Below are 72,089 nucleotides of genomic sequence, written 5' to 3'. Positions count from 1 at the left end.
CCACACACGCAGAGCCTGTTATGACGCGAGCTGTGTGACATCCATTGACGCCTCTTCTGCTAGCGCCATCTCGCAACGCGGCCTGTAGTGTAAGAACAGAGCCGGAGTTGCGGTAGTACCTAGCTTGCGCTTGTATGTGATAGAGACACTTAACATTTGTAGTGTCATCTCTCTTGGACGCCTATGTGCTACTTACGACAATTTTGTAAGGCCTGCGTGTTATAGGCAACTATTAATATCACCATTGTTTGCTTTGATGTTGTAACCTGTATGTCTCCTACGGTATGTAACTAAATTTATATGTATACATGTCATATAAGTTGAATCTAAGCCCACTTTTATATCGTTTTCTGTCCTCTCTGGATCCGATGATGGCAGCTTTACTTTCGCCGAAACCGGTAGTCATGGAATAAAAAGAATTCCTGAGATATTGGCTACCAGTTTATTGTTGTACAAGCATCTAGATCGCTCCCACAAGTGCACAATGTGCTCCCTACATAAAATTATAAGTGCAAATATTTGTTCAGGGATTTATGTCCACTCATGATCAGAAGAAACGGAACACCTCGAATAACTAGAGATAGGACGTTAATATCCACAGGTCATGTACATTAGTATATTCTGCAAGAAATGATTAGCATTTGAATCATGTCGGCCTGCGAGTTCAAGGTCAACATAGATATCAAAAATGGTTCAAATGGCTCTGAGCACTATGGGACTCAACTGCTGAGGTCATTAGTCCCCTAGAACTTAGAACTAGTTAAACCTAACTAACCTAAGGACATCACAAACATCCATGCCCGAGGCAGGATTCGAACCTGCGACCGTAGCGGTCTTGCGGTTCCAGACTGCAGCGCCTTTAACCGCACGGCCACTTCGGCCGGCAACAACATAGATATCGCGGCGCAACACCACATACGGGGAAAATATGCATGTGGCTCTCGTTGTCGCTATAAACCGAATGTAATGGATCAGTGTGACTTGAGCAGACGTGCAAGGGTGCCTCGCAGACGTATGCGCGAACGATGCCATGAAATCAGTGAGCTTGAAAAAGGGCGCGTTATTGGCATGAGAGAATGTGATGCTTCCGTCCGGGAAACTGCTACTCGTGTGGGACGGAATGTTTACGGAGTGCATCGGGTGCGTGCAGGGTGGTTCACGCAAGGCCGCAGAATGCACCGAGGTGGGTCGCGTCGCACCACCCAGACCACCCTCCGAAAAGATCGACACCTCATCCGGATGGCACTGCAGGACAGATCTGCGACCTCCTCGGCTGTGGTGCAACAGTGGAACCGTGGAACACACCGTACAATATCAGGGGTGACAATCCGTCGCCGTTTATTACGGTATGGGTTACGTGCGCGTTGTCCACCTATCAGCCTACCTTTGAAAAATCTGCAAATACGTGCCAGACGGCAATTTTGTATGGACACGAATGACATCAGATAGTGTTTTCGGACGAATCCAGGTTCTGTATGCTTCAAAATCGTGGCCGCATTTTGGTTCGCAGCAAACAGACGAGCAGCATCATAGTGACCGCATTCGCGTAGGACATACAGTGCAAGCTCACGGCCTTAAGCTGTGGGGCGCTTTTGTGTACAACAAAAAATCATTGTTATGAATATGGTGTCCGAAAGAACAGACACCATTGGTGATCTTGCAGCTCTGCAAGAATGAAATTACAGTGAATTTCAGACCTTTGTTGCTGCCTACTGGCGTTGATAAATATAAACGCAGACAGCTGAAAATGTGTGCCCCGACGGGGACTCGAACCCGGGATCTCAACGGGGACAGTCATCTGCAGTGTGGATGCACTCACATTGCTCAAACTCTTACAGGATTCGGTAGATTGACTGCTGCGAGTAATGAGTGTAGTGGTAGGGGTGCGAGGTGCCGGGGCTGGCAGTGTATTAAACACTAAATTCTTCTCGAGTCTTCATATGGAAATGATGCTCTAAGCCACCCTTTTCTAACTCCTACTTTTGCTGTTGCACATAGATTAAGAAGAAACGCGAACTGACTGTAATCGACCCTGCAAGTGGAGTAGAAAAGAGTTTGGCACCTGCAATAATTTAATTTGGTAGACATTAATTAAATACAGAAAAGTTTCAGTAACGTAGTCAGAAATGAAAGGGTTGCTCTACCGATTAACAGAATGAAAGTTCTGTCCAAAATAACAATTTGATTTATTATGACTAAACTCAAAATCATAAACAAAACACATGAAACATTTACAATACATCAAAATGGATCAAATTGGATACTCAAATAAATGCTGTGAAGGTGAAGTTGTCCATAAACTGGATTGTGACATTTATGATGAAGTGGTATGTGGAGCCAATCCCTTGCAACTCAAATCTTAAGAGAAACACACAACCAACCCAACATTAATTGCTGCTACAGTAGTGAGAACTCAGACAATGAACACCCAAGACAGAACAAAGTTAGAAAAAGACAAACAGGCCCGCTCTGCTGAGCTCTGATTATCACAGTGCAAATTCCCTAATCTGCCGGTGCTGCGGACATACATTACCAAGCTGTCTTCTTAACTGCAAGGACACGATCTGGCGTACCGGAAGCGATGGCTGGTTGCTTCGACGTCCCGTCGTGGTGATGATAATGTCGCGAGTATAGCCCGAAACAAATTGTCCTGGTCTGGTAGTTCGAGACTAAAGACTTCCTATCAATACAAATGCGCCTCTGAGGGAGACGAAGAAGGCTCGCCACACAATCACTGACGGTACAGTGATTGATTTTAACAAGCGAAGTCACACAGTAACTCCAATGCAGTCAACTTTAGCCAAAACTGTCCAAGACAGACAACATAGGCCGCTTGTACGCAGAACGCTCAATTGCCAACTGTACTCGGAAAGTTACGTTGAAGTCGAAACGTCAGCAACTTCGTTAAACAGTTACAATCAAATAAAAGTATATTAGACAGCCAACGGAAGGCAGGCTGTTCAGAGCAGCGAGAGCTCAGTCTTGTAACCTACTCCGACCAAAAGGCGAGAGCCGACTACCACAAGAGCACCCGTACAAACCGAACACAGAACATTCCCGCCCCCACGACAGTGGCCGTGGTTAAACGTTCCAATCAGCAACTCGAAAACCGGCGGAAAATTCCACTCTATTGCTGAAGCACTACCATTCCACCAATGGAGATTCTTGGCGCCAATTTCTGCGCCGATTTTGCTACGTCACGGAGCTATGTCCTGAGCAAGCTAATCACAGTTACGATTTGGCAGAAAACGCGGGAATTTGCCCGCCAAGACTGCCTGGGGACACAAGTCATTCCCACGCCTCGCTGGTAGCCCGCCAGAAAGTGTTTTCGCTAAGTTTCTGTGAAGTAACGGAATCTCTAGCCCAGCCGCTCCTTCAGGCCCCTGTGGGCGTGTCTCCGCCGCTCTACTGACAATGTCGGCGTCTGGAAAGCATTCACATCCGTTGGCTTAACCCTTCCGAGTTCACCAGAGCCCACCTGTCACCGGACCACCCGGGTGACGAGAGACGCTGCGTGGGAAGTCCGCGTGTTAAGGAATAGCGACTTTTCACCGCATGCAATTAGAGAGGAAGATCGAATTACTCAGACTAAGATAGAAATATGAGAGGGGGCTCATGCCACCTCTCAGGGGCACTACAAATGTAGTCTGTGGACAATAAGCTGGAAATGTGGGCATCACAGGGAGTGTGCTAGAGATAAGTACCTGCAGTCGCTATATCCTCTGTGTCCTCGGTGGCTCAGTCGGATAGCGTCTGCCATGTAAGCAAGAGATGCTGCGTTCGAGTCCTGGTAGGAGCACACATTGTCAACTGTCCCTGTTGATATTTAACAACGCCTGTAAGCAGCTACAAAGGTCTGGATTTCACAGTAATTTCATTCACAAATCATTGTTGGCGCGTGTCCAGGGCACTGCGACCTACATGAATGACATCCTGCGACCTGTAATCATACTCTTTCTGCACAACATTCCAGACGCAATTTTTCAGAAGGACAATGCGCGACCACATGCCCTCTTGGTGTGGCAGGATGTCAGCCTTTTGCCGTGGTCCACCACATCATCAGACTTGTCACCAATCGAAAATGTGTGGGATACGGCGAAACGATGGGTGTAGCCAAGTGACCCAATACCAACCACCACAGATGAACTTATGAAGCAGGTGAAAGCAGCATAGATGGCTATACCACAGGACGCCTCTCGCGCCTTATATGCGTCGATCCCATCACGCATGGAACAAGTCATCATGGCCCATGGTGGATCCTGTGGCTACTAGGCAACAGGACACATGCTGAACCGAGGTGACTGAAATGCTAATCATTTCTGCAGAACATATTAACGTACATGTCCTGTGAATATGAACGTCCTATCTCTAATCGTTCCAGCTACTCTGTTTCTCCCTGAATATGAGTGTAATTGCTGTGATTCTAGCGTAAGTGGGATTCTAGTTCTTTTGTTAGTTGTATTAGCAGTAATAAATAGTTGGTGGAGGGAGTGGTTAGTAATAGTAGAGGTGGATTTAATTTTGAGTGAATGTACGGCCAGCTGTAATGTTTGGTGGATGTGATTGCCATTTTATGTTTGATATTATTTTGATCTGACTGAGTTCTGATTCTTATTTTTTGCTTTGTTATGTTCCATGGATCGAGTCACCGCGTATTGTGAGGTGTACCTTGTCTTGTTATTGTCCCCAACTGGAATGGTATTTGACATCAGTTTGACTTACCATTGTACTGGAAGAAGTTTTAATTTATTTACCTTTGTTTGTTGGCCAATTTCTCAAGGACTATAGCGGGCAAGGTAATTGAATTCACCCTAATTCGCCTCCGGCGAGAAGGACCGCGCAATCCGTGACATGGCGCCTCAGCCCGCGTGGTCACTGCGCGCTACCGTTTCGGAGTATGCTGATGCAATGGCTCCATACTTACCTGTCATATGCAGCCGTTCGCTCGACGAAAGATCCGTACCCACCCAAAGACTGGAAAACTGCGCAGGTCACACCAATATTCAAGAAAGACAATAGGCGTAGTCCACTAAATTACAGGCCCATATCATTAACGTCGACATGCAGCAGGATTTTGAAACATTCATTGTGTTCGAACACTATGAATTACCTTGAACAGAATGGTTTATTGACACACAGTCAACACGGATTTACAAAATATCGTTCTTGTGAACTCACATCAACTGTTGAGTTCTATGACAAAGAATTTCAGATTGATTCCGTATTTCTATATTTCCAGAAGGCATTTGACACCATACCTCACTAGCGGCTTGTAATCAGATTGCGTGCTTATGGAATATCGTCTCAGTTATGCAACTGGATTGGTGGTTTCCTGTCAGAGAGGTCACAGTTCTGAGTAACTGACGGAAAATCGTCGAGTAAAACAGAAGTGATTTCTGGCGTTCCCCCAACGTAGTGTTTTAGGCACTCTGTTCTTCCTTATCTATATAAACGATTTAGAAGACAATCTGAGCAGCGATCTTAGGTTGTCTGCAGATGATGCTGTCGTTTACCGTCTAGTAAAATCATCAGAACATCAAAACAAATTGCAAAACGATTTAGAAACGATATCTGTATGATGCGAAAATTGGCAATTGACTCTAAATAGGGAAAAGTGTAAGGTCATCCATATGAGTGCTGGCCGAGCGGTTCTAGGCGCTTCAATCCCGAAACGCGCGACTGCTACGGTCGCTGGTTCGAATGCTGTCTAGGGCATGGATGTGTGTAATGTCCTTAGGTTAGTTAGGTTTAAATACACTCCTGGAAATGGAAAAAAGAACACATTGACACCGGTGTGTCAGACCCACCATACTTGCTCCGGACACTGCGAGAGGGCTGTACAAGCAATGATCATACGCACGGCACAGCGGACACACCAGGAACCGCGGTGTTGGCCGTCGAATGGCGCTAGCTGCGCAGCATTTGTGCACCGCCGCCGTCAGTGTCAGCCAGTTTGCCGTGGCATACGGAGCTCCATCGCAGTCTTCAATACTGGTAGCATGCCGCGACAGCGTGGACGTGAACCGTATGTGCAGTTGACGGACTTTGAGCGAGGGCGTATAGTGGGCATGCGGGAGGCCGGGTGGACGTACCGCCGAATTGCTCAACACGTGGGGCGTGAGGTCTCCACAGTACATCGATGTTGTCGCCAGTGGTCGGCGGAAGGTGCACGTGCCCGTCGACCTGGGACCGGACCGCAGCGACGCACGGATGCACGCCAAGACCGTAGGATCCTATGCAGTGCCGTAGGGGACCGCACCGCCACTTCCCAACAAATTAGGGACACTGTTGCTCCTGGGGTATCGGCGAGGACCATTCGCAACCGTCTCCATGAAGTTGGGCTACGGTCCCGCACACCGTTAGGCCGTCTTCCGCTCACGCCCCAACATCGTGCAGCCCGCCTCCAGTGGTGTCGCGACAGGCGTGAATGGAGGGACGAATGGAGACGTGTCGTCTTCAGCGATGAGAGTCGCTTCTGCCTTGGTGCCAATGATGGTCGTATGCGTGTTTGGCGCCGTGCAGGTGAGCGCCACAATCAGGACTGCATACGACCGAGGCACACAGGGCCAACACCCGGCATCATGGTGTGGGGAGCGATCTCCTACACTGGCCGTACACCACTGGTGATCGTCGAGGGGACACTGAATAGTGCACGGCACATCCAAACCGTCATCGAACCCATCGTTCTACCATTCCTAGACCGGCAAGGGAACTTGCTGTTCCAACAGGACAATGCACGTCCGCATGTATCCCGTGCCACCCAACGTGCTCTAGAAGGTGTAAGTCAACTACCCTGGCCAGCAAGATCTCCGGATCTGTCCCCCATTGAGCATGTTTGGGACTGGATGAAGCGTCGTCTCACGCGGTCTGCACGTCCAGCACGAACGCTGGTCCTACTGAGGCGCCAGGTGGAAATGGCATGGCAAGCCGTTCCACAGGACTACATCCAGCATCTCTACGATCGTCTCCATGGGAGAATAGCAGCCTGCATTGCTGCGAAAGGTGGATATACACTGTACTAGTGCCGACATTGTGCATGCTCTGTTGCCTGTGTCTATGTGCCTGTGGTTCTGTCAGTGTGATCATGTGATGTATCTGACCCCAGGAATGTGTCAATAAAGTTTCCCCTTCCTGGGACAATGAATTCACGGTGTTCTTATTTCAATTTCCAGGAGTGTAGTTTTAAGTTCTAGGGGACTGATGGCCTCAGATGTTAAGTCCCATAGTGCTCAGAGCCATTGGAACCATATTGGTGCTAAGAGGAATCTGTTAAACTTCTGTTACGTGATAAATCAGCCAGATCTGAAGGCCGTAAATTCAAATAAACACCTACTAATTACAGTTACCAACGACTTATATTGGAAAGAACACCTAGAAAATGCTGTGGGGAAGGCGAACCAAAGACTTATTCGCAGAACACTTAGAAGATGCAACAGATCTACAAAAGAGGCTGCCTACAATATTCTTGTCCGTCCTATTTTGGAATACTGCTGCCCGTTGTGGGATCCTTAACAGACGGGATAAAGGAGTATATCGAGGACGTTCAAAGAAGAACAGCACGTTTTGTATCATCGAGAAATAGAGGAGAGAGTGTCACTGACATGATACAGGATTTGAAGAGGACATAATTGAAACAAAGGAATCTTTTCGCACAATTTCAATCACCAGCTTTCTCCTCCAAATTCTAAAATATTTTATTGACGCCGAGCTACGAAGGGAAACCAGAGCTCGCACGGAAAGATGTAGGTGTTCGTTTATTTCCACGAGCTTGTTCGAGAGTGGAATGATAGAGAATTATTGGAAGGTGGTTCGATGAACACCCTGCCAGGCACTTAAGTGTGATTTGCAGAGTATCCATGTAAATGTAGAACATGCATTGGACTAGTTACTAAATACTAAAATTTAAGATAGTGAATACTGAAAGAAGTACAATATGTAACGGCAAACTGTTCGTAGGCACACCTTCAGGCGTGGGGAAGACGTTGCTGAGGCTCTGACCGAAACCCACCATTTGTGCCAGTCGAAAAAGAAAACACGCAGACGTGAAAGCGCCAAATTCGGTGACAAATAGCACAGATGTCCGGTAGAGAGGGAGAGGCAGCTGCGCCTCCTTTCAGACAGTGAACCGATTTCTTAAATGGCAGAAATCACTATTGCTCGTTCGCGAGAAGCTGCAAGAGGAACTTGTTGATTTGTTTAAGCACGTGCTCACCTCGATTTAGCGTTTATTCAATATCCAATGCCTTGAAAAGACTGTGTCGCAAATTGTAGTTCCTTGTCTCCCATTATGACAAATCCTTTTTTGGAGGATTTTGTGGAGAGAGAGCACTCCACGCATCCGAGTTGATATGTCACTTTGCAATCTGGCCCCATGGTACTACACCGCTGGATTCATCTTTGGAACACCTAAATTCTCTTCATTCGAACATAAAGTTTACTATAGAGATGGAGAAAAATGGCGAGCTACGGTCCCTGGATGTTTTGGTGTGGAGAAAAGAGGAATGCACCTTGGGTCACTCCGTGTACCGCAATCTTACACATTCAGACATATACTTACAGGCCATCAGCTGTCACCATCCTGCACAACAAAGTGTCGTGCTTAGGACGTTGGTCCAGAGAGCAGGAGCCGTGTCAGTCAGGCAGCTTATTCGATGAATTACGCCACCTCCGTGCCGTATGTTTACAGAACTGATTTTCTGAACGGGAGATTCGTAGTGCATTACTCCTGGCGAATTTTAGACAAAGTGAGGAGCCGGAAGGAAATGAAGAAGAAAGAGGAATATCGTCTTGCAATATGCCGGCCGCACATAACGAAACTGCATTGGGAATCCATTTAGCAGAAACTGGCCACACTATAGGCAATAATGAGAATTGTATGCGTGTTCTACAGAGGGCAGAGACGAGTCGTGCTCTCGACCTGTTGGAGATTTACAAAGCCAAAAAGCATGAGCCCACAAGAGTACGCAATGGACAAAGCGATTTTGTGCCCAACGCCTTCTTTGCTTAGTTTGACAACATACTACAACAACCACCTAATGCCTCGCTTATTCATACCTAGCCTTCTTGCTGATTTATATTGAGAACAGTATGCATTTGCCTTACTTCCTTACAGTCCGCCCCGGTAGCTGAGTGGTCAGCGTGACAGACTGTCAATCCTAAGGGCCCGGGTTCGATTCCCGGCTGGATCGGAAATTTTCTCCGCTCAGGGACTGGGTGTTGTGTTGTCCTAATCATCATCATTTCATCCCCATCGACGCGCAGGTCGCCGAAGTGGCGTCAAATCGAAAGACCTGCACCAGGCGAACGGTCTACCCGACGGGAGGCCCTAGCCACACGACATTTCCATTTACTTCCTTACATTCGTTCGTTCTAATCCTGTAACTGGTTATATCCTACCTATTCATGGATTGTATGGCCAGACAATATAATTTTATTTATTGACTGTTAATATGTTCTACAAACGTTTTCTGTGGGAGACATATCACGATGTATAAAAAGCCCTCTAGTGGTTAAGTTCTTACGATCGCTGGGCGCCTACATAACATCCTGGCGGCTTAGCCAACAGAAGGAGCTGATCATTGATCTATCCTTTCTTCAGTTATGTTGTCTTATAGACATTTTATCTTTCATAGGTAATTTATAGGTCGCTATAGGCAATGTATTACATATATTTTAATTTTGACCATAAATTCGCCGTAAAAGTGTCAGACCTATTATCTTTATATATTTTCCTTTTAATAATTTTATATGGTTAACTGTATTCGTCTTTTAGTTTATCGCAATTGGTTTCTATAATAGTTATCAAAATTTAAAAGTCTGCTACATGTATTTTACCTGATGTGTTTTTATCAGGATTTGGTTCTTACGTAAATGAAGAATAAATCAAAGCCCACAGTAGTGACATCTATGAAGGATGTAGGAAAACAGATTTCTGGTATACACTTCAGCAGATTTTATACAATAACATCAGTTGCAAAATGACGGTGTGGACGTTGTGGCCTATTTTACACCATATTGTAGATCTATGCGACGATACTATGCTGTGTGTATTTATATGTTTTGACAATGCCTTTATGCCTTTATCATATCAGGATATGGTGTAGAACAGGTACGTTTTACCTTATTTTATCTGAACATTTCCAGTTTGTATGATAGTGTATTGTGACATGGAATGCTGTATTGTGTTGAAAGATAGACTGTCCACTATGTGTATAAATATTTTTATATTGTAGATCTGAAGATGGTCATTACTGACTGAAACTGGTCATCGTCAAAGGAATTTATATTGTGATCAAAGACTGGAATAAAAAACATTTGAAAATGAAGTTAAATGCGTCATTCGTCCACCAATGAAACTCATATCCCTTTTAAGCTCTGTGGAAGATGATATTATTTTAAGAAGGCCTAGTGTCTATAAGTTTCTCTGTAGATGCAGAACTCCATACATTGGACATACTGAGCGTTGTCCCAGTTCAGGACACAACATGGAATAGAGAAAAATCTAAATTCTTTCGTCGACGTCTTCATACTGGGACAGCGTTATTAAAGAAACAGTGGAAATATGCAGCTGGACTGATATGCTGAACAGGGACAGAGGTGGCCAGCTTAGTACAACATGGGATCAAGTGCAGGTCACCTTAAAATCACAGCGACCACAAAGAAGAACTATTGGTCGTTTAAGGGATGTAAGTATGGTAGTGCCATGATATTCATTAGGCAATGGCAAGGACAAACACAGGTCAGTTTCTTTTTTTCTTTCTTGGGCCTTTGTCCCGCTCCAACGCGGGGTCGGCTTTGTTATGACGGATTTGGCAGAGTTAATTGCAGAGGGTGGCTGGGTGCCCTTCCTGCCATCACCCTAAACCCCCTGGGACGGAAGCAGTGGACCCCAGCTGTCTGCGTCTAGTGTAAGTCATGAAATAGTGCGAACGTTTTAAAATGTCTGTGAGTCGTGTAACTGAGGCGGAACTTGGGGACCAGCCCAGTATTCACCTAGCGGGATGTGGAAAACCGCCTAAAAACCACATCCACGCTGCCCAGCATACCGGCCCTGGTCGTTAATCCGCCGGGCAGATTGGATCCGGGGCTGGCGCACCTACCCGAGTCCAGGAAGCAGCAGCGCATTAGCACGCCCGGCTACCTTGGCGGGTTGACAAACACAGGCCAGTGCGGACTCGTATATCCACAGCGGCTACCGACAGAGGCTGCTGAGGCAGCCAAGGGCAATGCACAGTATGACAGACAGCTTCTGGGCTTGCATCGAAGCTGTTGCTTTATCATCTGACTCGTGGCGTAGCTAGCTGCCTCTCTCTCTGTCGATCAGGATATCTGCGCTGTTGGCCACCGATATGGGGCGTTCGTGCCTGCGCGGCTTATTCTAAGACTGTCATAAATAGGGGCTACGGTCACGGTGCCAACAGTGAGTTCGTCACACCTAAATTTCTCGGTCAGTTTTGCCGTTTAAGAAATCGTCGAGATTTCACGACATCCGATGCCTCGTCCGAGAACCGTATCTACAATAGGAATTATACACTGATCGACCAGAACACTAGCAATTCCGTCTACTACCGATGTACGAGGGGCATTTGAAAAGTCTGTGCAAAAATAAAAACTACTTACGTGGCTGGGGTAAACATTTTTAATTTTTCGACATAGTCTCCTTTTAGACCTATACACTTCGTCCAACGCTGCTCTAAGTTGATGATCCCTTCCGAATAATAGGAATTGTCCAAGTCTGCAAAATAGCTATGAGTTGCTGCAATCACCTCCTCGTTTGAATAAAAACATTGTCCCGCCAGCCATTTCTTCAAATTGGGGAACAAATAGTAGTCTGAGGGAGCCAATTCTGGAGAGTAGGGGGGATGTGAAACGAGTTGGAATCCTATTTCCATTAATGTTGCGACCCCAACTGCTGAAGTGTCTGCTGGTGCATTGTCGTGATGAAAAAGGACTTTTTTGCGGTCCAATCGCCGGCGTTTTTCTTGTAGCTCGGTTTTCAAACGGTCCAGTAACGACGAATAATATTCACCTGTAATAGTTTTACCCTTTTCCAGATGGTCGATGAGGATTATCCATTGAGAATCTCAAAAGACAGTCGCCATAACCTTTCCAGCTGAAGGAATGGTCTTCACCTTTTTTGGTACAGATTCTCCCTTGGTAACGCATTGTTTAGATTGTTGTTTGGTCTCAGGAGTGTAGTAATGTATCCATGTTTCATCCACAGTCACGAAACGACGCTTAAAGTCCTGTGGATTCTTCCTGAACAGCAGCAAAACAATCTTTGCAACACTTCACACGATTCCGTTTTTGGTCAAGCGTGAGCAATCGCGGAACCCATCTTGCGGATAGCTTTCTCATGTCCAAATGTTTATGCAAAATATTATGTACCCGTTCATTAGAGATGCCCGCAGCACTAGTAATCTCACACACCTTAACTATTCTGTCATTCATCACCCTATCATGGATTTCATTAATGATTTCTCGAGTAACCTCCACAGAGCATCCAGAACGTTCAGCATCACTTGTGCCCATATGGCCACTCCGAAAGTTTTTTTTTTCCTTTATTGTAATTTTAATCACCTATACAGGCGGGCTGGCAGCAGCAGAGTACGCTGCTCTTCAGCCTTAAGTGGAACAATAACATGACATAGAGGCGATACAAACAATACAAAAAACGGCGGGCAAAAAATGGAGATACAAAAAACAATAAACAAGAAGCCGTTCACGTTGGACGATAAAAACACTAAAACTTGTTGACACGGCGCACAAAACACGGAGAAAGTCGACAGCACATGTGAACAGTTGAGTTGTAACTGCACGAAACACAAAACGAAGCACGCACACTAGACACTGATGGCGATGATCTCCGGCGCGCGAATGTGCCACTCCGAAAATTTTGAAACCACTTATATACTGCTCTAATCGAAGGTGCAAAGTCATCGTTACGTTTATCAAGCTTCTCTTTAGTCTCCCGAGGCGTTTTGCCTTTCATAAAGTAATGTTTGCCGGCCGCGGTGGTCTCGCGGTTCTAGGCGCGCAGTCCGGAACCGTGGGACTGCTACGGTCGCAGGTTCGAATCCTGCCTCGGGCATGGATGTGTGTGATGTCCTTAGGTTAGTTAGGTTTAAGTAGTTCTAAGTTCTAGGGGACTGATAACCACAGCAGTTGAGTCCCATAGTGCTCAGAGCCATTTGAACCATTTGAAAGTAATGTTTAATCACCACACGAAATTCTTTTTCGACCATTTTTTGACAACCACTCGACTTCCTTGATTCACACGAATGCCAAACACAGAGAAATAGACCAATATTGCTGAAACTTGCTGTGCGTTCTTAAAAAGATGCTACTAACTAAACATGACCTCAATATGCGCAGGTGGTGGCATCTCTCGGACTTTGCCCGGAATTTTCAAACGCCCCTCATAAACCCGTCCAGGTGGTAGTAGCGTCGCCTGGCGAAGAGTGACTGCTAGTCAGACACACGCACGGGGCATGCAGTATCAGTGAGCGTGCTGTCCGTGTGTAGCATGGGGAAAGCCCGCGATCTATCAGAGTTTGACCGAGGGCGGATAGTAACGGCCTGGAAGTTCGGCACGAGCATTTCGGGAACTGTATGACTAGTCGGGTGTTCGAGGAGTGCTGTGGTGAATTTCTCCAACACGTGGCAAAACCAAGGTGGAATCACGTCCACACGTATGGGATTGGGCGGCCACGTCTCATTACCGATGTCGGGTGTCGTAGGCTGGGCAGGCTGGTAAATCAGGACAGGCGGCGAACGTGGCGGAACTGACATCAGACTTTAATCAAGTGTGTCTGAACACACAGTACACCGAACACTCCTAACGACGGGACTCCGCAGCCGAAGACCCACGCATGTGCCAACGTTAACACCACAGCATCGGCAACTATGACCGAAATGGGCACGTGACCGACGGCACTGGACGTTGGCGCAGGGGCAGAGCGTTGCATGGTCTGATGAATCCCAGTACCCTCTTCATCGTGCTGTCGTCTTCCAAATGAACAGCTCCTTGACACCTGTACTTTGGAGCTTAGACAAGCTGGCAGCGGCGCCGTTATGCTCTGGGAAACATTCACGTGGGCACCCACGGGTCGAGCGGAGCTCGTGCAAGGCACCATGGCGGCCAAGGAGTATCTTCCATTGGTTGCAGATCACGTAGACCCCTTCATAACTATCATGTTTCCCGACGACAGTGGCATTTTTCAAACGAGATAATGCGCCACGTCACAAGGCTAGGAGAGTGATGGAGTGGTTCGAGGAACACAGTAGCGAGTTCCAGTTGATGAACTGCTTCCTCAACTCGCCAGATCTGAATCCTATCGAACACATCTTTGATGCTACTGACAAGGGAATCTCCCCATCGCACCCCCCTCAGATTTAGTTATAAATTGACACAGTGAATAGGCCTTGAAAAACTGATCACAGATCAATCGAGAAAACAGGAAGAAATTGTGTGGAACTATGAAAAAATAAGCAAAATATACAAACTGAGTAGTCCATGTGCAAGATACGCAACGTAAAGGAGAATGTTAGCTGATGAGCGCCATGGTCTCGTGGTTAGAGTGAGCTACTGCGGAACGAAAGGTCCTTGGTTCGAGTCCTCCCTCGAGTGAAAATTTTACTTTCTTTATTTTCGCAAAGTTACGATCTGTCCGTTCATTCATTGACGTCTCTGTTCACTGTAATAAGTTTAGTGTCTGTGTTTTGCGACCGCACCGCAAAACCGTGCGATTAGTAGACGAAAGGACGTGCCTCTCCAATAGGAACCGAAAACATTTGATCGCAAGGTCATAGGTCAACCGATTCCTCCACAGGAGAACACGTCTGATATATTCTTTACGACACTGGTGACGGCACGTGCGTCACATGACAGGAATATGTTGTCGACCCACCTAACTTGCACACTTGGCGAATGGGTAAAAAGATTCTTCTACCTTGCCCGATTTAGGTTTTCTTGTGGATGTGATAATCACTCCAAAAAAAGTGATGAAAACATAAGAGTTTGTCACATAAACTGCAACAAATGAATGCAACAGTTTCAGAGTCGCACAGTTTTCCCTATAGCCGGCACGGTAGCTCAGCGTGTTCGGTCAGAGGGTTAGCTGCCCTCTGTAATAAAAAAACTGAGTTAATCGATCATCGACGAACTTAAACGGATGTATTACGACGTCCGCCCTGAGCAGATACAACGAACGAAAGCGAACAAAATGAGATTAAAAAAAAAAAAAAACATATGTTTTTTACGTATTCAAATGTTTCCGTGCGTAGACCATCAAATTCTGTATATGTCCAAGCAAATCTGAACATGTCCTGGAATTTTGGAGAGCGAAGTTGATTATGTGTGAGTGCCTGAACTTTGATAATTATCTGAAAATAAAAAATTAAAATTTTCACCCGAGAGAAGATTTGAACCAAGGACCTGTCGTTCCACAGCTGCTCACGCTAACCACGGGACCACGGCTCTCGTAGGACACTTTCCTTGATGTTGCCTACCTTGCGCATGGACTACTCAGTTTGTATATTTTGCTTATTTTTTTCATAGTTCCACACAACTTCTTCCTGTTTTCTCGATTGATCTGTGTTCAGTTTTTCAAGGCCTATCCCTGTGCCAACTTATAACTAAATCTGAGGGGGGTGCGATGGGGAGGTTCCCTTGTGAGTGTGGCGTCAGAGCTCATCACCCCCTCCCTGGAATTTACAGGAAACAGGTGAGTTGTGTGTGCAGATGTCGTGCCATCTCTCTCCAAGCATCTACTAAGGACTCATTACTTGCATGCCACGACGCGTAGCTGCTGATATTCGTGTCAAAGATTGAGAAACTGGCTGTTAGGTAGGTCATCATAAAGTTCTGACTGATCAGCGTATGCTCAACTGAATCATGAATGTAGATCAAAGCTGAAAATCAGCCTAATGGCTGTAGTGCCAGTATTACGTCACACGAGTACACAGAGCGTACACAGCATCACTTAACATTTTGGCCTCACTTTCACTCAACGCTGCCTGGTGAAGCTGAGCTGGAATCGATGGGCGAACGAAGAGTATGGAGCTCGCAGGCAGTAGCGAGGACCAGTTCGCAGTTGTACCTCTGGGTACGGAACAGCAGCAGGCAGTACCAGACACCTTTCTTTCATGGTAGAGGCAGCATGGGCTGGACCAAACCGCACACGACTTCGCGGAGGTGCAGTACTGAAGATCTGGCGGACAGAGGGAATGGCTCGACATACGGGCTCTTTGACAAAAACACTACAGAGGTGTGGTTCTTGATGTGGACCTCCTTGCCTGTGGTTTAGGTAACAAAACTGTTGCTCAGTTGTCAGCTGACAGTGGGCAGTGCATGGCTCTACTGTGAGCAAAGCGGAGGCTAAAAATGGAATAGCACGACTGAGAGAACGCGGCAAGAGTCATAATCCGATTTACCAGAACTTCGCACAATGAAAGAGGAGCGAAAATAAGTGAACACGTATCTCGGCTTGTCCGTAGATACTCTACCGTTTCTGACAAGGGAACCTCCCCATCGCACCCCGCTCAGATTTAGTTATAAGTTGGCACAGTGGATAGGCCTTGAAAAACTGAACACAGATCAATCGAGAAAACAGGAAGAAGTTATGTGGAACTATGAAAAAAATAAGCAAAATATACAAACTGAGTAGTCCATTTGCAAGATAAGCAACTTCAAGGAGAGTCTGAACTCAGGAGCGCCGTGGTCCCGTGGTCAGCGTGAGTAGCTGCGGAAGGAAAGGTCGTTGGTTCAAATCTTCCCTCGAGTGAAAATTTTAATTTTTTAATTTTCAGACAATTATTTGACGCACATGCCGTCACCAGCGTCGTATAGAATGTATCAGACGTGTTTTCCTGTGGAGGAGTCGGTTGACCTATGACCTTGTGATCAAATGTTATCTGCTCCCATTGGAGAGACACGTCCTTTCGTCTACTAATCGCACGGTTTTGCGGTGCGGTCGCAAAACACAGACACCAAACTTATTACAGTGAACAGAGACGTCAATGAACGAACGGACAGATCATAACTTTGCGAAAAAAAAAAAAATAAATTTTTCACTAGAAGGAAGACTCGAACCAAGGACCTGTCGTTCCGCAGCTGCTCACGCTGACCACGGGACCACGGCGATCCTGAGCTTACAGTCTCCTTGAAGTTGCTTATCTTGCACATTGACTACTCAGTTTGTTTATTTTGCTTATTTTTTTCATAGTTTCACACAACTTCTTCCTGTTTTCTCGATTGATTTGTGTTCAGTTTTTCAAGGCCTATCCACTGTGCAAACTTATAACTAAATCTGACGGAGGTGCGATGGGGAGGTTCCCTTGTGAGATAATGACCCTCAAACTTTTTGATGTAATCTGGATTCCTCTTAGCGCATAGTGAGTTCATTCCAACGGGTGAGATAGTGGCTAATGTCGCGGTTCTCACTTTTGCGACTCGTGTTCGAAATGCGATTATTGTTCTTGTTTATTCCGTTTCATGTTTTTTCCGTTTATTTATCCCTGTCCGTAGAAGGTTGCTACAAGAAATCATAAATCGTTTTATTGTTATATTTAGTCTGCAGAAAGATTTAGTGGATCCCCTTCGATGACACTGGTCGTAGAAACCCTTCGAAACATAGAAATTCCGAACACCACAAGCATCGCGCGAAACCAGGTTTGCCGCAGCGACATTTCTTCGTTTGGATCTCATTTGGAAAAGAAACGTGGTGCACATTACTGAAGACTCCGTGCGTTGGCAATAATTTCGCAGCAAACCACGCAAAACGGATCACTTCCCCAAAACTGGCGCTTTGCAGTTGATTGTGAATCAAGGTATATTACAGGAATTTCACCGGAAACAATTTCAAATAATTTTTCCATTCATTATTTTTTTGTTTTTTTAATTCACTCACGAGACATACAATTATTAGACGAATAAGGACAACGTTATTTCAATAGAAGCTTCAAAACTTTCGTGTAATAATCTTCTACGGACATGGGGAGATAAATGAAAAACAAAAATAAAAATAATAATCGGATTTCGAACACGGGGCGCGAAAGTGCAAATCCGCGACACTAACGACTCCGCCATTGCTTCGTTTGAGCTCTTTGCTCACTAGAAGGCACATAAAGCATCTTGTAAGCTTTTACTGTCGTTTCCTCAGAAACGGTGGAGTATCTACGAATAAACCCAGACACGGGCTCGCTTCTTTTGATCAATCCTCTACTGAGCGAAATTTCTGTGAAATCTGGTTATGGCACTTGTCATGTTCTCCTCGTAAATGAATATGAAGTACTGCTGAGCGGTACCGTGTTTACAAACGACAACAGATTGGTTTTCTCACGAGAAGAAACACAGCTAAATTTGATTGACTATTTCACAGCACAGAGATGTATTTTACCACAGTCTAGTGGAATGGTGAAGTAATATGAACTCTAAGATCAAGAAGGTATTACCGTGGGTCCTAGAATGTCACGACGGAGACGTTGCAGCAATGGCCGATCGGTAGTCAAAGAGGAGGCAAGCCTCATTTTGCTTTTCCCTTGTCGCTGTCGAAGTACAGGACTGCGCCTTGGGTCATCAACCGCACAGACGCCGGGCTGTCTGCCGCCTCTCATGTTTACAAACGGCAAGTCGCTGCATGTTCTCCGTCCTTGGCGCGCCCCCTCGTGCAAGCACCATAGAGGCGGGTATGTGTGTTCGCAGCCCGTGTTCCAAAAACGATCAGCTTAGAGAAAGAAGCGGGGACCCTTTATGCAGGATCCACCCATCATTTGGCAGGACAATGCTTGGCCGTATATGGCGTAACTTGCGGCTGATTTATTGCTGGGAAGTGCTGTACCTTCCGCCACACCCCGCTGACGTAGGCTTTTGAGACTTCAGCTGGATGCCTTAGTTGAAGGAAGCACTTCATGGGATACGCTTCAGAGCTGTTACAGAGATTCGCTTGGGCAGTAGACTGCACCATTCGAACTATCAAGACATCTGGCGCTACTAAGACTGTCCTATGATTTCCACATGTGTTTTATACACACTGCTGGAGGCTACCGCGAAGACCAGTCAAACTTTGAAAGATGTATCTATCTTGTGTAAGTTGTACATAAGCAGTTATCACTATATAAGTTCCAACCATACTATCTTTCTGAGAATTTCGAACTTCTTGCACAATTTTACATTGTCGAAAGCTTTTTCTAGGTCGATGATCCTATGAACGGCTCTTAATTTTTCTTCTGCAACGTTGGAATTGTCTGACTGATGATTTTACTTTTTCTAAAAGCCAAAGTGATTGTTGAGTTGGCAGAAGAGCCAACACCGTGTTACTAGAGGAGGCCGAAATGCACGCGTTTTAGCTCATGCAGGCTGGCGTGAGGGGGGAAGAACTATACTGACGTGAGGTCTGGAACATGACAAGGAATTAGAATTCAGAAAGCGGACGTCATTAGTTTGATACTTAACTTTAATCCATTAATGATGAACGTCGCTCTTGACGGTACATGATTCACAATATTATCTGTTAGTAACAGAATATGGGGCCTTGCTAGGTCGTAGCAAATGACGTAGCTAAAGGGTCGTCTCTGCAAATGAGAGCGTATGTAGTCAGTGAACCATCGCTAGCAAAGTCGGCTGTACAACTGGGACGAGTGCTAGGGAGTCTCTCTGGACTAGACCTGCCGTGTGGCGGCGCTCGGTCTGCAATCACTGATAGTGGCGACACGCCGGTCCGACGTATACTAACGGACCGCGGCCGATTTAGAGGCTGCCACCCAGCAAGTGTGGTGTCTGGCCGGTGACACCACAGTGATCGTCATCTAATACTCGAATTTTGATTTTAATCCTTCTGTATATTATTCTTCCTTCACATTAGATAATTAAAATCGGAGCATTACCTCAGCTCAACACATTTGCGGTATCGACCCTGACACTGTTGAAGAAACCATCCAGGCAGCAATTTACTGGGGCCAGCGAAAACTTAAGACCTGATTGACCGGATGGGTATTTGAATCTCGCTCCTTCAGGAGATGACGCTTTACCAGTATTTGAATCTCGCTCCATCTGCAGATGACCCTTATTCAATGCGCCATTGTATTGCGTCGTTACGACTTTTTTAACTACTACATAGATATTTTAGCTTCATTTGAACACAAATTTGTTCGTTGCAAGTTTCCCAATTTTCGAATGATTGTGTAAGTACATACAGGAAATGATGTGAACAAATTGCAACCACATAAGATAATCTGAATACAGTAATTTTGTTCTCTTGAAACGTGGGAAATAGCAACTAAAAGAGCCATACATTCTCTACATCGATTCGACGTTTCATTCATGCTGATGATTCGCAAAACCACGGTACTGGTTGCCTCAAAAAGATATTCTCGTTTTACTTTTTCCAAAACTGTTTATTTGTTACTATTTTAGACCATCAGACTCTCCGGGATACAAACTCGCATTTCGAAACAAGCGGTTTTCTTACTATCTACTTTCTTCATTGTCCTACAGCTTCACAAACACGGAACATTGGATCGAAATGAATACCGAAACAGGAATTTTCGATCCTGTTGATCTCGAACAATGTGGTCGACTTGATGCATTACGTCGATTTGCATGCGTGTTTTGTTTCCCCTATGACGGAAGAACACAAAATGCTGCTGCGAACGAAGTTCGCCACGTAGTTTCTCAATTCACCGATAGAGTCCGCAAGTGAACACAGCTGATGCGCGCAGTGGCTAGTAGTACGTCTGACAGCCACATGAGCGCGTCCGAAACAGGCACATTACTTGGGAATTGTTTTGTTTGCTATTACGTGTGTTTCGTGGTGACAAGATGCTCATTGTAGTCGGCATGAAGTACGCTCTGGTTCTATTTGTTCAAATCGAACTAAAACGAGTACGATGAAAGCGTCAAGTCTTTGGGGAAGACTTTAACAAAAGTGAAACCAGTGTGTCTCATCGATTTGTCCGTCAACTTGTTCAGCTGTGGAAGACATTCGCGCGTAGACGTTTCCTCGACATGTATGAAACCCTGTTTCGGAGATGACGACAAGTAACATTTAAATCTAGCGTCTCGTGGTGAGGAGGATCGAATTTTTATTGAAATAGTTTGCATGTGAACTCAGAGAAGAAACACGCACCTCGTCTGATAGTAGTTAGTAGAAGTTTTGCGCACTTTTCATTCATTCAAGGGACTGTTATTGCTACGTCAATCTGATGTTCGTCACGCTTAAAGATTAATGTAAACATTTCTTTTCAGTATGAGTATAATCATTATCTCTTTTTTAAATTCAGATTTTAGATGAGTAATGTTTTGCTGTAATCTTCGTCAAAACAGAAATACTTAAACAAACAATAACTGCAAAAAATGTAAAATAATTAAATTTGGTTCAAACTGCATTTTTGTGCGCAACGTAGATGTAGATATCCTTTAGATAAAGAAGTAGACGGTTAAAGAAATAAATAAAAGTATCCTATTTGCGGATGTAGATTACACAGAAAAAGATATTTAGGAGCGATGATGTCATAAAAAGTATCCTCAGTACTGTTATACATACCGTGTGGCTCAGTCGTGCATCGTAGATAAAATTGACAGCATTGCAGTTTGTTCATTTCTGTTGTCGACAGTATGTGGCTATTATACATCTGAAGAACGACATACCCACAAAGATACATGAGAGGGCAAATGCCTCCCTTTTCAATGAAATTTAGAAGACGACTTCGCAAACCGAGCTTGCAACGTGGCTCGCCAAACAAACGTTATTACTTCAACGTCAGTGCGGACGCAGCCAGAACATATAATACACATAAACTACAATAGAAGCAAGTGTGCCAAGAGCCGTCTATTGTGCAAACTCTAAACTATGGAAGAATATTACATGAACACGACTGGGAAGCAGCTGAAGTTATATAATTTAATTGTACGTCAGTGTTGACCACAAATATTTTATTAATTTCCATCAAAAGGACATGAACTAGAATGATACAAAATATCTCGTCAGTGTTATCGGTACAAATCATTGCACTTATGATGTATCGTCATCATTAACGAGGTAATTCGTATCGAAATCCTTTTCAAATTGGCCAGTGGAAAAATGACTTTATAAAATTAATAAAATATTTGTGGTCAAGACAAACACATAATTAAATTGTTTCTCACAATTATTTTGTCATTCTCCATAAAACTAATGTGAATTGCAGCCCCACCCCTGTATACGCTCTTGTTATGAAACTTTGCGCAACATCTGATGTGACGCTATGTAACAGTGTGGTGTGCAGCTTGATGATGAACTACGAAGTTCGGAATGCTTCGTGTGTGCTTGTCACAGGTGTCTGGTGTCATTTGGAAGCGAATTACCAAGCGAAGTTTGGCCTTATCCGCTTCAAATATTTGCAGCGCGATTGTAGCCTTGCTGCATGAGCCATGGGATTGCTCTGTTATCGCGTTCTCTGATGGGTAAGAAATCACTCAAGACGAGAGGAAAGAATCCTTCAGTAGTATTACCGTGTTCTACGAACCTGAAGCAGCCAGGGCGGTTCAGGAACATTTTTCCACACAAGCGACTTATCACTGTCCCCTCCCCACCCTCTCCACCTATACATCAGTTGCCTTTCCTTGCGATTTCGGTAGCACCTTTAAAAATGATTATAGAAATGGTTTACCTTTTCATAAGTATTACATTTACATAGATACTCCTTTGTAATAGAAATAAATGTCTGAATCTTATTAGAGTGTTAAATATCAAATGACGAAATAATTCCTTTCAATTTAAGTTAAAAGTAGAGGTCGTTAAAAGCTTTTGATGAAAACAGGAGGAACTAGACCTACTTTATTGTTCTAGCTTGAATGCAAATGTCCTATCTATTTAATTGAGAACTTAGAATGAAAATATGAAATTTCTGTTATTTTTTAGTTTAATAATAGAACTTTTTAATCCTGTAATTTCCATTTTTTTCGCCTTTAAACAGAAAAAGTGGGACAGGAATCCAAAAACATTATGTAATTCTATATGACTTTTTAAACAGCAAGCACTGCATAAGGTGTATGTTACATGTGAAATGGTTCAAATGGCTCTGAGCACTATGCGACTTAACTTCTGAGGTCATCAGTCGCCTAGAACTTAGAACTAATTAAACCTAACGAACCCAAGGACATCACACACATCCATGCCCGAGGCAGGATTCGAACCTGCGACCGTAGCGGTCGCTCGGGTCCAGACTGTAGCGCCAAGAACCGCACGGCCACTCCAGCTGGCGTTACATGTGAAGAAACCTTTCCAGTAAGTAGTTAAATTTCGGAAAAGTTGCCATAAAAGTGTTTAAAAATTGATAAACATGGTCAAAATTTTTACGTGCACTGCTTAAAAGAAAAACATAAATTTGTGTGTGGTGTGCAACAGAAACATGCTATTCTAGTAATGAAGTCATATACAATTCGTACCGTTGTACAGGATATGTACTAACCATTTTTCAATGGGTAGAAAGATTTATAATGATTTTTTTAGCCTTTATTCGGTAAAATCTTTCTAGTTATATTAGTCTCTTGACTTCAAGGTATCGCTTACAATGGCCAAAGTCGTCAGACCACACTATCGTTCGAGAGAAAGTTTTAATGTAAGGTATGTCCTGAGTTCTGGAAAACTCCTTTCCCCACTAGCTACAGGAAAGTTACAAGAGGATTCGGAAATTTACAAAAGAATTGCAAAACGTGTCAATATTTTTGTAACATAAGAGAACTTAGTGGAGAACTTCCGGCATCAGGAATGGGTGCTAAGATCGAAGCTTCATCGTTCGGTGGAATTTGAATACAATTAGACATGGAATTAATTGAAAATTTTGCATTTCAGATATATTTATGCAGACTGGGACAGTATTTGGTATTGAAATCAATGAATGTTTACAAACACATATTTGTGGTTATCCGGCAAACGGTTCGTTTGCAAACCAGTATACAGGGTGTAAATTTTAAGTTGACAAACCAGAGTAACTCGAAAAATAAGCTTCACACGAAAAAATGTGTAGAATCCAAAGTTGATTATTTTCGAGGGGGACATCTGCTGGTGCTAAAATTAGCCCGCCACCCCAGCCCCCTGGGGGTGGGGCGGGAGGCAACTTTAAATTTTCAAATTGGAACCCCCATTCTTTATTGCAGAATCAGATTCTACATAAAAAAATATCTACCTTTTGTCTTAAACATTTGTTTTGATTCTTGGTAGTTGGCGCAGTAATTCAAGAAAACCCATGTTCTCATTTTTGCGTTGAAAATGGTTACGGATAGATAAAAAAAGCGTATTTACTTCGTAAATTTTGATTCGCTAAAACTAAAACTCTCTCTCTCTCCCCATAGGATAGGGTTTGAGAGAGAGGAATTAGAGTTTTACAAATGTTCACCGCCGGCCGAAGTGGCCGTGCGGTTCTAGGCGCTGCAGTCTGGATTCGCGAGACCGCTACGGTCGCAGGTTTGAATCCTGCCTCGGGCATGGATGTGTGTGATGTCCTTAGGTTAGTTAGGTTTAACTAGTTCTAAGTTCTAGGGGACTAATGACCTCAGAAGTTGAGTCCCATAGTGCTCAGAGCCATTTGAACCATTTGAAATGTTCACCCAAATATTAATTTCTTCCGCAGATTCGGATAAGTTTTGTTTGTTTCGTGGTTAACATTTGCAAAACACTAATTCCTCTCTCTCAAACCCAACCCTGTGGGGAGAGAGGAAGAGCTTTATTTTTAGCGAATCAAAATTTACGAAGTAAATAAGTATTTTTTATCTATCCGTAACCATTTTCCACGCAAAAATGAGAACATGGATTTTCTTGAATTACAGCGCCAACTACCAAGAATCAAAACAAATGTTTAAGACAAAATGCACGTAGTTTTTTATGTAGAATCTGATTCTGCAATAAAAAATGGGGGTCCCATTTGAAATTTTAAAGTTGCCTCCCACCCCACCCCCAGGGGGCTGGGGTTGCGGGCTAATTTTAGCACCAGCAGATGTCCCCTTCGAAAATAATCAACTTTGGGTTTCACACTTTTTCATGTGAAGCTTATTTTTCGAGTTATTCTGGTTTGTCAACTTAAAATTTACGCCCTGTATACTAGAACGTCTTTTCTTTTATTGTCATATACGAGGTGCGTTCAATAAATAATGCAATGTATCTTTTCCTCTGCCAGTTTCAGTTGAAAAAAATTCTGAATTTGTCGTGGGACATAGTGAAATATTCCCTCTTCAGCCCCTATAGTTTCACGGTTCTGATAGGTGGTGGCGCTATACGCAACTTTCAAAGTGGCGTCTGTAACAGAGGTGAGTTCCCAGCTGTCATTGAGTTTGTTTTGGCGGAAAACCAGAGCATCGGAGATGGTGCTTGCAGAATGTCGGCGGAGAAATGACAGTCAACAAAAGCAAGATGAGTGGTTGGGCGAAGCATCTGTCATTATCGCAACAAGGTCGCGCAAACCCGACTCATCTGCCCGCCGGCCGACCGCGAACAGCTGTCAACTCCTGCAATGCTGCAATGTGCGGACACTCTTATTCGAGCTGATCGGCGAATCACAATCAGGCACCAAGGTGCTCAACTGGACGTCTCTGTTGGTGGTGCTGACACGCTCGTACACCAGTTGCGATACTGGGTTCCTCGCCGACTAACAGAAGACCATAAAGAGCAACGAAGGACCATCAGTGCGGAGTTGCTCGCGCGTTACAGGGCAGATCGTGGCAATTTTTTGTCGGACATCGTCACAGGGAATGAAACATGGGTTCATCACTTCGAACTGGAAACAAAACGACAATCCGTGGAGTGGCACCAAATAACCTCACCTCCGAAGAAAAATCTGAAAGTCGCACCGCAGCCCGTAAAGTTAAGGCGAAGGTTTCCTGGCATTCTGAAGGGGTTACTCTATTCGATGTCCTCCCTCATCTTGCAATGTTGTTGTTGTTGTGGTCTTCAGTCCTGAGACTGGTTTGAGGCAGTTCTCCATACTACTCGTATCCTGTGCAAGGTACTTCATATCCCAGTACCTACATCCTTCTCAATCTGTTTAGTGTATTCATCTCCTCGTCTCCCTCTACGATTTTTACCCTCCACGCTGCCCTCCAATACTAAATAGGTGATCCCTTGATGCCTCAGAACATGTCCTACCAACCGATCCCTTCTTCTAGTCAAGTTGTGCCACAAATTTCTCTCGTCGTTAATTTTATTCAATACCTCCTCATTAGCTATGTGATCTACCCATCTAATCTTCAGCATTCTTCTGTAGCACCACATTTCGAAAGCTTCTACTCTCTTCTTGTCCATACTATTTATCGTGCATGTTTCACTTCCATACATGGCTACACTCCATGCAAGTACTTTCAGAAACGACTTCCTGACGCTTAAATCTAACTCGATCAGTACTCAAGAATAGGTCGTATTAGTGTTTTATAAGCGGTCTCGTTTACAGATGAACCACACCTTCCAAAATTCTACTAATGAACCGAAGACGACTATCCGCCTTCCCCACAACTGCCATTACATGCTTGTCCTACTTCATATCGCTCTGCAATGTTACGACCAAATATGTAATCGACGTGACTGTGTCAAGCGCTGCACTACTAATGGAGTATTCAAACATTACAGGATTCTTTTTCCTATTCATCTGCATTAATTTACATTTATCTACATTTAGAGTTAGGTCCCATTCTTTACACCAATCACAAATCCTGTACAAGTCATCTTGTATCCTCCTACAGTCACTCAACGACGACACCTTCCTGTACACCATAGCATCACCAGCAAACAGCCACACATTACTGTTCACCCTACCCAAAAGATCATTTATGTAGATAGAAAACAACAGTGGACCTACCACACTTCCCTGGGGCACTCCGCACGACTGCTACGGTCGCAGATTCGAATCCTGCCTCGGGCATGGATGTGTGTGATGTCCTTAGGTTAGTTAGGTTTAAGTAGTTCTAAGTTCTAGGGGACTGGTGACCACAGATGTTAAGTCCTATAGTGCTCAGAGCCATTTGAACCAATTTGGGGCACTCCAGATGATACCCTCACCTCCGATGAACACTCACCATCGGGGACAACGTACTGGGTTCTATTACTTAAGAAGTCTTCAAGCCACTCACATACTTGGGAACCAATCCCATATGCTCGTACCTTAGTTAGGAGTCTGCAGTGTGGCACCGAGTCAAACGCTTTCCGGAAGTCAAGGAATATGGCATCCGTCTGATACCCTTCATCCATGGTTCGCAAGACATCATGTGAAAAAAGGGCGAGTTGCGTTGCGTTAGGTATAAGTAGTTCTAAGTCTAGGGGACTGATGACTTCAGATGTTAAGTCCCTTACCTCATAGAACCATTTGAACCATTTGAGAAAGTTGGTGATTGTAATTTTGTGAGAAGATTCCGCCGCAAGAAAAAACGCCTTTGTTTTAATAATGTCCACCCCAAATCCTGTACTATTTCAGTGACACTCTCTCCCGTGTTTCGCGATAATACGAAAAGTGCTGCCCTTCTTTGAACTTTTTCGATGTGCTCCGTCAGTCCTAGCTGGTAAGGATCACACACAGAGCAGCAGTATTCTAGAAGAGGACGGACAAGCATAGTGTAGGTAGCCTCCTTAGTACGTCTGTTACATTTTTTAAGTGTCCTGGCAATAACACGCAGTCTTTGGTTAGCCTTCCCCACAACATTTTCTATGTGTTCCTTCCAATTTAAGTTGTTCGTAATTGTAATTTCTAGGAATGTACTTGAATTTACAGGCTGTAAATTTGACTGATTTATAGTGCAATCGAAGTTTAACGGATTCCTTTTAGCACTCATGTGGATGACCTCACACTTTTCGTTATTTAGTGTCAATTGCTAATTTTCGCACCATACAGATATCTTTTTTAAACCGGTTTGCAATATATTTTGATCCTCTGATGCCTTGATCATCCGATAAACGACAGCATCATAAGACGGCAGATCGTTTATATAGATAAGGAACAGCAAAGGGCCTATAACACTACCTTCCGTAGTGTATGGACAATTTAAGCTCCGTTTTAAGGAAAGCAATGGCGGCATGCCATGGTGTGCAAAACTTAAGGACGAAAGTAACTTGCGCATGGTTGTCACAGCCAAGTAACTCGTCCCGACCGGGACTCGAATCCGGGATCTCCTGCTTACATGGCAGACGCTCTATCCATCTGAGCCATCGAGGACACAGATGAATAGCGCGACTGCAGGGACTTATCCCTTGCACGCTCCCCGTGAGACCCACATTCCGAACTGTCCACAATCACGTACGTGATGTTCCTAATAGATATTTGCCCGTCCACTCATTACTCGCGCACACTAAGGTGACGATTCCCGTAAGAATCGTTCGAGTCCCGGTCGGGGCACATATTTTCAGCTGTCCCCATCTAGGTATATCAACAACACCTGTCGGCAGCTGAGGGTTTCAATCAATTATCATTTATTCTAGAGAAGCTGCACGGTCATCAATGGCACCTGTTCTTTCTAGAACAGTTACTATCTTCATATATAGTTAAATGGCTACCTGGCCATTGACCTCCGTCTGTGCGAATGCACACAGATTGCCCGAACTCTTACGGGAATCGTCACCTTAGTTGGCGCGAGTAATGAGTGGTTGGGCAAATATCTATTAGGTACATTACGTATGTAGATTGTGGCGCGCAAGGGATAAGTCCCTGCAGTCGCGCTATTCATCTGTGTCCTCGGTGGCTCAGATGGACGCCGGCACAGTAGCTCAGCATGTTCGGTCAGAGAGCCTGTTGGCCTCTGTAATAAAAAACTGAGTGAAATGATCAACAAACGAAATTGAGCGGATGTCATGACGTTCGCAACGACCAAACACAAAAAAAAAAAAAAAAAAAGCGTCTGCCATGTAAGCAGAAGATCCAGGCCGGGTTCGAGTCCCGGTTGGGGCACACACTTTCAGCTGTACCCATCGAGGTATATCAACAACGCCTGTCGGCAGCTGAGGGTTTCAATCAATTATCATACACCAATTCTTTCCTTCTTCATTTCTAGTTAAGTCAGTGCTTTATTTTCGAGGATCGCATGTTAACGAGACCTGAAATGGTAAACTTCCTTTTTCGTCACTGAATCAGTAAACAGACTTATTTTCACTTTCTTGCGCCAGTTTGAGAACTAGTGTATTTGTAGATAATAGGCACACAACGGTCGATGTTTTCCAGACATTTAGAAAGTCGTTTGCAATTTCACGTTAGGCAAGTAGAACGTCAGATGAGCTTAATCCTGCATTGCTTCCTCGTCATAAAAACATGGTGTTAAGGAGGAATGGTGAATATTTTAGTGATTGATGTGTAGGAAAATTAAGGGTGAAGAAAGTGGTGTAACTATAAGAGCGACTTTTAATGGATGCAGGGCTACCTCTGTTTGGTTGATATGCAGAAGATATCTCACAATGGTAATGAATAGAAGAACAACTACCGAAGCAAGCTACTACTCCAAACACAGTAGTTTTAAATCAGTTTTCAGAAGGTCGAGCGACACCAAATTCAGCGAACTCTTCAGCTCTACTCGTGTCTTTTCAACACATGTTTGTGTACGTTTACAAGGATAGTACTACTCGTAATGCGAGCAAGTATTTATTCCACGGACTTACCTTCATCTTTCTGGAATTTGCTTTCCATTTTCCATTCAGTGCCACTGATAAAAATCCAGCGGACTAACATATGTCGACATTGGTAGACACTGAACATGGTTAATTTATCGGTCTGAGTGAATGGTTCCAATAAATTTCGTTAATGTGGAATGTGTAGAGGTCCCGTCACGCTGAAAAAACGTGCCCCATTTGTTAGTCGAAGTAATCGCTTCCAGTACCAAAGACAATTCACTTTGCAGCAAGTATCAATACATGAACGCTGTCAGGAAATTCGGTAACATAAAAAAGTAAATCTTTGCTCAACACGTATGTTGACTTCAACACCACAGAGGATTATTGGGCATGGTGTGCCGACTCACTGGTGTTAACTCAGTACGCGATTGGTTAAAGGACGTTGTACGTGACCGCTGGATTTGCCTCCAAGTCCACCGATCACACGCCATGTGATATTTTACCTTTGCGGGCTCAGAAAAGATCACGTGTATGTGCCCAGATGATCTACTAGACTTACGAAGCAGGATTGAAGTAGTTGTTGCAACAAGTACTTCACACAGAGTGATCCAAAAATGGTTCAAATGGCTCTGAGCACTACGGCACTTAATTCTGAGGTCACCAGTCCCATAGAACTCAGAACTACTTAAACCTAACTAACCTAAGGACATAACACACATCCATGCACGAGGCAGGATTCTAACCTGCGACAGTAGCGGTCGCGCGGTTCCAGACTGTAGCGCCTAGAACCGCTCGGCCACTCCGGCCGGCAGAGTGATCAGAGTTCGGGAAGAGCTCACCTATCGACTAAATACACTCCTGGAAATTGAAATAAGAACACCGTGAATTCATTGTCCCAGGAAGGGGAAACTTTATTGACACATTCCTGGGGTCAGATACATCACATGATCACACTGACAGAACCACAGGCACATAGACACAGGCAACAGAGCATGCACAATGTCGGCACTAGTACAGTGTATATCCACCTTTCGCAGCAATGCAGGCTGCTATTCTCCCATGGAGACGATCGTAGAGATGCTGGATGTAGTTCTGTGGAACGGCTTGCCATGCCATTTCCACCTGGCGCCTCAGTTGGACCAGCGTTCGTGCTGGACGTGCAGACCGCGTGAGACGACGCTTCATCCAGTCCCAAACATGCTCAATTGGGGGACAGATCCGGAGATCTTGCTGGCCAGGGTAGTTGACTTACACCTTCTAGAGCACGTTGGGTGGCACGGGATACATGCGGACGTGCATTGTCCTATTGGAACAGCAAGTTCCCTTGCCGGTCTAGGAATGGTAGAACGATGGGTTAGATGACGGTTTGGATGTACCGTGCACTATTCAGTGTCCCCTCGACGATCACGAGTGGTGTACGGCCAGTGTAGGAGATCGCTCCCCACACCATGATGCCGGGTGTTGGCCCTGTGTGCCTCGGTCGTATGCAGTCCTGATTGTGGCGCTCACCTGCACGGCGCCAAACACGCATACGACCATCATTGGCACCAAGGCAGAAGCGACTCTCATCGCTGAAGACGACACGTCTCCATTCGTCCCTCCATTCTCGCCTGTCGCGACACCACTGGAGGCGGGCTGCACGATGTTGGGGCGTGAGCGGAAGACGGCCTAACGGTGTGCGGGACCGTAGCCCAGCTTCATGGAGACGGTTGCGAATGGTCCTCGCCGATACCCCAGGAGCAACAGTGTCCCTAATTTGCTGGGAAGTGGCGGTGCGGTCCCCTACGGCACTGCGTAGGATCCTACGGTCTTGGCGTGCATCCGTGCGTCGCTGCGGTCCGGTCCCAGGTCGACGGGCACGTGCACCTTCCGCCGACCACTGGCGACAACATCGATGTACTGTGGAGACCTCACGCCCCACGTGTTGAGCAATTCGGCGGTACGTCCACCCGGCCTCCCGCATGCCCACTATACGCCCTCGCTCAAAGTCCGTCAACTGCACATACGGTTCACGTCCACGCTGTCGCGGCATGCTACCAGTGTTAAAGACTGCGATGGAGCTCCGTATGCCACGGCAAACTGGCTGACACTGACGGCGGCGGTGCACAAATGCTGCGCAGCTAGCGCCATTCGACGGCCAACACCGCGGTTCCTGGTGTGTCCGCTGTGCCGTGCGTGTGATCATTGCTTGTACAGCCCTCTCGCAGTGTCCGGAGTAAGTATGGTGGGTCTGACACACTGGTGTCAATGTGTTCTTTTTTCCATTTCCAGGAGTGTATGTGCCGTGTGACATGTGCTGCTCACACAGAACTCTTGTAACAAATACGTTTTGAGTTACTCTTTCATTTGATACATTAATTATATTTGCCAGTGGAAAGTAATAAGTGCTACAAAGTCTAAATCTCCAAATTCATTCAGGACACCCGGTATAACTGTCTCTCTCTCTCGCTCGAAATGTGCACTCAAATATTTATCCAATACGCCTTACTTGTCCCGTGACCGTCACGACGCGGTTTATGGTTGTTCTCGCGACACGCCACGCCAATGAAGACTTTTCTTTCTCAAATAATTCACCGATACGTAGCAGTCAACACAGTAATTCACGTTTTGCAGCCACGACGCCTGTACCGCACGTGAGGCATTCCACGGAAGCTAACCCACTACTCCCGACACTCGCGCACTGCGCTCTCCAGAGAGCCGACAATCGATACTGCCGCGGGATGGACAGCGGTACTACGATATGCTTACAAGGAATTCACGGACCTAGCGTTGTGTGCGTTCTCTAGGTGTTCAGTTTTCCCTGCTTAAGAGTATGTTTGGTCAGTTATGCTTCCACCTATAATTGTGTACGCAATTTCCCACATTTAGAATGAAGATGTTGTTCTGCTGTCTTCAGTTTCCGCGCAGTCGTATGGCGATCATGAGTGTCTCCAGGATGTTCTTGAGGCTGAATTCACTGGGCATGGCTACGGTGCGTGTGTATCACGGAACATCGCTTATGATTCGTCAAACCTTGCTGTGAATGATCTGCGGGTGGCGCAAATGCGTTGCAGCCGAATCTACATCTACATCTTCATCTACGAGGTGCATTCAAGTTCTAAGGCCTCCGATTTTTTTTCTCCGGACTGGAAAGAGATAGAAACATGCGCATTGTTTTAAAATGAGGCCGCGTTCACTGTCAATACGTCCCAGAGATGGCAGCACCGTACGGCAGATGGAATTTTACCGCCAGCGGCGAGAATGAGAACTGTTTTAAATACTTAAAATGGCGACGTTTTCCTTACTTGAACAGCATGCAATCATTCGTTTTCTGAATTTGCGTGGTGTGAAACCAATTGAAATTCATCGACAGTTGAAGGAGACATGTGGTGATGGAGTTATGGATGTGTCAAAAGTGCGTTCGTGGGTGCGACAGTTTAATGAAGGTAGAACATCGTGTGACAACAAACCGAAACACCCTCGGGCTCGCACAAGCCGGTCTGACGACATGATCGAGAAAGTGGAGAGAATTGTTTTGGGGGATCGCCGAATGACTGTTGAACAGATCGCCTCCAGAGTTGGCATTTCTGTGGGTTCTGTGCACACAATCCTGCATGACGACCTGAAAGTGCGAAAAGTGTCACCCAGGTGGGTGCCACGAATGCTGACGAACGACCACACGGCTGCCCGTGTGGCATGTTGCCAAGCAATGTTGACGCGCAACGACAGCATGAATGGGACTTTCTTTTCGTCGGTTGTGACAATGGATGAGACGTGGATGCCATTTTTCAATCCAGAAACAATGGAAGCACACAGATTCACCACCACCAAAAAAATTTCGGGTAACCGCCAGTGCTGAAAAAATGATGGTGTCCATGGTCTGGGACAGTGAGGACGTAATCCTTACCCATTGCGTTCCAAAGGGCACTACGGTAACAGGTGCATCCTATGAAAATGTTTTGAAGAACAAATTCCTTCCTGCACTGCAACAAAAACGTCCGGGAAGGGTTGCGCGTGTGCCGTTTCACCAAGACAACGCACCCGCACATCGAGCTAACGTTACGCAACAGTTTCTTCGTGATAACAACTTTCAAGTGATTCCTCATGCTCCCTACTCACCTGACCTGGCTCCTAGTGACTTTTGGCTTTTACCAACAATGAAAGACACTCTCCGTGGCCGCACATTCACCAGCCGTGCTGCTATTGCCTCAGCGATTTTCCAGTGGTCAAAACAGACTCCTAAAGAAGCCTTCGCCGCTGCCATGGAATCATGGCGTCAGCGTTGTGAAAAATGTGTACGTCTGCAGAGCGATTACGTCGAGAAGTAACGCCAGTTTCTTCGATTTCGGGTGAGTAGTTAATTGGAAAAAAAATCGGAGGCCTTAGAACTTGAACGCACCTCGTACGTGGATACTCTGCAAATCACCCTTAAGTGCCTGCCAGTGGACTCATCGAACCACCTTCACAACAATTATTTGTTATTCCACTCTCGAACATCGCGTGGAAAAAACGAAAACCTGTATCTTTCCATGCGAATTCTGATTTCCCTTATTTTATTATGACAATCGTTTCTCCCCTTGTAGGTCGGTCTCAACACAATATTTTCCCATTCGGAGGAGAAAGGTGGTGATTGAAATTTTATGAGAAGATACCACCGCACCTAGAAACGCCTTAGTTTTAATGATGTTCACCTGAAATCCTGTATCGTGTCAGTGATGCTCTCTCCCCTCTTCCTCGATAATACCAAACCTGCTGCTCTTCTTTGCACTTTCTCGGATGTACACCGTTAATCCTGTCTGGTAAGACACCCACGGTGTGCAGCAGTACTCCAAAAGAGAACGGGCAAGCGTAGTGTAGCCAGTCTCTTTAGTAGAGAGTAGTGCATTTACTAGACCACAGAATTTCATGACATGATCCAAATGAAATGCTACATTCTTCTCCAGTCTCTTGGACAGTCAGTCTTCGACTGGCACGCACAATTTCGTTGCCGTTCCTGAACTGAACGTCATCGGTAGACGTCGAAGGGCGTCCTGAACGAGGGTTATCTTTAATTTCTGTCCAGCCATTTTCAAACCATGTGAACCATTCGTCACATCAAGTACGGCTTAAACACTGATCACTGTAGGCTTCCTGCACCATTTGGGGTGTGTCTATGTAAACGTTTTCTTGAGTTTCAACCAAAATTAATTGCAGACGCGTTGCTCCTCTAACTGTGCTATCTCGAAATTCGCGAACTGTCCGACACAACGTTCTACTCACTACAGCACTGAAGAATAACCAACAGACATAAAAACGAAGCTTCCGACTGTTACACATTAATCACAGGCGTGTGCAGTGATACCAACCGCATTTCGCTCCAAAACACCATCAGCGAGAAACTACGAATGTTCCGCAATTTTTTGAGAATGTTCCGGAATTTTTTGAATAGACCTCGTATGTACACTCATGCTCATAAATTAAGGATAACTGCAGAATGTGGTTCCGCACAACGTGGGACTACACAAAACTGGCACTAATAGCATAGGCACATAGGGAACACACACGACCCAGATCTGTAAGTCCACGGTATCGGTGATAAGTTGAGAAAACCGTCCAGAAACACATGTGCTACAAAACGCCAGTGGTTCCTGCGCATGTACCCCGACATCAATATGGGACATGATCACCACGCACACGTGCACAGACCGCACAACGGGTTGGCATACTCTGCATCAGGTGGTCGAGCAGCTGCCAGTGCCTGTCGGAGCTCCTGAAGTGTCCTAGGGGTTTGAAGACGTGCAGGGAGAGCATCGCAGACGTGCGCGATGGGGTTTAGGTCTGGAGAACAGGCAGGCCACTCCATTCGCCTGATATCTTCTGTTTCAAGGTACTCCTCCACGATGGCAGCTCGGTGGGGCCGTGCGTTATCATCCATCAGAAGGAAGGTGGGACCCACTGCACCCCTGAAAAGGCAGACATACCGGTGCAAAATGACGTTCCGATACACCTGACCTGTTACAGTTCCTCTGTCAAAGACATGCAGGGGTGTACGTGCACCAATCATAATCACACTCCACACCATCAAAATACTACATCCATGCAGGTCCCTTTCAAGTACATTAGGGGGTTGGTATCTGGTTCCTGGTTCACGCCAGATGAAAACCCGGCGTGAATTACTGTTCAGACTATACCTGGACTCGTCCGTGAACATAACGTGGGACCACTGTTCCAATAACCATGTACTGTGTTGTTGACACCAGGCTTTACGAGCTCTCCTGTGACCAGGGGTCAGTGGAATGCACCTTGCAGGTCTCCGAGCGAATAAACCATGTCTGTTCAGTTGTCTGTAGACTGGAGACGACTGTTCCAGTGGCTGCGGTAAGGTCCCGAGCAAGGTTCCTGCAGTACTCAGTGGCCGTCTGCAGGGACTGATGGTGAGATATCGGTCATACTGTGGTGTTGTACACTAGGGACGTCCCGTATTGTAGCGCCTGGACACGTTTCCTGTCTGCTGGAATCGTTACCATAATCTTGAGATCATACTTTGTGGCACACAGAGGGCCCGTGCTGCGACCTGCTGTATTTGACCAGCCTCCAGTCGCCCTAGTATTCTACCCTTCATAACGTCATCAATATGTGTTCTTTGAGCCCTTTTCAACACACAGTCACAATTAGCACGTCTGGATACGTCTGCACACTTACTCGCTGTGCCGTACTCTGACATGCACCAACACACCTCTGCGTATGTGGACTGCTGCCAGCGCCACCGTGCGACGACCGGAGGTCAAATGCAGCGCATGGTCATACCCCGAGATGATTTAAACTCGCAAACCGCCCACCAGAGCGTTGTTTCACATTGTATCAGAATTATCCTTAATTTATGGGCATGAGTGTAGATGCAGATGTCTCCAGGGGATGAGTAATGTCTTGTGCGGTGTGCTGGTTCGCTGTGACGTGTGTCCAGTAGGGCTCCTCGATCTACGTCTGCCTTTCAGTGCCGCCTTCTTTCCAGGCTGTAATGGTGCGGTGAGGCATCCTCGGCGCTGGAGGCAACAATGGCGCCGGGGAAGCAGCACTAGGTGCGTTACTGGGCAGCGGCGCGGGTCCCGAGAGAGACGGCAAAATTCCAGTGGCGGCGGAGTCCCCGTGAGAGAGACAGCAAAATTCCAGTGGCAGCGGCGTCCCCGCAGCGGAGGCGATGGAGGTCGACGATGGAGGCGACGGACACGGCGTGCAGGCGCCCCCCATGGGGCCCTGCCTGCCGCCGGAGAACGCCGACCACTCCTGGATAGGTGAGCCAACCTCTACACACCTAGCCCTCTCTGTAACCAGTCCTGCGCCACTTCACCACGTGCACTAGGACATCTGTCAGAGGCAGGGAAGGATTTGTAAGAGCTGTTGAACGGAATGAACAGTCCCTGAAGAAAGGCTACACAGAACTCTACTGACAAACTTTTGGAGGTGTAGCATGGATCAGAACCAGAAAAAAAGTCTAGTAAACATGGCCTCTAAAATGCGTACCCCAAGAACTATGAGCACTTGTTGGCTAGCAGAGATGTGTTGCACATTAGCGAAGATGAACAAGTGCTCATGTCTCTCGAGGGAAGCGTTTTAGAGCCCATGCTTACTAGACTTTTTTTCTTGGATTGCTCCACAGTAACACCTTTGAAAGCTTGCGGTGAAGATCTGGTGCCAAACGCACTGTCGGAATCCACCCGTCTGCTTTGATCAGTGTCATCCTTGTGTGACGTCACGAGTTTACCAGACGAAGCATGTAAGTGACATCTTATTAAATGTTATCTGTGGTTCTCTTTTTCTAGTGTAAAATGTGAAGTTTATTCCAAATATGTTGTGGTTTAGGAGGGTGTGTTTAGGGAGGAACTGGGAGCACACGTTAAATTGTTACTAGAGAACCGAGTAGAACTGAGGGGAAAAAAAATCGAAGCACCAAGAAGGAGTTGTGTGACATAAACGAAAGTTGGTAGGCTTCTGTCTACATATGAAATATGACGTCTATTCAGATGTCGCGTCTGTCACATAAAAGAGGCGGTAGTAGCTCCACTTTGAGAATTCAAATCAGCTTTGCTTAAAATACACGCTGTAATGGTCATGAGCGTCAGTTAGCTTTGAGGCTGGACGTAGAGGGTTGATGTTAGTCAAGAATGCCTTTAATACGTCACTGAGTTTGAACGAGGTCGTGTAATAGATCTACGACTATCTGGATGTGCGTTCTGTGATATTGCAAAAAGGCACGGCAGGAATGTAGCCACTGTAATATGACTGCTGGCAGCGGTGATCACGAGAATGGACGGTCGCAGGAAGACCGCGCTCCGGAAGGCCACGTGGAACTAGTGAGAGGGAAGACCATCGAGTTCGGCGTATTGCTCTGACACGTAGTGCTTCATCTGCAGCAGCAATTTGAGCAGCAGTTGGCACCACACTGACGCAACGAACTGTTAGAAATGGCTTACTTCGAGGACAGCTCCGAGCCACATGCTCAGTAGCGTGCTTTCCAATGACTCCAAACCACCACCAATCGCCACTTCAGTGGAGGTCATGGTGTAAATCTATTGTGTTTTCAGATGAAAGCCAGTTCTGCCTCGATGTGTTGGTTAGAAGGAGACGGTAATTTCCAAGAATGATTGCCTATAGAAGTCGCGCTGTCCAAACGATACATATCGAACGTGCGATCCTAAATCGATCATGCGACTCTGGTGGCGGGCGTTACGAGTATGTTTGCGGTGTTCGCTACAGCAACCACAAAAGAAGAACATTGCAAAGGAGACGACTTACCTTACTCGTCGTCGGTGTTGCTTTCATGTCAAAGTTCATTACGGTGGTCTGGATGGACAACTTGGAAGAGTCGAACCATGTACTCTTCCTGATACTCGTTTGTTTTCCGCACTGTCCACAATGAAATTGTAAACGGCATTTCAGCATCGAAACTGTTCTTACAAAGTTTTACACACTTCGCACGGCCACAGTCTACACAGTCCCTTCTTTCCTCGTCCGGTAGTAATCCATATTTGCGACGAAAAGTCGAACAGTTTTTTACACTGGATAACCATGGAATTAGATTTTCCATGTGAGAGATCCGCTGAAGAAACGTCAAGAACACCAGACTTCCCACTCACTGACATAAATCGTCTGGGTTTCCCTAACAACCCACAAATAATTTGCGGAGCTACGTATGTAATGTAGAGCAACTAAGGGAACAACTGAAAACAGATAATAATGACGATCACAAATAATTGATCACAACACCCGCCACCAGAGTCGCATGATCGATTTAGGATCGCACGTTCCATATGTATCGTTTGGACAGCGCGACTTCGATAGGCAATCATTCTTGGAAATTACCGAAGGAGGACAGTTGAGGGCGTGAAACTAACCTGTCTGCGTGTTAGACATACTGGGCCTACAGTTGGAATTATGGTCTGGGGTTCGATTTAGCGTGACAGCAGGAACACTCTCATGACCCCACGCACACTGACTACAAATTTCTATCTGTCTGGTGATTCGACGTGACGTGTTGCCATTGATGAACAGCATTCCGCCGGCCGGGGTGGCCAAGCGGTTCTAGGCGCTACAGTCTGGAACCGCGCGACCGCTAAGGTCATAGGTTCGAATCCTGCCTCGGGCCTGGTTGTGTGTGATGTCCTTAGGTTAGTTAGGGTTAAGTAGTTCTAAGTTCTAGGTGACTGATGACCTCACAAGTTAAGTCCCATAGTGCTCAGAGCAATTTGAACAATTTTTTTTGAACAGCATTCCAGGGGGTATTTTCCAACAGGATAACGCTCGCTCACCTACCGCTGCTGTTACCCAACATGCTGTATAGGGTGTCGACATGTTGCCTTGGCCTGCTCGGCCACCAGATCTGTCTCTACTCAAGCACGTGGGACGGACGACAGTTCCAACGTCATCCACAAATAGCATTAATCATCCCTGCATTGATCGACCAAGTGCAACAGGCATACAACGCCATCTCACAATCAGACATCTGACAGCTGAACAACACAGTGCATGCCCGTTTGCATGCTTGCACTGAACTTTCTGACGGTTGCACCGGTTACTGATGTACCAGCATTTCACATTTGCAATGGTTTATCCCGCGCATACATTAACCTGTAATCTTGAAATGTTACCTAGACAAACGTGTCCCGCCGGCCGCGGTGGTCTCGCAGGTTCGAATCCTGCCTCGGGCATGGATGTGTGTGATGTCCTTAGGTTAGTTAGGTTTAAGTAGTTCTAAGTTCTAGGGGACTGATGAGCACAGCTGTTAAGTCCCATAGTGCTCAGAGCCATTTGAACCATTTGAACAAACGTGCCTCCGAAATTTCATTACTTTACATTAATGACTTTTTGCTGTTGCCATGTTTTTCCGTCAGCGTATTTATAATGTTGGTCCTTATAAAGAGTTGACTATTTCTTTCCGTATGTGATGTGTTTTTCGAGGATGAAACTAGACAGAAATCTAAGAGCACAGCTCAAATTGTTGCAAGTGAAACGACTGGTGGTCATGTTTCTAACCTTGGTTCTTACGAATATTGGCTGTTTTTTCGAATATGACGTTTCCGATAATGATTATAGCTTTTGTAAAGTGGAGGCTTTTTGGTATCGCTGCCTCCCTTTAAGATATATGGTCAAGTAAAATATTCGATTCTAACTGTGTATTTTTTGTACTTTTTTGTTTTTTTTTTTTCTGGAGGAATTCGTGTGTGTTATTTTTTAATTATGTGGCTGCGTACTTTTAGTCTGTTTCGCCCAAAACTCCCTAATTCTCGTGGTTGTCCCGCTAGTTTGATTTCATTAAATGAGTGAAGCATTTCGCGTGTCTTTATGTTTGCGGCCGTAATGTCTACGTTATGGTCGCTACCTTGAAGGATGTAAGCGGCCTGTCATTAAATGTTGCCTTGGCTGTCTTAGTAACGGGTGTAAACTATGATGTTTATTCCAGATATGACACTGTGGGCCAAAGGAGTCGGGAGGGATCGGACAATGTGCTAATTCCGAGTTCTGGTTCACCCTGCATGTCAACGAAAGTAGAGCAGGGGTAATGGAATGTTACCGAACTATATCCTGTTGCACACCTTTAGAGATTGTAGAGGCGCCTTACTGGATAAATCTTACTTCGGAACAAATGAGGATGTTCCAGAAAGTGAGGTGTATGAGCACCTCGTGCGAAATAAATTCCATGTATAGTTAGAATAGGCGATCAGAGCTTTCGAACGCTGTCATTAGATGGAGGGCGCTGTGTTGTCGCCCATGAATGTACACTGACGAAAAAGAAATTGAGACACCAAAAAATAATTAATGTAGAGTAATGAACTTTCAGGAATAAATTTGTCTATGTAACATATTTATAACATATTTAAGTGATTAACATTGCCTGTTCATAGGTTAATGGAAGCGCGAGATAAACCATTGCAGATGTGAAGTGCTGGTACATTAATAACCGAAGTAACGGCCAGAATGTTGAATGTAAGCGTCCAAACGTACATGTATTGTGTTGTGCAGGTGCCGAATCAGTTCGTAGGATGGAGTTCCATGCACTTTGCACTTGGTCGGTCAATACAGGAACGGTTAATGATGTTCGTGGATGACGCTGGAGTTGTCGTCCGATGTGTGCTCGATTGGAGACAGATCTGGTGCTCGAGCAGGCCAAGGCAACGTGTCGACACTGTAGAGCATGTTGGGTTACAACATTTCGGGAGTACCGCAGGGAAGCGTGATAGGACCTTTATTGTTTACAATTTACATAAATGACTTAGTTGACCACATCGGTAGCTCCGTGAGGCTATTTGCAGATGACACGGTTGTCTACAAGAAAGTAGCAACATCAGAAGACTCGTACGTACTCCAGGAGGACCTGCAGAGGATTAATGCATGGTGCGACAGCTGGCAGCTTTCCCTAAACGTAGATAAATGTAATATAATGCGCATACATAGGGGCAGAAATCCATTCCAGTACGATTATGCCATAGGTGGTAAATCATTGGAAGCGGTAACGACCGTAAAATACTTAGGAGTTACTATCCGGAGCGATCTGAAGTGGAATGATCACATAAAACAAATAGTGGGAAAAGCAGGCGCCAGGTTGAGATTCATAGGAAGAATTCTAAGAAAATGTGACTCATCGACGAAAGAAGTAGCTTACAAAACGCTTGTTCGTCCGATTCTTGAGTATTGCTCATCAGTATGGGACCCTTACCAGGTTGGATTAATAGAAGAGATAGACATGATCCAGCGAAAAGCAGCGCGATTCGTCATGGGGACATTTAGTCAGCGCGAGAGCGTTACGGAGATGCTGAACAAGCTCCAGTGGCGGACACTTCAAGAAAGGCGTTACGCAATACGGAGAGGTTTATTATCGAAATTACGAGAGAGCACATTCCGGGAAGAGATGGGCAACATATTACTACCGCCCACATATGTCTCGCGTAATGATCACAACGAAAAGATCCGAGAAATTAGAGCAAATACGGAGACTTACAAGCAGTCGTTCTTCCCACGCACAAATCGTGAATGGAACAGGGAAGGGGGGATCAGATAGTGGTACAATAAGTACCCTCCGCCACACACCGTAAGGTGGCTCGCGGAGTATAGATGTAGATGTAGATGTTACCCTGTTGCAAAACATCTCCTGCAGTGTTATTCACGAATGGCAGCACGGCAGATCGAATCACCAGACTGACACACAAATTGTAGACACTGTGCGTGGGATAACCACGATAGTGTTCCTGCTGTCAGACGAAATCGAACCCCGGACTATAACTCCAGGAGTAGGTCCAGTGCGTCTAGCACGCAGACAGGTTGTTCGCAGGTCCTCAGCTGCCACCCTCCTAAGCAATATGCGGCCATCACTGGCACCGAGGCAGAAACTGCTTTCATCACGAAACACAACAGACCGCCCTGTCCTTCAAAGGGCTCTCGCTTGACAGCACAGAAGTCGCAGATGTCGGTGGTTTAGTGTCGGTGGGATGCACGCTATAAGGCGTCTGGCTCGGAGCTGTCCTTGCATTACTGGTGTAGCCATTTACGATCGTCCAGCTTTTGGTTTTCCTGCTACAGAGCCGGTTTCACGGAATTTCGCTCTGTGGGTATTTGGAGGTCTGTCAGGGTGACGTTGGTTGAAATCCTTAACAACACCCGTGTTCCTCTCTCGCGATCCCAAGACAATCTTAATGCTTTCAGTTTGTATCAACGTCATCACCTTTCAGGAAGAAACGTTAGTCATAACTCGAGTATGAATGAAGCTACGCTCATACGAAACACACAATTTTTTCTTGTGTAGTTCTTTATCTGTGTGATTCATTACATAGCCCCGTTCCAACATGAAAATTACAGGTTGCATCCAAGATGGAGGCTTGCGAAAAGGACAGCTATATTGGAATATAGCCTCGCAAACAATATTCCCCCCTCCCCCTCCTCCCATCTCACCATCTGACCCTACTTATTTTAATTTAGGAGTGACTAGACACTTCAACAAGAACAACAAACAACAGGATTAGCGTTGCCACAACTCAACAAATAGCCTCTAGTCCCCTAATGTTACATCAATGCCCGTTCCCAACTGGCCATGGTCCATTGGCTAATGGAGATGGGTTCCTTCAATAACTGCTTACACAACATTACTGATTTACGTAATTTATTAATAATAGTTCACTGACAAACAAGTCTTAAAACACATCACAGAAAGGTTGGTAAAAAAACTGTGAATTAGGTAATAAATTCCCAACCAGTAACAGTAGCAAACAACATCACTTGCAAATAAAAACTTGTAGACTCGTAATGGTAGAAAGGTACCTTAGAAACTTCAGAATTCATTTTCATTTTTCACGCAGATATAAAAACATATCCAAAAATCACAGTTAGCATATCTGTCAAATTCCATTATTTATAACCCGCTGAACTACAGCGCAGAACTGACAATTTCAAATATGTCCAATGAGTAATCCTGATAACAGAAAATTATGTTCACAAATTAGGTATTAAAATCCATGGAGAAGTAATAAAAACTTTGAGGTTTGCTGATGACATTGTAATTCTGTCAGAGACAGCAAAGGACTTGGAAGAGCAGTTGAACGGAATGGATAGTGTCTTGAAAGGGGGATATAAGATGAACATCAACAAAAGCAAAACGAGGACAATGGGATGTAGTCGAATTAAGTCGGGTGATGGTGAGGGAATTAGATTAGGAAATGAGACACTTAAAGTAGTGAAGGAGTTTTGCTATTTGGGGAGCAAAATAACTGATGATGGTCGAAGTAGAGAGGATATAAAATGTTGACTGGGAATGGCAAGGAAAGGGTTTCTGAAGAAGAGAAATTTGTTAACATCGAATATAGGTTTAAGTGTCAGGAAGTCATTTCTGAAAGTATTTGTATGGAGTGTAGCCATGTATGGAAGTGAAACATGGATGATAAATAGTTTGGACAAGAAGAGAATAGAAGCTTTCGAAACTTGGTGCTACAGAAGAATGCTGAAGATTATATGGGTAGATCACATAACTAATGAGGAGGTATTGAATAGAATTGGGGAGAAGAGAAGTTTTTGGCACAACCTGACTAGAAGAAGGGATCGGTTGGTAGGACATGTTATGAGGCATCAAGGGATCACCAATTTAGTATTGGAGGGCAGCGTGGAGGGTAAAAATCGTAGAAGAAGACCAAGAGATGAATACACTAAGCAGATTCAAAAGGATGTATGTTGCAGTAGGTACTGGGAGATGAAGCTTGCACAGGACAGAGTAGCATGGAGAGCTGCATCAAACCAGTCTCAGGACTGAAGACCACAACAACAACAACAACAAGAACAACAACATGTTCACAAATAAGACGTATAATGACTTTATGACAACGCCCATCCGGCATTGGCCACACTTTTACACAATCGTAAATATCATTGAAAAGTGACAGTTACTGCTCAATCTTCACACAGTTAAGTAAACTAACACCGCAGAAGTCACTGAAGATTGATACACGTACCGTATTCCACTGCTTTCTTCTCCATTATCATGACATCCTTATTGTGAGCGAATATGCTACAGCACAGCGTGTGCAGGAAGGGCCCACGATGTCTTGTTTATCTGCCGTGGCAAAACACCCACAAACGACATCGGCCACAGCTCGCCGCGGCTTATCGTTGCACAGCAGCGTTGAATTCCCAAGCGTCTCGGTTTCACCACCAGTTCACTTCGACAGAGTACCAAAATTATTAATTCACAATTCGGGCCATACGGACCCCAACACTCCGCCGTTCTGTCTTCCTCACTCGGTACGCCCCAACCCTCCTCTCCTCGTCGCCAGAGGGCCACTCGGTGTCAACTCGACGCCCCGGTATCTCTGGCGAGGCCAATATCGACCTTAACACTTGCGGCCGGCACACAATCGTGCCCAAAATCGGCACATTGACTACAATTTTTTTTATCCATTTGTTTCTCCACCTACGTTCTGACCTTTATTTTGAGCCTGATACCTACGATACTTTTCGTTTTATGTACCATAAGAAAGAAACGCTGATTACTGCTGTATGGCGTCGCTTGAGTTCTACAATATTGTTTTGGACGAAGGGATGGTTTGCCTGAACATAGACAGAGAACTCTTGATAAGGATCAGCTCCTTACCTTTTCTAGAAAGGCTTTTTTAGTTTTATTCTAACAATACTTATTTCACCTAAGGACTAAGTCTGACAGAAAGTGCAAAGTGCAAGGCAGTAATGGCTAGAGGAGAAAAGCATGCACAATTATGAGACACATACGTGCTTTGTATGTAAATTGGAGGTGGAGTGGCGTGATATGAAAGGAAAGGGATTACTGATGTCACCTGCATCGGAAAATTACTCGGAATCAGTGGCGACGAGTAAAAATGTGCGCCGGCCCGGGATTCAAACCTACTGTATAGTGGTTAGTAGGCAGGGGCGTTGACCACTGCGCCACCCGGGACACAGTGTTTATAGGAACTGCGCTGACTATCTCTGCATGCCTCACCGCCGACCCACATTCCCACCGAGCGCCACCTATCTGCAGTCCCTATCCACTTCCTCCACACTCGCTACACTGAAATTCCCGCAGCAGGTCGGACGTACTTGTGCATCCGCTCAGAAGAAGGTGCATGCGTAGCCTATCTAGGCAGATCAATTATATGAATGCGAAGTGCCTATTCTTTCAGACACGTTCGAAAGAACAGATACCTCGCATTCATATAACACATAGGTGCTTCCTGTAGGAAAATTAAAGAAACCCTTGGAGAAAAAGGAAAGAGCTGTAGGAATATCAATCATTCTAATTAGTTCCACAGCATCTCTTATAATTGCCCTTTTTCTGAAACCACATTGCTCTTCTCCTACATTCTCTTCCAGTATACAGGGTGTTTCACAATTTATGTTACACACTCCTACAGGTTGTAGAGGGTACTTACAACGGAACCTCCCCATCGCACCCCCCTCATATTTAGTTATCAGCTGGCACAGTGGTTAGGCCTTGAAAAACTGAACATAGATCAATCGAGAAAACAGGAAGAAGTTGTGTGGAACTATGAAAAAAATAAGCAAAATATACAAACTGAGTAGTCCATGTGCAAGATAGCCAACATCAATGATAACATAAGCTCAGGTGAGCCGTAGTCTCGTGGTTAGCGTGAGAGGTTGCGGAACTAGAGGTCATTAGTTCAAGTCTTCCATCGCGGGAAGTGTTAAATTTATTTTATTTTATTTATGATTATCACATCCATAAGAAAACCTAAATCGGGCAAGGTAGAAAAATCTTTTTACCCATTCGCACAGTGTACAAGTTAGGTGGGTCGACAACATATTCTTGTCATGTGACGCACATGCCGTCACCAGTGTTGTATAGAATATATCAGACGTGTTTTCCTGTGGAGGAATCGGTTGACCTATGACCTTGCGATCAAATCTTTTCGGTTCGCATTGGAGAGGCACGTCCTTTCGTCTACTAATCGCGCGGTTTTGCGGTGCTGTCACAAAACACATACACTAAACTTACTACAGTGAACAGAGACGTCAATGAACGAACGGACAGATCATAACTTTGCGAAAATAAAGAAAAAAAATTTTTCACTCGAGGGAAGATTTGAACCAGGGACCTCGCGTACCGCAACTGCTCACGCTAACCACGGGACCACGGCGCAGCTGAGTTCGCGTGTTCCTTGATGTTACTTATGTTGCACATGGATTACTCAGTTGCTTATTTTGCTTATTTTTTTCATAGTTCCACACAACTTCTTCCTGTTTTCTCGATTGATCTGTGTTCAGTTTTTCAAGGCCTATCCACTATGCCAACTTATAGCTAAATCTGAGGGGGGTGCGATGGGGAGGTTCCCTTGTTAGTAGATCAAGTTTTACATAGGAACCCATGTCCGGAACCATCATCCAACGACGCTACAGACAGTCAAAGTTATGGGCGTCGGTGTCTGTAAATGTATGTACACATAGGGTGACTCCGTGATGATGTTACAGACTTTCAGGGATTATGGAGTCGGATAAATGTATCAGTCTGAAGTAATGAGTCGAAAGTTACAGGGGAAAATCATTCTGAATCCTCTGACAATGGAGTAGATGTACCGGCGCTGTTTGTTGCCAAGAATATCGGGTATGCGACTTTCAGAGTTGATAGTATGGATGAAGATAGCCCACTCAGTTAGGCGTGCGGTCTAACGCACGGCTTTTCGGGTTGGGAAGGAGCGCCTGGTCCCCGGCACGAATCCGCCCTGTGGACTTGCATCGAGGTCCGCTGAACTGGGCAGTCTGTGGATGGTTTTAGGCGGTTTTCCATCTGTCTCGGCGAATGCAGGCTGGTTCCCCTTATTACGCCTCAGTTACACTATGTCGGCGATTGCTGCGCAAACAAGTTCTCCACGTATGTGTACACCACAATTATTCTACCACGCAAACAGAGGGCTTACACTCGTCTGGTGTGAGACGTTCCATGTGGGGTTCACCGGGGACCGAACCGCACAGTAAACCTGAAAGAGTGGTTCGGTGTGGGGCGGCGGAGGGGTGAAGTGGACTGCGGTAGTCGTCGTGGGGATGTGGACCACTGCAGCCTCTCCTTCGTTTCTAGGCCCCCGGTTAACATACAACACAATACAATACAATGGAACAAGATAAGAAAAAAAAGTACAGTAAACGCCGGCGGGGGTGGCTGAGCCGTTCTAGGCGCTACAGTCTGGAACCGCGCGACCGCTACGGTCGCCGGTTCGAATCCTGCCTCGGGCATGGATGTGTGTGATGTCCTTAGGTTAGTTAGGTTTAAGTAGCTCTGAGTTCTAGGGGACTGATGACCTCAGAAGTTAAGTCCCATAGTGCTCAGAGCCATTTGAACCATTTTGTACAGTGAACATGGTCTCTAAAATATATACCTTAAGAGCTATGAGTACTTGTTCAATGGAGGAGCAATGTTTCACAGTAGCGAATATGATCAAGTGCTCACATCTTCTCAGGTAGGCATACACACATTTAAAGGCGCTGGCGACTGTAACTTCGACGATCTGTAGTGTCGTTGGATGACTTTTCCGAACATGGGTTTCTCTGTAAAACTTGAACTACTAAGTATCGTATACAGCCCCTAGAAGTGTGTAACATACAGTTGTGAAAGACCCTGTATGTACCAATTTGCGTTTCAGTATGCTCAACAGAAGTTTGGCAGCAAGAAAGAGTATACTCAATTGCCATGTGTTCTATGCATTTCCTGGTATTTGGCGATTGAAACCATCAGTACCTTGACAAACTCTTCTGGCCCTGTACAAGTTTCGCTTATCGCACTGCTCGAAGCTGTCAGTTTTGCTGTGCCTTTTCAACAATACTCTGAAATAATTATTTACGACGACCATCCAGTCCAGCAATATTTCCTCCATCGCTTTTTCTACTTTAAAGGTCAGCTCTCAAGTTCCTCTTTTCTCTCCTTGTATCTCATTTTCCATTTCAGTATTTAGACCTGGTTTTTTCCTTGCTCTGCAGGGCGTTGAGAAACTACGTATACAAATTTTGGGCAGTTTAGAGGAGATAAAAAAGACTATATGCAGTGAACTGATACTTCCGTTAAAACTGGTTACTCTGGAACTGCGAGATACGATGGTCAACACTACCCGAAACCAGTCATTTAGGAAAAAATAGAAAAAATGCTGATAGCAGCGAGCAAAAAAAAAAGGTTGTTTAATCTGACCTGTTCCACATCATTTCGATAAAATAGTCGTTCAAATGATCTGTACAACATACTACTCACTAAGTAACTGATGTAATGCACGATTGGCATTTGTGAGCTAATGATTGCCTAACACGCTCAAAACAACCAGGTGTTTCAAGCAGGACAGTCCAGCGTCAGACCCTTTAAGAATCCCCACGGAGGAAACATTTGTGTCATGTAACTTCCTTCTAATAACTCTACAAATTTGTATATGTAACTTTTTTACACCCTGTGCGTACAAGTCTTCCACAGACCCCTTCCATCTCTATCTAGCTTCTTTTTCCTTCTTCATCATCAAATTCTGTCCCCCTACTGTTGAGTGTCCATTTCCGTACTTTCTTATTAAGTAAGTCATATTGCCTGTACGCAACTGTCCCACTATTAGAGATCTCACTATTAGAGGTACAAACGAAAGGCGAGAGTACAAGACAATGAAACAAGCGAATAATCGTGATAAAATAGGTCTGGAAGTCAACAGTTTCACCGATACGACGTGTTACGACTGAGCTGAAAGACACAACCGAGCTGGACATGCCTTCCTGCAGCCACGGTGATCTGCATCGGTTGGACCTTCCGAGAGGCAGTTCACTCGCCACGGTCTCAGATGTGATAATCAGAACTGTCACCGGACAGAATAAGATGATGAAAAAGGTGGCACTGACAAATAACTCCTGAGTGTTGATTCTTTCAAGAAGCATCGGTAATGTCAAGAAGAGGTGGTTCGTCAAACTACTGAAATAAAATATCGGTACAAACTGGCTCCAGTTTACTTACGTAACAGAGTCTCTGTGTCAAATACCTGACACCAGTGTTCAGACAAAAATCAAGAGTTGTAGTACGCAGAGCAAATAAAGCTACGAACCCTTATAGGTGACCGAGCGAGGTGGCACAGTGGTTAGCACTCTGGAGTCGCATTCGGGAGGACGACGGTTCAAACCCGTCTCCGGCCATCCTGGTTCAGGTTTTCCGTGATTGCCCTAAATGTTTCAGGCAAATGACGGGATGGTTCCTTTGAAAGGGCACGGCCGATTTCCTTCCCCATCCTTCCCTTATCCGAGCTTGTGCTCCGTCTCTAATGACCTCCTTGTCGTCGGGACGTTAAACGCTAATCTCCTCCTCCTCCTTATAGGTAATGAGTAAGTAAACTAATAATTGACTCACTAGGCAAAGACCGCGGGAATTAGGGAAGAAGGGAATAGTCATGGACAATTGCCGACAGATTGGCCCCTGAGTACCGTCTTCTTCCTCAGAAGCAGCCGTTTCTCCAACAAGAATCACAAAAGGAGCTGGGAAATCAGCGTGTTCTCGCAGAGGTGTCCCGGGCGCTCCTCCAGAGTAGTCGAACCGGAGTGCCCTTTCAGTGCTGTCTCCTCTCTCCACTCCCTGAAATCCACCTAAACTACCCTTCGCCAACAGCAAGACTTAGTTAAGCCCTAGCCAACTACAATATTCATAACAATACTGCCAAACTATCCTCCTCGAAAATGTTTTACCAACCAGCCAATGGCGTGTCTTTCCATGAACAAAAGCTTAGCACAGAATTCCCACTCTTAAAATATATTTTTACTTAAGCCAATCCGGTGTTCTCCCACGTCTGGATTTATTAGAAAGTGGCCTGCTATCTTCCACTCTCTGGTACTTTTACAGGACAAACAAATGGCTCTGAGCACTATGGGACTTAACATTTATGGTCATCAGTCCCCTAGAACTTAGAACTACTTAAACCTAACTAACCTAAGGACATCACACAACACCCAGCCATCACGAGGCAGAGAAAATCCCTGACCCCGCCGGGAATCGAACCCGGGAACCCGGGCACGGGAAGCGAGAACGCTACCGAGCTGCGGGCTTTACAGGACAGCCATCAGATTTTTTTCCCCTTTATCGTTATTTCATCCCCCCCTCGTCCCATGTGACCGGGTATGGGATGGGGGCGTGGGGCTGGCAGTGTTACAATCAACCCGCTCTTCAGCTAGTAAACTACTGGCCATTAAAATTGCTACATGACGTGCTACATGACGTGCTACAGACGCGAAATTTAACAGACAGGAAGAAGATGCTGTGCTATGCAAATGATTATCTTTTCAGAGCATTCATACAACGTTGGGCCGGTGGCGAAACCTACAACGTGCTGACACGAGGAAAGTTTCCAACCGATTTCTCATACACAAACAGCAGTTGACCGGCATAGCCTGGTGAAACGTTATTGTGATGCCTCGTGTAAGGAGGGGAAATGCGTACCATCACGTTTCCGACTTTGATAAAGGTCGGTTTGTAGCCTATGGCAATTGCAGTTTATCGTATCGCGACATTGCTGCTCGCCTTAGTCGAGATCCAATGACTTTTAGCAGAATATGGAATCGGTGGGTTCAGGAGGGTAATACGGAACGCCTTGCTGGATCCCAACGGCATCGTATCACTAGCAGTCGAGATCACAGGCATCTTATCCGCATGGCTGTAACGGATCGTGCAGCCACGTCTCGATGCCTGAGTCAACAGATGGGGACGTTTGCAAGACAACAACCATGTGCACGAACAGTTCGACGACGTTTGCAGCAGCGTGGACTATCAGCTCGAACACCATGGCTGCAGTTACCCTTGACACTGCATCACAGACAGGAGCGCCTGCGATGGTGTACTCAACGACGAACCTGGTTGCACGAATTGTAAAACGTCATTTTTTCGGATGAATCCAGGTTCTGTTTACAGTATCATGATGGTCGCATCCGTGTTTGGCGACATCGAAGTGAACGCACATTGGAAGCGTGTATTCGTCATCGTCATACTGGCGTATCACCCGGCGTGATGGTTTGGGGTGCCATTGGTTACTCTTCTCGGTCACCTCTTGTTCGCATTGACGGCATTTTGAACAGTGGACATTACATTTCAGATGTGTTACGACCCGTGGCTCTGCCCTTCATTCGGTCCCTGCGCAACCCTACATTTCAGCAGGATAATGCATGGGCGCATGTTGCAGGTCCTGTACGGCCGTTTCTGAATACAGAACATGTTCTAGTGCTGCCCTGGCCAGTACATTCTCCAGATCTCTCACAAACTGAAAACGTCTGGTCAATGGTGTCTGAGCAACAGGCTCGTCACAATACGCCAGTCACTACTCTTGATGAACTATGGTATCGTGTTGAAGCTGCATGGGCAGCTGTACCTGCACACGCCATCCAAGCTCTGTTTGACTCAATGCCCAGGCGTATCAAGGCCGTTATTGCGGCCAGAGGTGGTTGTTCTGGGTACTGATTTCTCAGGATCTATGCACCCTAGTTGCGTGAAAATGTAATCACATGTCAGTTCTAGTATAATATATTTGTCCAATGAATACCCGTTTATCATCTGCATTTCTTCTTGGTGTAGCAATTTTAATGGCCAGTAGTGTAGATACTATTCCCTAACTTAGACGGTAAACACAAAACAAGGAGACATATTTATCATGAATTTAAATTTTTTTTAAAGGTGATGTTAACGGGTGAATGTAATGTGGATAGTGAGCACAGTTGAGAAACACTTCAAGAGCCCGAACCGGACGAGGTGTTGCAGTGGTTAGCACACTGGACTCGCATTCGGGAGGACAATGGTTCAATCCCGCGTCCGGCCATCCTGATTTAGGTTTTCCGTGATTTCCCTAAATCGCTCCAGGCAAATGCCGGCATGGTTCCTGTGAAAGGGCACGGTCGACTTTCTTCCCTATCCTTCCCTAATCCGATGACACCGATGACCTCGTTGTTTGGTATCTTCCACTAAACAACCCAACGCCAAGAAACATGGACTGTCTCAGCTAGGATTACGTTAAAAAAACATGGATTGTTTCAGCTAGGAAAAATCGTTGAGAAACACTGAACACGACGAAAGACAGACTGACCATTAGAAACGGAGCACTGTACACCTTCGCTAAAACTGGATAAGAACCTGTCCTGGGATCGTAGATTGTTGATGAAAAGATAGGTGAGTATGGAGGGAGATAGGAGAGTGGTGGTGATGAGGACAGAGGACTAGTAAGGGGTGGTGATGAGACAGGGGTGGTTGTGGGGGACAAGGAGAGAGGGTTAGCTGGTATTGGGGTCTATAAATTTGAAAGGAAAGGGGACGGGAAGCGACACAGCCAACAGAGTTCTTTCCCGAGTTTTCTGTGACATGAGAGGCTATCCACCATATGTGGAGAAGGCGTCTGGCTGATAGCAACTCGCCTCCACAAAGGGAGAAAGCAGAGCCTAAAACGAACTCAACTGCAGTACATATTGCTGGAACTTTAATATCGAGCGCTGTGACCCAGAAATACGTTAACATATCGGTACATCGGTTTGTTTTAACGTAATCCTAGCTGAAACAATCCATGTTTTTTTTAACGTAATCCTAGCTGAGACAGTCCATGTTTCTACCGGGAAGGGGCAGTAAGTACAGTCTATGGTAGCCGTGTTCGCTGTAAACTGTCCGTTACTTGTATTGTGTGTCATTTCGAGAGTTGTGTTGCTGCAACATGTTTCGGACAACAACAACGTATGATCAATGGCTCCGTATAGTCACTCTAATGGTGTAGGGAATGAGACGGCTGGACGCCGCGTGAAATATCACTGTGTGTCCCTAAAATCTGGAGCAAGTTTCTAAGGACAGGGTCAGCTGATGACCGTCACAGTAGTGGGTGCAGTAGAAAAGCAGTAGATGAGCAGGATCTACAACTGCGTAAAACAGCAAGCAGAAACTATCCTACACTCTCAACACTGTACTACACGTTTTCTGCGGCAGTTCCAAAAAGCTAAAGGAGTGCAGGTGTTAACACAGACGATACGAAATTGGCTACAGCAGCAGGGATTACGTGCCAGAAGAACTCTTAAGGCTACTCTCTTTAATTGGGTTTGGAGAAGGGTTCATGCCGCATGGGCACTAAACCACTCATTGTGGTCTAGGTAGCAGTGGGACACAGCGCTCTTTTCAGATGAGACCCATGTCAGTATCCACTATGACATTACTGATACTCATGTATGAAAGCAATGAGGACAAAGTTTACACCCTAACTATGTGGTAGGCCGTCACCCTTGTCCCAGTATTTGAGAGGATGATGGAGCAGGATCCACGATGATGGGCGACAATGTACGCCCTCATCGGCACAATCTTGTGAAGGCCTTGCCGGCCGGGGTGGCCGAGCGGTTCTAGGCGCTACAGTCTGGAACCGCGCGACCGCTCCGGTCGCAGGTTCGAATCCTGCCTCGGGCATGGATGTGTGTGCTGTCCTTAGGTTACTTAGGTTAAGTAGGTCTAAGTTCTAGGGGACTAATGACCTCAGATGTTAAGTCCCATAGTGCTCAGAGCCATTTGAACCATTTTTTTTGTGAAGGCCTTCCTAGCGGAGCTTAGAATCAGTCGGATGGAATGGCCTCAATATTCTCCAGACCTCAACTGCACTGAGAATGCGTGGGTCACACTAAGACGAGCGGTTCGCAATCTGCCTGTCCCACCTTCATCATAGAGGCCGCTATGAAGGTATGGGACAATATCCCATTGACTTTGCTGGACAATTTGGGAAGGAGTATGCCAGACTGCGTTCAAAAGTATCTCCAAATAGAGGAAGGCCTAGCTGGCTCATAGAAAATGTATTATGCAAGATGACAGTAAGAAGAAACTGTAGCGTTTGCAGTGGAATCTTTTGTATTATTTTGTTTGTATTTATCAAATGGAAATACTTTTACCTTCTTTAGTTTTTTTATGACTGTAACTGACGGAAAAAAATTTAGTTTCCTGTCCAGATAATATAGCAATATGCCACAATTTATTTTGGTCATTGCAATTCTCTTCCAACGAAAAAAGACGAGTCACCCAGCTGCTGTCATCCACAGCAAACAAAATTCTATAGAACGGTGCTCTGACCGAATAGATTTGGCTTGTAAAAAACGCCCATTTTTCAGCACAGCTGACCATACCGACATTTTAAGGTGGAGAAGAAGTTCGCGACTGCTGGCAGTCCAACGCCTGTCTTTAAAAAAAAAAAAAAAAAAAAAAAAAAAAAAAAAAAAAAAGAGATGGCGCGTAACCTGCCCTACTTGTGGCCCACTGACCCTTGGCGTCATTTTTCTTAGAAAAGGGAATGACGCTGCCCGCTCGACCCCGCCTCCTCCCCTGGAAACTAGCCTGCAGTCATGGCAACTCGCCTGTTCCTTCTTCAGCTCATTACGCGACCCAGACACGCAGCTGCAGAAACTTTCAAATGTTGCTGCTACCACTGTGGAGGATTTTAAAATGGGAAAATGGGAAGCGAGAACTTAATTGTTACAATCACTGGGGCTGCTCATAATCGGAAACGATGTGTTTAATCGAAAAAGTCTCAGGTACAAAAGTTGAACGAAAGAAATATAATAAAAATGAGACGAGTCAGTCCACAAAGGATCTTCGCATTTCAGAGAATATGAACACATTATAAAATAGTCCCCGGGGATCCAAATTGAAACCACATAGTTGAGGACAAACACATTAGAACAAGCACCCCACATGGCCGCTGTTCATGTGAAAGCAGCCTTCAACTCCTGTCATCATAGATGCCTGTACACGTTCAATAATCCCAGGCATGTTCTGAATGCATTGACAACCATCCATTGCCGTAGTTAATCGACACTGTAAACAGGATTGGAATGCTCCAAAGGTTTTTTATACACAACACAAAAAATCTAACAGGACCTGGGAGGCCATGGTTTTTGCGAGCCACGACCGATAGATTTACTATCTAGGATTCATGCTACGTACTCATATTCTCGAATAGGCACATGAAAGTGTGCACTGTCAAGGATGTAATACACTCATGCTCATAATTTAATGATAATGCTGATACATGGTGAAACAACGCTCTGGTGGTCGATTTGCAGGTTTAAATAACTTCGGGGTATGACCATGCTGTGCATTTGACCTGCGGTCGTCGAATGGTGGCGCTGGCAGTAGTCCACATACGCAGAGGTGTGTTGGTGCATGTTAGAGTACGGTGCAGCGAGTAAGTGTGCAGACGTTTTCAGGCGTGCTAATCGTGACTGTGTTGAAAATGGCTCAAAGAACACATATTGATGACATTATGAGGAGTAGAATACTAGGGCGACTGGAGGCTGGTCAGACACAACAGGTCGTAGCACGGGCCCTCCGTATACCACAAAGTGTGATCTCAAGATAATGGCAACGATTCGAGCAGACAGGAAACGTGTCCAGGCGCTACAGTACGGGACGTCCACAGTGTACAACACCACAAGAAGACCGATATCTCACCATCAGTGCCCGCAGACGGCGACGGAGTACTGCAGGTAGCCTTGCTCGGGAACTTACCGCAGCCACTGTAACAGCTGTCTCCAGACACACAGTCTACAGGCGACTGAACAGACATGGTTTATTCGCCCAGAGACCTGCAACGTGCTTTCCACTGACCCCTGGTCACAGGAGAGCCCGTAAAGCTTGGTGTCAAGAACACAGTACATGGTCATTGGAACAGTGGTCCCAGGTTATGTTCACGGACGAGTCCAGGTTTAGTCTGAACAGTGATTCTCGCTGGGTTTTCATCTGGAGTGAACCAGGAACGAGATACCAACCCCTCAGTGTCCTTGAAAGGGACCTGTATGGAGGTCGTGGTCTGATGGTGAGGGGGTGGGATTATGATTGGTGCACGAACACCCCTGCATGTCTTTGACAGAGGAACTGTAACAGGTCAGGTGTATCGGGACGTCATTTTGCACCAGTATGTCTGCCTTTTCAGGGGTGCAGTGGGTCCCACCTTCCTCCTGATGGATGATAATGCACGGCCCCACCGAGCTGCCATCGTGGAGGAGTACCTTGAAACAGAAGATATCAGGCGAATGGAGTGGCCTGCCTGTTCTACGGACCTAAACCGCAGCGAGCACGTCTGGGATGCTGTCGGTCGACGTATCCCTGCACGTCTTCAAACCCCTAAGACGGCTCCGACAGGCACTGGTGCAAGAATGGGAGGCTATACCGCAGCAGCGGCTGGCTCGACCACCTGATCCAGAGTATGGCAACCCGCTGTGCGGCCTGTGTACGTGTGCATGGTGACTATATCCCATATTGATGTCGGGGTACATGTGCAGGAAACAGTGGCTTTTTGTAGCACATGTGTTTTGGGACGGTTTTTTCGACTTATCACCAATACTGTGGACTTACAGATGTGTGTCGCGTGTGTTCCCTATGTGCCTATGCTATCAGCGGCAGTTTTGTGTAGTACCACGTCGTGTGGCACCACATTCTGCATTTTTAATTTATGAGCATGAGTTTACATCAGTACCGTTTCACCATAGGGAAGTGCGTCCAGACAGCCGATTAGCTTGGGCATGACTGCACTTGTGCATTCTTTGTATCATGGAAACCACTGATTTCCGGATCTATGTTTATTAGCATTATTTGCTTTTTTCATTGTTGTCTACTCGTCCCTTTTGTTTGTACCTATAATACTCAAACCCCTGTGTAGGATGAAGTGACTCACACAGCCTAGATATACCAGGAGACTACAATTTTTCCCAGAGAGTTTTTTAGTGTCTTCAGGACAGTCTCCTGGCAGGAAAGTGACTAATGGATCGACTGTCATGTTGTGTTGTGCAGACATAGAGGCGATGGCGAAGTGGCCGTCGCGCGAGGTGCGTAACCGGCGCGTGCTGCCCGACATGGGCACCGAGGGCGTGTGGGTGCCGGCGCCGCCCCGGAGGGTCCACCCGGACTCGCTGCCCACCATCCCAGGTGAGCCGCGTTAACCTAGAAGTCTCACACAGTGTCAGCCAGGTGAACGGATCTGCTGCTAATAAAATTTGTATTTGTATAGACCACGTTTTCACTGTACGATAGATTTTGGAAAAAATCAGAGAAAAATTCGTTTTCATAGGTTTAAAAACGGCATACGTGAATGTTTGTTCTCCTTGTAGAGATCTTGTTTATCCAGGTTGCTATGCGTACTATAGATAACCTTATGCTTACGTGGACATGGTGTCTGTTCTTTCGGACATGTCCGAAAGAACAGACACCATTGATGGCCTGCAGCCGTCTAGAACGAAATTAGAAATGTATTAATATCTTCAGCTGCTAACGGGACTTGATATATATCAACGGGGACAGGTGAAAATGTGTGCCCCGACAGGGACTCGAAGCCGGGATCTCCTGCTTACAAGGCAGACGCTCCATCCATCTGAGCCACCGAGGGCACAGAGGATAGCGCGACTGCAGGGACTCTCTCTCGCACGCCTCCCGCTAGACGCAGATTCCCACCTTGTACGTCCACACACTACATTCGTAGTGTCCCACCCTAACACACTCATTACTCGTGGAAGACATTCTTACCAAGTCCCGTATGACTTCGGCGAACATGTGTGCATCCGTACAGAAGAAGAAGGTCATGGCCGGTATTGCCAGAGCTATATAATTACATGGATATGGTGTTTGTTCTTTCGGGCATTTCTGGGAAATCGGGTTATGGCACGTGCCGTGTTCTCCTCGTGAGTATGTGGCTTACCATTATCTAGCCCCGGGTGTTAATTAGTACTTTACGATACCCGCTCGTAATGTAGTCAGCTAGTACGGTATCGTACAGTGGAGTTGGGCGTTGCAGAGGCGGTGGGCGCGCGGCTGACGGCGCACCAGACGCTGAGCAGCGTGCGGCAGATGCGCCGCTTCCGGCAGATCGGGGTGCCGCGCGACTCGCTGGACCTGGCGCTCAGCGCCAACTACGACCACGCGCGCGAGCTCTTCCCCGAGAAGTGCGACGTGCTGCTGCAGCCCGAGACGCTGGGCGTCGCGACGTGGCGCAAAGACCGCAACGTGCGGCTGGAGCTGGTGCCGCAGCCGCCGTTCCGCGGGCACCCGCTCAACCACGGCGGCGTGCCGCAGCGGCCCAACCCGCACAGCAAGCGCGGCGGCTCCTTCAACCCGCACCACCCCAAGTCCAAGGACGGCTACACGCGCACGCCCTTCGGCTCCTTCTACGCCCACTGAGCGGCCGGCGCGCCGCTCCCCCCACACCTTGTTGTACTAAATCCACTGTCTGCCGCAATACACGCCTCTCTGTTCCGTCTTCATTCGTCTACACTTTGCATCACCAGTTGCCTAGTCGATTGTTCCGTAATATGTGGTTACTTTGGCCCAACTATTACCTGTCTTTTTATATGTGGCAAGAAAGCAAAGTATAGTGGCACTTTTTAGTACTGTGTTGTGGAAGATTCTTCCGTCAGTTAAAAAAATAAAACAAAATAGATCACGCCTGTTGCTGTGGTACCATAAGAAATGTGGGCCAGTGTTACCCGCACTCAGGGATACTTGACCGACTTCATCATTTTTTTCAAGTAAAAGTGGTAGTGTACTGTTGCGACAACACACTCACTCCATCACTCCATTTTCAGGCCACGAGTGGCCTACCGGGACGATCCGACCGCCGTGTCATCCTCAGTGGAGGATGCAGATAGGAGGGGCGTGGGGCAGCACACCGCTCTCCCGGTCGTTAGGATGGTATTCTTGACCAAAGCCGCTACTATTCAGTCGAGTAGCTCCTCAATTGGCATCACGAGGCTGAGTGCACCCCAAAAAATGGCAACAGCGCAAGGCGGCCTGGATGGTCACCCATCCAAATGCGGACCACGCCCGACATCGCTTAACTTCGGTGATCTCACGGGAACCGGTGTATCCACTGCGGCAAGGCCGTTGCCCTGTGACGAAACACACGCAACATTTTTTCTACTTGTTCTAGACTTAGTTATGAGAACAGTCGCAGCAGGCATGAGACGAGCGATCCAGTGGGGGGGTCCATGAATGTCTGGAGGTTCAAATGGTTCAAATGGCTCTGAGCACTATGGGACTTAGCATCTGAGGTCATCAGTCCCCTAAAACTTAGAACTACTTAAACCTAACTAACCTAAGGACATCACACACATCCATGCCCGAGGCAGGATTCGAACCTGCGACCGTAGCGGTCGCGCGGTTCCAGACAAACGTCTGGAGGATTTGGATTTTACAGATGACGTAGTTTTATTAGCTCAAAGGCTGACTGATATGCAAGCTAAATTAAACTTACTCAAAGAACCTACTGCGTATAACAAGGTGAAAATCCCCATTAATGTATAAGTACAAAATAAATGATCAGTCTTTGGAAGCGGTAACATCGGTCAACTATCTGGGTGTGACTATTCGAAATGATCTCAAATGGAATGATCAGATTACACAAGTAACGGGTAAGCCGAACTCTATATTGCGGTTTATCGGTAGAATCCTGAAGCGATGCAGTCCTTCAACAAAGGAAATAGCTTACAATACGTTAGTTCGTCCAGTCTTAGAGTATTGCTCGTCTGTATGGGACCGTCACCAGTTGGGTCTGATTCAAGAAATTGAGAAGGGCCAAAGAAGAGCGGCAAGATTCGTGACTGGTACATTTAGCCATCGCGAGAGCGTTACAAATCTCATAGAAAGTTTGAAGTGGGACACACTTGCAGATAGACGGCGCGCTAAACAGAATGGGCTGCTCACTAAATTCCGAAATCCAATCTTCACCGACCATGTAGAGCAAATATTACTACCACCAACTTTCAAATCGCGTAATGATCATCATTCAAAGATAAGGGAAATAAGAGCTTGTACTGAGGCGTTCAGACAGTCGTTTTTCCCTCGTGCCTTCATACAATTGCATGCAATAAGGAGAAATAGAAATATCACGTACAAAACAAAAAACCGTATTTTTAACACAAATATGTAGGCTGTCCTTCTGTACGCCAGTGAAAGCTGGAAAATGGATAAAAAGATAACATTTCAGTTACAAAGCTTCATAAATAGATGTCTACGACGCATCATGAATATCTGGTGGCCAGAAAAAATGTGTAATGAGGAGCTGTGGCGAATAACAAACCAGATATCTATAGAAGACCAGATACGAGAGCGAAAGTGGGGTTGGTTGGGGCACACCTTGAGAAAACCAGATGAAGCCATCGAGAAAAAAACATTGGAATGGAATCCACAGGGAACAAGGAAGAGAGGAAGACCAAGGGGCACATGGAAGAGGACAGTGGAAGGGGAAGCAAAAAGAGTTGGTAAGACCTGGGCAGAATTGAGGCAAATGGCCAAAGACAGACAGACATGGATGGGGAGTTCTGGATGCGCTATGCCCCCATAGGGGCCAAAGGAATTAAGTAAGTCAATGTTGCGACAAAGTAAACTTCAAGTGTATATTAGTGGCTGATGACTATTGTATTTAGCTAGTGTGGCGATGTTTTCTTGAGCAACGTCTGTTCTGGGTCTATTACTCCTTGCAGCTACACCTAACACCGCCGCGTTAACACACCCTTATTAGCTTGGTGTAAATATTTAGCCTTGCAACTCTGCTGATTTACTCAGGGTCCAGCTATGCTGTGCCTTGTTATTCCTCGGCATCGAAATTCTTTCTTCTGTGCAGAACTGGCTATAAAACAAAACACTGCTTCTCTACTTAAATAAAGTGCAGTTTGATTCGAATTAACTCTGTATATTGTCACAAACTTTCAGAAAGGTTACGTTTTATTTGAAAACCAACTAATATCTGAAAGACCTCCCGTTAACATTCTGTGGATAATATGTAACAACAATCTCTTATATACATCATATTCGTCTTTCATGGTGCCGGAGATCTTCCATGGGACCAGAGCTCCTTCATTTCTCCTTGCTCCACGGAGATTACAAATGCTCTCCAGCAGGTAGGTTCGGCAGCACCTGTTTAGTATTACTTCCCCACAGTATGTGGCCCGATCTTTACAACCTAATTGCGATCACGCACGTTTTTACTCTGAGCACTATATTTGACGTACGAGATGCATGCACTTCCATGAGTGGCATGAATCTCCACAAACTCAATGAATATCTACTTGTCTGGTAATTAAAACTGCCTTTTCCTGCTGCTAGTTACTCTATTTATCCCATATACGTTTCGCCTTCGCCTGTTCTAAGGCACTATCAGTGGTATCTATAACGATACAGTTTTGTTGGTTTTAGATTATTAAACAGTTCACTTCGCAATTTTTTTTTTTGTAAAAAAAGTAATTACTTAGGATTTGCTGATCTGCGTTTTCTCACATCTGGTCTGGAGGTCGCACTATCACTGTTATCACTGCCATGTAATCACATCTTTGTGTTCTCGCTTTCCACACACTGTTCACCATGTTTCTCACTCTTTTTTGTGGTGGACTATTGTTTTTTTTTTTCACTCGACACAACTATTTCGTCGTACACTGCTCTTCGCAACGTAAATACTGCGACTCCATTGCGTGTTTCATCTTCTTTGGTATGTTTACCTATTTGTTGCCAACCTAACGAAGTATATGTTCGAGGCTAATTTCGATTTATGATGTTTATACCGTGTGCGTCTGTATGAGTGAGAGATAGAGGGGGATAGAGCCGACGAGATTTTTTTTTTTTAGGGGGGGGGGGATATACTAGTGTTAGCGAGTGGTTGAAAAATTTGGTGACAGCTGATATGGAAAAAAAAACCTCGTCGGCTCTATCCCCCTCTCTCTCTCACTCATACACACACACACACACACGGTATAAACATCATAAATAGATGTAAGCCTGGAACATATACTTGGTTCGATTCCCGGCGGGGTCAGGGATTTTCTCTGCCTCGTGATGACTGGGTATTGTGTGATGTCCTTAGGTTAGTTAGGTTTAAGTAGTTCTAAGTTCTAGGGGACTGATGACCATAGATGTTAAGTCCCATAGTGCTCAGAACCATTTGAACCATTTTTTTTGAACATATACTTCGTTAGGTTGGCAACAAATAGGTAAACATACCAAAGAAGATGAAACACGCAATGGAGTCGCAATATTTATGTTGTGAAGAACAGTGTACGAGGAAATAGTTGTGTCGAGTGAAAAAAAAACGGTAGTCCACCACAAAAGAGAGTGGGAAACATGGTGAACAGTGTGTGGAAAGCGAGAACACAAAGATGTGATTATATGGCAGTGATAACAGTGATAGTGCGACCTCCAGACCAGATGTGAGAAAACGCAGATCAGCAAATCGTAAGTAATTACTTTTTTACAAAAAAATCGCGAAGTGAACTGTTTAATAGTCTAAAACCAACAAAACTGTATCGTTATAGATACCACTGATGATGCCTTAGAACAGGTGAAGGCGAAACGTGTATGGGATAAATAAAGTAACTAGCAGCAGGAAAAGGCAGTTTTATTTACAAAACAAGTATTTGTATGCTTGCTGCATAGGATGGCCACACAAACAAACTTGTCAATGAATATCTCCAGAGCTGACATTCAGGAGCGTGAGAAACAAAATACTAAATTTTGAATGAAAGGAGAGGGAATGTTGAACTTTATTCAGAAAGTGGCACAATAAATATACAAGTGTTGTGTATATATGTGGTATCTGTTCTTTTGGACCCCACATACAATTCCTTTTAGGACAGCCAATGGTCCCTTCAGCGTGGACGCACTCCAAGCTTGAACTCTTATGGGAATCGCTGAGATGCTACGAGTAGTGAGGATAATGGACAACGGACACTACATCAGCAGTCTGTGAATAAGCTGAGAATTTGGGTCTGATAGGAGGCGTGCTGTGTTAGTCTGTGCAGTTCCGATGACCCTCTATGTCTTGATGGTGTAGAGGTCAGTGCATCCACCTAGTAAGTAGGAGGCCCAGATTCGAATCCTGGCCCAGTACAAATTTTCAACTTTTCCCATTGATTTAAATCAATGGCCACGCGCAGCCATTGTCTTTAATACCTTTGTGTCTTTATTTATAGTTGCCGCTGGATAAAAATCGTGTCTGTTCTTTCCGGCATGCCAGAAAGAACAGACACCACACTCGTATATAATTCAGGCGTGGACAGCCAATGATCCCTTCATTGCGGACACAAACCGAGCTCGAACTCTTAGGGGAGTCGGCGTGATTCCGCCAGTAATGAGGATAATGGGCAAGGGGTGCTGCATAATTTGAGAAGTGGATAAGTTGAGAATTTGAGTCTGACGGCAGACATGCTACAGTAGTCCACGCAGTTGCGAACCACTACAGTATGAATATGAGTCTTATTACAGAAATTACTGAAGCTCCGATACGCAAAAATAGCCATGTTTTGGTAGTCGTGGTGGAATGATAATTCTTATCAAATCCTCCCAAGAAGAAAATTGTTGATCTTTTCGTTCCGGCCATTTGCAGTAGGACTTTGTCTTTCCCATGTCATTCACTTTACTGCCCTCATAGATGACCTCAGTCACAGTTCCAGAATATGCTCTTTTCTCGTGTAAAACTGTAGCATTTTGCCCAATTGGTAATTTATCTCTCAACATTTTGTGGTACTGGAGGTCATCTTGCAAATCACAAAGACTTTCAGAATCACCATCCAATTCTAATGCCATTTCTTCTTCATATTGGGGTTACTTTGGCCCAGACTAATGTAACCACGTATTTTACAGAAACGTGCACCATTTTAAAGAAGTGTTAAAATATGTTATTTAACTTTAATTTAACAAAAATGACAGTTTCTTACCTTGTTACCTAATACTGATACAATGCAAAATTATTTATGTGAACCCTCCAGACAGAAGTTACTGCGGTGTAACAGCTATCAAAATATTTATGATCAACACTGAATCCAGTGCTACTAGCACGATATCATTTCGTAGAGCTCATAACCTCCTGGATTGTTGGCTCTGAGCACTATGGGACTTAACAGCTATGGTCATCAGTCCCCTAGAACATAGAACTACTTAAACCTAACTAACCTAAGGACATCACACAACACCCAGCCATCACGAGGCAGAGAAAATCCTTGACCCCGCCGGGAATCGAACCCGGGAACCCGGGCGTGGGAAGCGAGAACGCTACCGCACGACCACGAGATGCGGGCTCCTGGATTGTTATTCGACCATTGTTTACTCCACGTAATTTTAGCGAGAAAAAAATTTTAATCTTTTTCCATCCAAGGGGCCATAGTTACCTGTAAACTGTCAAAGTAACTCCAGCTTACGGTACAAGGTTTGTCCAGTAAGTAAGGCCACTAAGTGCTTAAAAACTAATTTATTTATCTGAACGTTACAATGCAACAAAATTCGTCAAAATGGAACCCTCCTGCTCCAATCCATTTTCGCCAACGAGATTTTCAAGCGCTGTAGTCTACCAGTAAACCACCTACTTAGAATATTTCTCATGTATTGCAGAGGCAGAAAACATCTACCGAGATTGTCCTAAATGCTTTCTCCGAAAATTATTTCGAGCAGTTAGTCCACGAACTCACGCGAATTGTAAATGGTTGCGAAAACACACTTGACTTCTTAGCCACAAACAATCCAGAGCTAATAGATAGCATCATGACTGATACAGGGATTAGTGATCACAAGGTAGTTGTAGCTAGGCTCAATACCGTTTCTTCCAGATCCACCAGAAACAAACGCAAAATAATTTTATTTAAAAAAGAGGATAAAGTGTCACTAGAAGCCTTCCTAAGACACAATCTCCATTCCTTCCGAACTGGCTATGCAAATGTAGACGAGATGTGGCTCAAATTCAAAAATATAGTAACAACAGCAATTGAGTGATTCATACCTCATAAATTGGTAAGAGATGGAACTGATCCCCCAGGGTAGACAAAACAGGTCCGAACGCTGTTGCAGAGGCAACGGAAAAAGCATGCGAAGTTCAGAAGAACGCGAAATCCCGAAGATTGGCTAAAATTTACAGACGCGCGAAATTTGGCACGGACTTCAATGCGAGATGTCTTTAATAGGTTCCACAACGAAACATTGTCTCGAAATTTGGTAGAAAATCCGAAGAAATTCTGGTCGTATGTAAAGTACACAAGCGGCAAGACGCAGTCAATACCTTCGCTGCGCAGTGTCGATGGTACTGTTACCGCCGACTGTGCCGCTAAAGCGGAGTTATTGAACGCAGTTTTCCGAAATTCCTTCACCAGGGAAGACGAATGGAATATTCCAGAATTTGAAACACGAACAGCTGCTAGCATGAGTTTCTTACAAGTAGATACCATAGGGGTTGCGAAGCAACTCAAATCGCTTGATACGGGCAAGTCTTCAGGTCCAGATTGTATACCGATTAGGTTCCTTTCAGATTACGCTGATACAATAGCTCCCTACTTAGCAATCATACACAACCGCTCGCTCACCGATAGATTTGTACCTGCAGATTGGAAAATTGCGCAGGTCGCACCAGTGTTTAAGAAGGGTAGTAGGAGTAATGGCACAAATGGCTCTGAGCACTATGGGACTTAACAGCTATGGTCATCAGTCCCCTAGAACTTAGAACTACTTAAACCTAACTAACCTAAGGACATCACACAACACCCAGTCATCACGAGGCAAAGAAAATCCCTGACCCCGCCGGGAATCGAACCCGGGAGTAGGAGTAATCCATCGAACTACAGACCTATATCATTGACGTCGGTTTGCAGTAGGGTTTTGGAGCATATACTGTATTCAAACATTATGAATCACCTCGAAGGGAGCCGGCCGGTGTGGCCGTGCGGTTAAAGGCGCTTCAGTCTGGAACCGCGTGACCGCTACGGTCGCAGGTTCGAATCCTGCCTCGGGCTTGGGTGTGTGTGATGTCCTTAGGTTAGTTAGGTTTAATTAGTTCTAAGTTCTAGGCGACTGATGACCTCAGAAGTTAAGTCGCATAGTACTCAGAGCCATTTGAACCATTTTGAACCTCGAAGGGAACGATCTATTGATACGTAATCAGCATGGTTTCAGAAAACATCGTTCTTGTGCAACGTAATGGCCGCTATCGACAGGGGATCTCAAGTTGACACCGCTTCTCACAAGCGACTTCTAATCAAGCTGCGGGCCTATGGGGTATCGTCTCAATTGTGCGACTGGATTCGTGATTTCGTGTCAGGAAGGTCGCAGTTCGTAGTAATAGACGGCAAATCATCGAGTAAAACGGAAGTGATATGAGGTGTTCCCCAGGGAAGCGTCTTGGGGCCTCTGCTGTTCCTGGTCTATATAAATGACCTGGGTGACAATCTGAGCAGTTCTCTTAGGTTGTTCGCAGATGATGCTGTAATTTACCGTCTAGTAAGGTCATCCGAAGACCAGTATCAGTTGCAAAGCGATTTAGAAGAGATTGCTGTATGGTGTGCCAGGTGGCAGTTGACGCTAAATAACGAAAAGTGTGAGGTGATCCACATGAGTTGCAAAAGAAATCCGTTGGAATTCGATTACTCGATAAATAGTACAATTCTCAAGGCTGTCAATTCAACTAAGTACCTGGGTGTAAAAATTACGAACAACTTCAGTTGGAAAGACCACATAGATAATATTGTGGGGAAAGTGAGCCAAAGGTTGCGTTTCATTGCTAGGACACTTAGAAGATGCAACAAGTCCACTAAAGAGACAGCTTACACTACACTCGTTCGTCCTCTGTTAGAATATTTTGCGCGGTGTGGGATCCTTACCAGATGTGATTGACGGAGGACATCGAAAGGGTGCAAAAAAGGGCAGCTCGTTTGGTATTATCACGTAATAGGGGAGAGAGTGTGGCAGATATGATACGCGAGTTGGGATGGAAGTCATTAAAGCAAAGACGTTTTTCGTCGCGGCGAGATCTATTTACGAAATTTCAGTCACCAACTTTCTCTTCCGAAGGCGAAAATATTTTGCTGAGCCCAACCTACATAGGTAGGAATTATCATCAAAATAAAATAAGAGAAATCAGAGCTCGAACAGAAAGGTTTAGGTGTTCGTTTTTCCCGTGCGTTCTTCGGGAGTGGAATGGTAGGGAGATAGTATGATTGTGGTTCGATGAACCCTCTGCCAAGCACTTAAATGTGAGCTGCAGAGTAATCATGTAGATGTGGATGTAGATATTGTTCAGTTTCAGCTGCACATTTTTAGTTATATGACGTGTTTCGATCACTCTGGACGATCTTCAGAGCTAGAACAAAGTAAAACTAAATATGTACTGCCTAATATTTTACAATAAGTAGAAAAAAGACTTGTACATACATGTAGAATTTAACTAAGTACCTGTGCTGGCAACCTGTCTTGTCTGTTCAGGACTTTGTTTCAGAGTACTGTGTCTTGCAACTGTGGTCAATGTTTTAAATAGATAGATATCTGGTGAAGGTAGGAGGTTACGGACGTGGAAAGGGGAAAACAGAGGAAGATGGAAAGGAGGAAATGAAGTGAAGGTGGTTGAGGGTAGGGGAATGGAAGGAAGCAGGGAGGGAGAAATGTGTGGATGTCATGAGTTTAACAACAGGGATCTTGGTAAAATTATTGGAAGTATAATTATGAAAAAATTGTCGTTAAAATATTAATAGTGTAGAACAACGTGTGGGTAAAATGTAAAATGCATAAAATAGTAAAATTGCAAAGTGGAGTGAGGCTGTCTGAGAGCAGGGGAAGAAGTCAAGGGACGGTGAGGAAGGAGGAGGGATGCTATGAGTTTAACGAGAGGAGGTCTTACACTAAAATTGCAGTTTTCGTAATCGAATTTTTGGAATTTTTGTGCTTACTGTAAAATATTAGATGGCGCTTATTTAGTTTTACTTTATTTTAGATCTGAAGATGATCCAGAGTGATCGAAACGCGTCATATGATTAAAAATGTGCAACTGAGAGTGGACAGTTAATGGCAGTTATTCTAAATGTCAGTACAGCTGCTGTTCCTCTCAAGAGAAATATAATGGGTACAGTGGAAAGCACCGATTCTTTAGAGAATAGAACTCCCATCTCTAAGACAGCTTTAAACGTCCGATTAGTTCAAAGAGTTAATGTATTAAATATTTGGCTTTATATAAATAATGGAACAAAAGTTTTGTTCAAATGTGTGTGAAATCCTGAGGGACCAAACTGCTGAGATCATTGGTCCCTAGACTTACACACTACTTAAACTACCTTAAACTAACTTATGCTAAGAACGACTCAGCAGGAGGGAACAAAAGCTTTACAAAAGGTTTGACATAATGCGTAAAGTCCGTTAGAAGTCGCTAAGAGCTCTTGTTATGAAACAATTGCGCTCCATTTTAAGCAAAATCTAGTTTTACACCCATCTCAGTGTATATGACGTAACATCTTCTCAATTACGTGTCGTAAAATAATTACGCAGCTACTTTCAATTGCATGTATGGATATTGTCTGCAAAGTGTTTAGCGAATAGAGTTAGCCCGGGTATTTGCGCACCTGCAGTTACGCTGCCTCAATACAAATACGCAATTTCTGGCTATAACACTTGTTGGGTTAGACTTTTAATATGAGATTACACCTCTTAATGAGTAAATCATGACTACATCTTAAATTTAAAATTCGGTCAATGATAGTGAAATTCAAATTTCTATTGTACCTGGAAGCCGTTAGATGGCAACATGCAACTACTGGTGCAGGGTTCCGTAATAACGATGTATTAATATAGATTTCTATTAGGTGTGATGAATGGTAGTTTGCTCTAAATTTAGAAAAATGTAAACTGATGCAGATGAGAAGAAAAAAAACAGTCCTATAATGTACGACTTACACTATTAACGGTGCCCTGCTTGATACAGTAACGTTGATTAAATATGTAGGGTAACGTTGCAAAACGATATGAAATGGAACGAGCACATAAAGTCGGCAATAGGGAAGGCGAATGTTGACTTCCGTTTGTTGGGAGAATTCTAGCAGAGTGTAGCTCACCTATAAAGAGAGCACATGTTGAACACCAGTGTGGCCCATTCTTGAATACTACTCGAAAGTTTGGGATCCACATCAGTTCGGATTAAAGGAAGACATGGAAGGAATTCGTTTGTTACCGGTACGTTCAATCAGCAAGCGAGTATTGTGGAGATGTTTCATGAACTTAGATGAGAACCCCTGGAAGGAAGACGATGTTCTTTTTACGAATCACTATTGACAAAATAAGAGAACTGGGATTTGCGCCTGACTGCTAGACTATTCTACTGCCGCAAACTTACACTTCACCCAAGAACCGAGTTTATAAGAGAAACCATGGCTCTTATGGAAGCATGTAGACAGTCGCTTTTTATAACACGTCAAAAGAGCTTTACAGAAAAGGCAGCACAAACAGGTAAAGCAGCTTAAACACACACACACACGCTCGCGCGCGCACACAGAAGAAGAGAGATAAAAGTTAACAAAATCCAAATTCAGCACTCCACTCACTCGGGAACAAATGAACACCGATGGATTTAGGACACACAACAACATCGTTTACACCCCGTTCCGGGATGTGAAAAGGCGTCTGTTAAACCAAAATTATACAAGATACATTTAATATGTGTGTGCAGTGCTCTCAGAACGCGAAAGAAGAAGGATCTGTCACAACAAAACGTGAGTAATAACAAATATATGAGCAAAACACTTTGCCACACTAAACTCACGTTTCAAAATCAACGGATGTATTAACTTGCCGACGAAATTCACATTTCCATCCTTTGGTTTGCAGATGACAAGATATCAGTGCAAGATACCAGACAGATGCTCCTGCAAAATTGAATAATGTAAATTCAAGGTAAGGACAAAAACGAACGAAAGCTGTTTTAGGCCTCATTTTGTTAGGTCAGTTACAGCCTAAAATATGTTCACTTTTTACAGCTTTTCAATAAACAAAACCCACCGATGACGGCACAGAGGTGCCGAAACATGTTTGGGTAACAAGAAAAAATAGTGTTTTCCATAAAAGGCGAAATCTGCATTCAATAATTTTAATTGGAAACGCGGAAAAAATTACAGGAGCTACAAATCTAAAAGACGAATATTCTCTTCTTCCATTTGCGAACGGAACAGAAAAGCGAATGGCTAATAGAGGTGCAACATACCCCCTTCTTCCCTCCCTGCCCCCGGCCATGCACCGTATGGTGCTTGTCCAATATGTAAGTAGACGTGCATGTAGGCACCTTGGGAGGCCTGTGCTGGAGTGTCCTTTAGCGCAAGGATATCAGCAACTATCACGTTGTCGATGGTCTCGAAGCTGTGTCCGTTCAGGGAGTCTTGGCCCGGGGAAATAATGTCTTCTGGAGCGGTGTAAACGGCTGGGGTAGCGTTGGCACATTGTTTTCGATCAAATAGTCTGCCACCAAGAAGACGGTGCGGATGGGCGCATTGTCTTCATGGAGCTTCCAGGAAATGGCAATGTGTAGTGTGACGTGTGCGACACATCCTCTCAGCCCTTTGATCAGTTCCTCACTAAGTCAGCACTGATGGTCTGTCCAGCAGCTACAAACTCATGGTGGACAGCAGCACTGGAAAAGACAATAACTATTGCCTTTACTTTGGACCTGCTCATCTCGGCTTCCCAGAGCGTGGTGACTGCAAGGTGTGACAGTTGGAGCTCTGACTCTTCGACTCAGAGTCATATTCGAAAACCCATGACTCACCTCCTGCTATATCGTTGTCCAAAAAAGTAGCATCATTTCTACACAGTTGCAGAAGTTCTTCAGATACGAGCACTCAGTCAAAATTTTCGGGACCAGTTTTGCACAGACTTTCATCTGCAGTTGTTCGATTACAGGGGCGGGCAATGGCTTCGGCGTACAACCCTTATTGTAAGGCCTGTGTTCAAACGTTCACGGACAACGATCACACTGTCTTCACCTTTCGACGTTGAACACCCCAGCCTTGCAAACACGCGCTGTGCCACCGAAAACACCTGCCGTTTTTACAGAGACTCATTTCCAAATGCCTGTTCAATCACTGGAAATGTTTCGGCAGCGGACTTCTGAAGTCTCAAGCAGGATTTGTTGCATACCGCTGTCCAAGAGAATGCTGCATTGCGGCTGGAATCAGACCATCAAACCGAGGACTGTTGAGGGATACGTACTGAACGATAACAGACACACGTTGGTAGCCTAACTGCACACAGCAAAGGTTTTTTATCTGAAGGATATCTTCTGTGTTGTAAGTCTGTGTCACGTTCCTCTGCCTGAAAACTAAGATTTTCCGCGTCCTCAAGAATATCCCAGCGGAGAGGTCCATATGTCGACCGTTAAGGAAAACAATTTAAAAAATGGTTCAAATGGCTCTGAGAACTATGGGACTTAACTGCTGAGGTCATCAGTCCCCTAGAACTTAGAACTACTTAAACCTAACTAACCTAAGGACATCACACACATCCATGCCCGAGGCAGGATTCGAACCTGCGACTGAAGCGCCTAGAACCGCTCGGTCACCGCGGCCGGCGAAAACAATTAAAGAGGAACATGAAGAAAATGATGCAGCCTTTCAGTCCACAAGAGCTAACCTTCAATGGCAGTCGTCACAGAAGTCTACAGGCTTAGACTAACGTGTATGCTGATAGTATAGGAAATGAGGAAGCCGATCAATTGGGAAAGAACTCAACGAAGAATGGAAGATAAGAGCGACAACTTCCAGCGGTTCACCTACTCGTAATTGCTGTATTCAAACACAGACCGATGATCTGCCAAAGGG

At 45.2% G+C, this 72,089-nt stretch overlaps 1 protein-coding gene across 1 annotated transcript; it reads left to right on the top strand.

Moving 5' to 3' along the window:
* Nucleotides 1-36,708: 36,708 nt before the first annotated feature.
* LOC126235560 (uncharacterized) lies at nucleotides 36,709-58,677 on the top strand. The gene is made up of 3 exons (XM_049944277.1): nucleotides 36,709-36,802; nucleotides 57,298-57,432; nucleotides 58,295-58,677. The coding sequence occupies exons 1-3, from the start codon at nucleotides 36,709-36,711 to the stop codon at nucleotides 58,675-58,677; spliced, it is 612 nt and encodes a 203-aa protein (XP_049800234.1).
* Nucleotides 58,678-72,089: the final 13,412 nt, after the last annotated feature.

The sequence above is a fragment of the Schistocerca nitens genome, chromosome 2 (genome assembly GCF_023898315.1).
Source record: "Schistocerca nitens isolate TAMUIC-IGC-003100 chromosome 2, iqSchNite1.1, whole genome shotgun sequence".
NCBI lineage: Eukaryota > Metazoa > Arthropoda > Insecta > Orthoptera > Acrididae > Schistocerca > Schistocerca nitens.
The sequence above is the reverse complement of the archived record's forward strand: the minus strand, read 5'-3'. Positions and strand labels throughout refer to the sequence as shown.

Bases quoted from the DNA above. Each gene is read 5' to 3' on its own strand.
- LOC126235560 (XM_049944277.1), top strand. From the start codon at position 36,709: ATGGAGGTCGACGATGGAGGCGACGGACACGGCGTGCAGGCGCCCCCC. The intron at 36,803-57,297 runs GTGAGCCAACCT...TGTGTTGTGCAG, and splicing joins CGCCGACCACTCCTGGATAG to ACATAGAGGCGATGGCGAAG. The intron at 57,433-58,294 runs GTGAGCCGCGTT...TGGGCGTTGCAG, and splicing joins CTCGCTGCCCACCATCCCAG to AGGCGGTGGGCGCGCGGCTG.